This window comes from Gallinula chloropus (assembly GCF_964237585.1).
Source record: "Gallinula chloropus genome assembly, chromosome: 1".
Taxonomy (NCBI): Eukaryota; Metazoa; Chordata; class Aves; order Gruiformes; family Rallidae; genus Gallinula; species Gallinula chloropus.
The window spans coordinates 93,445,424-93,516,057 of NC_140085.1; the positions used below are offsets into that span (position 1 = coordinate 93,445,424).

The 70,634-nt window shown below is 47.8% G+C and overlaps 1 protein-coding gene across 1 annotated transcript; it reads left to right on the forward strand.

The window, feature by feature from the left end:
• The first annotated feature begins 16,776 nt into the window (after window positions 1-16,776).
• NFKBIZ (NFKB inhibitor zeta) lies at window positions 16,777-24,971 on the forward strand. Its single transcript, XM_084263187.1, has 12 exons — window positions 16,777-16,825; window positions 17,352-17,491; window positions 18,382-18,418; window positions 18,524-18,627; window positions 18,759-19,522; window positions 19,972-20,077; window positions 20,403-20,549; window positions 20,900-20,963; window positions 21,596-21,765; window positions 22,378-22,488; window positions 22,588-22,755; window positions 23,394-24,971. Exons 2-12 carry the CDS (start codon window positions 17,363-17,365, stop codon window positions 23,445-23,447), a joined length of 1,854 nt encoding a protein of 617 aa, XP_084119313.1. The 5' UTR covers window positions 16,777-16,825; window positions 17,352-17,362; the 3' UTR covers window positions 23,448-24,971.
• The last annotated feature ends 45,663 nt before the right edge of the window (window positions 24,972-70,634 follow it).

A 70,634-nucleotide genomic window follows, 5' to 3' on the forward strand; every position in this document is an offset into this window, starting at 1 on the left:
AATGGATTTTAATAGGGACTTAGGTTAGGTTGGTTATTTCTTGGGTTACTTAATATGAAACAGGACTAGAAAGGAATTTCCCAGTTGTCCGTTAAGAATCTTCCTTTACATGTAAAAAAACACTTCACAAGATTTTTTCAAAGCCCCATCTCCCTTTTCATTTTCTTCACTTGAAAGGAAAAAATTCTATTATTTTTGATATTTTCATTCTTGTCCTGGGCCTTTTGATTATTAACCTTTTGAGTTGTTTTTTTTCCCCTTTTTAATTTCTTTATTGAAAATCCAAATCTCTCAAATCCTAGTGAAAAAGACTGTATTTTTATAGTGTTTCTCAGAAGATTTCAGAGCAATTTATTTATTAAATAAGTAAACCCCATTTTACATATTAGACTTATACATGGTGATTTTCTGCATCTGATACTTTGAGAATCCCATGTCTCCTTTATATCATGTTAGGCTGATTTTTTCATTCTGGGAATTTAGTAGAAATCTTGGTTGAAATGCTGATGAAAAGAGAAGATAACAAGCAGAAGTTTCCCTTCTTTCAAGTTTTCACATGCTTCTCATTTCATCTGTTATGCAGCCCTACTGCAGCTCAGCTTTACAAGACTGAAATTACCATTTTTGATTGTTATACTTTTTAGAGGTAAGCATTTAAAAATGGGAACTTTGCTTACAACCATAAGGCTCTGCATGACATTTTGTGTACCACAGGTGACAAAACCAAAGATTTGAAGTTCTCTCCTGGGAAGGGTTGAGGGTATTGGGGTTTTGCTTTGGTTTTGCTGCGGAAGTGTGGGTTAAAACATTGTTCCAAGAATGATGGTTTAAGTAACAGCAAAAAGCTTCAATGACAAATGTGTGTTTAATTTATAAAGCACTTACTTGTTAAGTCCATAAAACTTCAAGCTTAGTTTCTACTCATGTATATTTGGACTATTTGAAAGGCTCTTGCTGTCTGTTGGTAGCAGCAAAGGACTCTTGTGTGGTAGGAAGATTTTCAAAGGGTTGGGTTTTTCTCTATGATATGTATATCATTGAAACATTTACAATACAAACAAGGCTAATATGTCTTTTGTTTCCTGATATTATGAGAAAAGCAACTTAAGTAGCCCAAAATGTCAAAGAATAAAAGGTTCCTAATAAAGAAGGCAAGTTTACTTACACGATTTCATCTGAGTTAGTCTCAGTTTATTTTGTTTGCCATAAACCCCACATACGTTGCATTTCTACTGTTGCCCAGTAGTTCCCTTAGTTTTTACCTCTTACGTATTTGTGCTGTGTGTTGGGTAGGAGCTTCTCACTACGGTTTATAGCTTACAATCACTTTTAAAAGTGTTTGGGTTTTTTTCTGATGCCGTGTGTTTGGAGAGGAGGGATCTGTGCAAGCAGCACAAGCCTGACACAAGACCTAGCGCTGAAGCCCACCGATGTTTCTTGGTGTCAGGGTATCAGGCCTGACATGCAGTGAAAGCTTGCAGAATCCAGGTTTCCTTCTTTGACGGCTTCTGCAACCCAACTGGCCGACAGGAAATCATAAAATCATAGAATGGCATGGGTTGGAAGGGACCCCAAGGATCACAGAGCTCCAACCCCCCTGCCACAGGCAGGGCCACCAACCTCTCCAGGCCTGGATCTACACAAGGTTGCCCAGGGTCCCATCCAACCTGGCCCTGAACACCTCCAGGGACAGGGCATCCACCACCTCTCTGGGCAGCCTGTTCCAGCACCTCACCACTCTCTCTGTAAGAACTTCCCCCTAAGATCTAATCTAAACCTTCCCTCCTTTAGCTTTAGTCAATTTCCCCTTGTCCTGCCTTTGTCCACCCTTTAAAAAAGTTGATTCCCCTCCTCTTTGTATGCTCCCTTCAGGTACTGGAAGGCTGCAAATCCTGGAAATCCTTAAGCTGTGTGAAGAACAGACAGGATGCAGTGTGGTCACTGCTGCTCCAACTTATAAACTTATCAAGGTGAGATCTGTCCCGTAAGTCAGTCAGCGCATTCAAGAGTCATGGGGCATCCTAGGCTGCCTGGCTGCCTGCCCGCTGCCACCTCAGCCCAAGAGCTGTGTTTGCAGGGCCGTGGGGAGAGGTGGAGAGCAGCTGCACGGCACGGACCGTGGGGGGGAAGGGGGGGGGGGGGGCAGCAGGGTGGCTGGAAGGCCGGGCTGGAGGAGTCCGGGGATGACTACAGGGTTATTTTGGCATTAGGTTGCAGCCAGAATTCAGAGTCAGAAGAGAAATAAGCAGGATGTGTTGCTTCGTGTGCTGATTTCCTACCTAGAGAGCCAAAAATAGCCTGTTTGACGGGGAAATTCCTGGAAACTAGAAGGGAGTGTGCTGAGGCAGCACTGCTGAGTGTTTGCTCTGTTTTTCTCTTCCCCTTCTCGTTCGATGGTGGTGGCTGAAGGACAGAGGGCAGGGGGCAATGGCCTGTGGTGTGACCTGCTGCCTTTACTTTCCTCCAAAAAAAATAGCTGGGCTCCCACCCCAGCCTGCTCTCTCCAGTGCCACCCAACAGCCACTACGTAGCAGGGCAAAGGCAATGTACCTTATTCCCAGCATTTTCCCCAGGAAACTGCAAGTGAACTGCTGTCACACCCCACCCGTGCCAGCCTTCACTTCGCCAGAACTGGAGGGGAGAGGCTGCAAAGCGTGAGCTGCTTTTCAGTGGGGAGGAAGGTTGGGGATTTGCTCATGTGGAGGTTTCCAAAGGCAGGGTCACTCCTCTGATACAGCCCATTGAAATATTCACACACATATTCCTCCAAATGTGTCCAAAAAAGGAGCACTTCTTCCCACCCAGGCTGTCACCCACCTCTTCCTCTACTCTCTCCCAACAGCAAGGTCATAGCGATCATGCCAGGTACCGTTCCAGAATTTCATCCTGCTGTTGTTTTGAACCTGTGTATGTTGGGTTTTCACATGTTTGTAGAGGTGACAGGCCTGATAGTTGTGGAACCTTTTACAATCAAACCAAAGGATTTATAAGCAGAATAAGGAGGAGTACACAGGCAGGCTTTCATTGCATGTCATGTGCTTCTCAGAGCCTGTGGTGAGTCAAGGAAGGCATGTAACTTGCCTGAGATGGCACAGGTGTTTGACAGAGAAGGAGCTGGAGATTTGTACCACCAGACAGAGGGGCAAGAAGCCCACCAGGCTGGCAAAGAGCCACACCACATGGTTTCCAGTCTGGTTGGAATGAGGCTTCTTGCATTCATCCAACAGCTTAGTGCTGCATCCCCATTACCAAGGTCACTTCTAACATTACCATTATTTACACCAATGTGACACCCAGGAAAGCAGGGAAATGTTTTGCTGTCTCCCCAAACCTGGATCTTTGAGTCTTTCCTGAAATGCTGATTCACTGTGGTGCTTGTCACCCGGATCTGAACTCTCACGGAAGGTAAGCCAGCTCCTCTCTGGGCAGTGACTCTCCAGTCCTGTCCGAATTCCTGCGTCCTCCTTCACTGTTGGTGTTACCAGCCTCTCGTGGGCACATTCAGTAGCCTTTTGGGGTGCAATAAACCTGCCTGCTCTGTGGGCCTGCCGTGGTGAATTGCACAGGAGCTTCTCTGCCTGGAGTGGGAGCGAGGGGTTTTGTGGGAGGGTGCTAGAGAACTAAGAGGTGTGAGTTACTTTTTCGTAAGAGCCCCATGCGACGCGGAGCGAGCGCATCGCTAAACCCAAGTGAAAGCACAGCATGCACTCCCCCACACCCTGGCTGTGTCAGGGGGCATGGGCTTCACACACCAGCGAATCCCTCATGACTGTGGCCAGAAGAGGGCTTTGAGGCACTGCAGAAGCGCCCGTTATGACTCTCAGGTGGAAAACAACGCAAGCCACAGTGTAATAGTCGTGGTGGTGTTTCGAAAACAGGTGGCATGGACACTGCTGGATGAACCTCTTTTACTTCGTAGTTAATTTTAGAATGAAATTCAGTTGGCAGCATAGAAGCTGTAACTCTTAAACTGGCTTAAGGCTGGCCTTCAGGGGATGATTTTTTTCACCCTAAATATTCTCTTAAATCTGATTTTTTTCCCCCTAAGTCACAAGAGTATCCACAGGAGCAAACTTTACTGGGATAGAACAGTGCATCTCAAGCCATCTCTTCCTGCAATGTGGAAAACTGTAGCAGACTGTATGGTCTGACAGCAAGTCCACACTATGGCAGTCAGTGTTCCCCAGTCCAGCCATCCATTAAGCATTTTCTCCTACCCCTCCACTTGCTGTTCTCTTCCTTCTCTGGCCAGCTCTGAAAACAGACAAGTGCTTTTCACCCTTGGGACATGAACCTGTTACTTTTTTTGGTTCAGCTTGGCCCAGGGCTCACCCTTTCCGCTCTCAGTCTCCGCTGGAGGCCATTTGTGATGATGGGCACGAGCTACACAGCTACTGCTCTCCTGCAGCACGGCAGCCTGCTCCTGAAGGATCTCACCAAAGAGCTTCCAGGTGGGATGTGCCCACTGGAGTTCAGCAGGTGAGAGTCATGGCAAAAGCATCTGCGGTGAAAGAACCATGACAAATTCACAAGGGTTTCTTTTTCCCCCCTTTGCCATCCTGCGCACTTTTCTTTCCACTCCTTCCTACCCTCTGGTTTTCCCTGGGGCGGTGAGTCATGCTTTCCAGCCCTGTGTGGCCTCTCTCTCTGCTTCAAAACTGCTTTTCTCAGGGAATTGTTGCTTGCCTCTGGCAAGGCAGCTATTTCTGTCTTTAGCTGTTTCTTCTTTCTAATAGTTTCTCCTCTTACTGTTCCTCTTTTATTATTTCTTCCCCACATATTTGTGTTAATATTATTTGCATCTGCTGTGTCTCAGTTTTGTCTTTGCTCTGGTAAATAAAAACAGGAAAAAAAAATGGAAAAAAAGATACTGTCTTAAAAATCCAACGAAAAACATTCAAGTTCTCCAGTAACGAGCAGGTATTACAATTATTTTACATTGTGTCCAATATATGCACATCTTCCAGCCCCAACAGTTTCCTATCATTTGTTTGAAATGTAGATTCTCTACATAGAGAAAATTCTTCCTGGTGTCCTATTCATTCTTCTGTGCAACAAACACTGCTACAAGGAGGTGCATTGATTTCTCACTGAAGTGGTGAGTTTTCATCCTGCCCTGCCACACATTAGCTGTTTGGCACTCTGCCCTTCCATGCCTCAGTTTGTGTCCTGCCGTGTTGGGATTTTCCTTCTCTTTGCAGCAGTGATTGCCTGCTCGTACAACCAAGCGGTGCCCAGGATGATGACAAGTGTCCCTCAAGGCTTTCAGAGACAGAGTACCTGAGCCACCCTGACTCAAGAGGCAGGGACACCTGGGGAGAAAAGGATGGAGATGCCGGATGCGCTGAGTGGTGCTCCGGCTGCGGCTCCTTCCAACCGTGATGTTGGGCCATCCATCCTGCTCTGGGGCTGCAGCCTCCCCCTCTTTGCAAAGAGAGATCTCGGTACTTGTGAGGGCACCCAGAGCCCTTTTGGGTCCCTGGAAGGGCAGCGTGCTTTGTCCCACAGCAGCTGCAGGGTGAGCAGGGCAAGGGTCTGGCCAGGACACTGCGCTGCCGTGCGACAGACAAGACTGAGGACACCGCAGGCCATCGGAGAGCAAACAATCAAATACTAGCACTGGCTGGAACAAACCGCCCTTGTTTCAAAGAAAAGTATTGAGCCCATCAAGATTATCAGTTGAACATGTTCCAGTGATATAATGCATCTGCGAACAGGAAGATGGAACCCACGCAGCGTTTCCTGCCTGCCGGGGGAAGGTTTCAGAATGATCACCTTTGGGAAGGAGATGTTCTCTCCTTGTTCCCTCCTGCAGCTTGCTGAGGAAGGGCAAGGCTGGGGGTAAAGTCGGGAGGGGAGGTTCTTTGGTTGTTTGGTTTTAATGTCTGTATTCTGGTGCAGGAGGCGCTGGGCAGGGGATAAGAGGTTCAGTGCTTTTGCCTTGCTGGTGCCAGCTGCCAGGAACTGTGTGTGTCAACTGCACTTGGGAAGGGGTAACGAGGGGCACTTAGGGTGGGGTGTGGGGGGTTACCCTGAGAAGATTCGTGTGTCCCGTCCTTACTTGCCATGTTTGATAAGCACGGTGAATCCAGGAGAACAACAGGGAGTGTGTGTCAGATGGATCCCCTCACCTTTTAGAAAAACCCTGGGGACTTCTTCCGCACTGAAGGTTGCCATACCTGCTAGAGCAGATGGCTATTCCACACCTGACACATCTGTGACACAGAGAAGTACTTCTTCATTCGCACAGCCCCTCCATTTTAGCCAGGCTTCTGGCTGTATGGGGCTGCCACCCTAAGTGTCGCTAGCCTCTCTGAAACTCACTCCCACATCTCTGAGAGCAAAATCCCGCTGAAATCCAGGCAGTTGCCAAGGAGAGGTGCTTGTCCTGCTCCACCTTCGGAAGGCTTGCGCTGCGCTGTGGGGGACACACAGCTTGATTCCTATGTGACCGCTGCCCATGTGGTCACCCTGTAGTGCCAAAGCAGGAAAGGGCTAGAAGATTTGGCCACTTGTGGTGGTGCAGGCAGGAGGTGGGCAAGGAGGGGAACCCGACCCTCTCAGGGGAGTAACCCTGCCGCGTTGTGTGGTGCAAGGGTTTCTCTTCGCCCCATTGTTGTACAGCCCTCTTTCAGTTGTTCTTGCTGCGAAACTCGCATCAGCATCTTCTAGACCCTTTTTTGGCAGTGTTACGCCAGCCCGGGGTTTCCTGCAAACCTCTTTGGCAGGGGAATGTCCCTGCCAGGGCTTACCCCGCCTGGGAAATTCCACCGCGCGGAAAAAGTCCAGGGAGCCACTCTCACACCACCCTCCTCCTCCTCCACCCTGCCGCTTCCTCTCACATGTCATAACATCCTTAACCCCCCCCCCCCCACCCCCCGTGCCGGTTAACCAGGGCTGAAAGATAAGCGGTGTGTGAGCCACGGCACTAAAAAAAAAAAGCCCCATGGGTGCTCAGCCTGGAGCTGTAATAAATTTGGGGGGTGTGTTTGGGGTGTCTTTTTTTTTCTTCTTCTCTTCTGTACCCAGAAAGCCAGAGTAAGCAGGACTTTTGCGAAGGAGGGAGAGAAGAGAAAAAAAAAAAAGTTTCCTTGTTGCTGCTTCTCTGTTTCGTACCGTTAAACCTCAGAGGAACTTTTCAATCATTCACACAGACGTGGCCATAAGGGACGATCACTTGCCAGTGGGGTACAAAGAACTGGCTGGTTTTCCATAGCGCCAGCTCTGACTGCGCTCCTCCGACATGCAGGTACACTATTATTATTTCGTTTGCTTTATTGTTTAAAGCCTCTGATTGATTTGAACAATATCTGCTTCTGAGGGCTTGGTTTGTTTGGGTTTTGTGTGAGGGTTTTTTTGGCTTCTAATAGCCTTGCAAGTGGCTCGTGCTATAATTATCCACGTGTGTTTTGGGGTTGGGTACGGAAGAATGGCTGGCTTTTGGGAAGGTAACGAGTAATGTAACCAGTACTGAAGAAAACACAATGAATGGGATTTTTGAGAGCCCACATTGGAGCTATGGGTGAAATACACCTAAATAACTCAGGTGCTTTGGGGAATTCTCTCTGAAACAATCTTTTTTAGGGAGGACATATTAGCTTTTCCAAGGATGGATGGATGGATGGATGGATGGATGGATGGATGGATGGATGACCTCTGAGGGCACTGAATGGAAGAAACATTGTTAGAAGCAGGTTGTTTGTATAATCTTGATGGTAGTTTCTTCCTGGCAGCTCATCAGTAATTTGGAATAGTTGAGCATCATCAGCATACAAACCTGCCAGCTTCAACAGGACATGAGTAAACTGTCATGGTGCAGAGTGAGACAACACAGGAAAACATATATAAAAATAGGGATCTATGTCTACTTTCTTGTAATTTAGCAAAAAAAAAAAAAGTCTGTGTGAAAGAAAAAATGTTAAGTTTAATGACCTTAAACTTAACTTTAAAATTTGTTACACCAAGGTGCTTATTAAACCAAACCATAAACTTCCTTTGGTCACACGGTAAGGGTTTCTCTAGTTTACCACATGGGGTGGATTACACAGCACCCCAGCCCATTACCTGTGCCCTGATCTGGCAAGCAGGGACGGCAGCTCAGCACTGAACTTCCTGTAGAGGATGAAATGTGGTCTGGACTTTAGAGCCCCAAACTTTGGTGGCATGTTTGTACTGTGGTGTCACTGGAGACTCGTGTGTGGCTGGGGATGGGTAGCTTGCAAGCGCTTTAAATGGAAGCCAGGTATTTTCAGCTGGGACATCATGGTTTGGCTGGAGGCACATGGGGAGGCAGAGAAAGGGTGATACCCTGGGCTTTTCCTCATCCAGTCTGGCTGAGCATCAGTCAGGGACAAATGAGAAGAAAGCTGTATTTCTGCTCCAAACAAAATGTCAGCATCAGCTTTGTTCCTGAGGCATGTGATTTCTTTTTGGCTACTTAGACCTTTTATTGACTTTCTTTACAGCAAGCCACGTGCTTCCCATCGTGTTTAATGGCAGTGGATAGGAGGAAGGTGTGTATGGGGAGGAAATGCCTTCTTCCTCTGGCAGAGCCCCGGCTGCCTGGGGCAGCTGAGCAGCCTCAGCCCTGCACCCTGTACTGCCTATGCCAGAGCCCTGCTGCTACCTTGGAGGCAATGGTTAGGATATTACCATCACCTTCAGCAGCAGCAACCAGCTTCCAGAAGCTCTCCTGGGCACTGGGAAGCTTCCCGTCCCACCCTGGGCTGCCCATGTGTCAGGCACAGCCCCATCCATCCCTTCTGCTCTGCCTCCCACCACAGCCCGGATGGCCTGACCTGGCTTTGCTCCCAGCTCTGGGCTTCCAGGAGCAGCAAAACTGCATCCTGACATTGCTGCTGAGAAACACCCCCGCTCCCCCCCCGTGTGATTTTTTTTTTTTTAGGTTTTTTTTTTTTAAACAAGCTCCTGAGACAAAACGTGCAATTTAGAAACAAGAACAGCCTTTACTCTCGCTTTCTTTTTAAGAAATTGGCAGGAAATTAAAAAGAAACTTAAACATCCATGGGTTAAGAAGAGCAGCGTCCTGTAAGACAGGATGTGTCTGGCTTTGGTTGATGTCTTTTCCCAGCTGAGAACCGGAGGAGGGAGCCAACACCTGGGAACAGAGCTTTGCGCCGTGCCCCACCAAATCAAAGGGTTCATTTCCAACTTTCTTCATGTCTTATGCTAAATTCTGCTCGATTTACACGTTCCTGCCAATCTGTCATTACTGCCATGAATGTCTCCCTAAATGTGCGGCAACTGGCTACCAAGTCAGTAGAAGCAAGAAAAAATGTGGCATTAGTGTCCTCTCCATGACAGGAGTTTATCAGGCACAGGGCACCTGCAGTTCAGACATACATACATGGCAGCAAATTCCCATGCATGGACCCAGCGACGTTGTCTCTCCCTGCTGAAGATTACCATGCACGTTTAACTGAAGGCAAAACCTGCCCTAGTACACACAGCTCTTCCCAAGCAGCAGGAAAGTTTTTATGTCACTGCTTGGAAGCAACCTAAGATTTCCCCTACCCTAATAGAATTTTATTTGGCTGCCTTGTTTTAGGTGCTTTTTTTTTCAATGAGAAAATTTCCTGTTTGCTGAATTTTTGTCTGACTAATGGAGGACGGCTCTACAGCTGAGTTTCAGGACTTTCCCAAGGTCAGATACCCATTTCTTTTGAAAGCTGGGATTTCTCTAGTGAATGGAAGTCTGGTCAGCAGGTACTTACAAACTGGAAAACACAGTGAAATAAGACCGAGACATGAGAAGAGGGCATTCCCTTCAACGATCTTAGCAGTGTTAATATGGTACAAGTCTCTTCTACTGCGGCCGTCTGGTTTCTGCCTGGGCTTTTTTTACCTCCACACCCTTGAGCGAGTGAGCAGGGGGTACACGATGCTCACAGGCTGCGTGGGGCTGCTGAGGCTTCCTCTGGGTGCCAATCCTGCCACGCAACCACAGCACGCCTGATCGGCACGCGTGCTGCTGCTGACCTGCCTGGGGTCTCTGGGCTGGTCAGCCCAGTTAGGTCTGCTGTCTGGTAGATAGGACCAGTTTGCCGTGCCCCAGAAGTGGGAAAGATTTTCAGAATCTGCCTGGAAAATGCTTTTGAGTGGAAAACAGGTGGTCAGGAAGCCTGAGTGCATGGCGACCTTAACCTTGGGTGGATTACCCATTGCTGCGCACAGATTGAGAGATGAGAGAAGTGGGGCCCCGGCCAGACTGCAGCTTGGAAAAGCGTGTTTTTCTGGGTTAGTCTGACTGAGATGAAGCAGTTCTGCCTCCCATGCCTCTCCTAGAGAGCTGGATGGTGATGCTGTGCTGGGACTGTTCTGCAGCCCCTGCTAGAAAGCGATTTTGGTGGCTGAAGTGGTCCCTGCTTGTGGAAAGTAAGAAGACCGAAACGAAAGTCCACCAGAGCCTAACACACCTGCTGCGGTTTCAGTGCAGGCTCCTGCATCTGAGGGCAGAAAACCAAATTAATATGGGCTCGGAATGACAGGGTTTTGGCCCAGACTGGTTGCACAAGTTGAAAGGAAAAAGATCTTCAACATGAATCATGAGGAACACTGATGCTTGCCCCTTTAGACCTACGCTGACACTGCTTAACAGCGCTGAGAACCGGCACTAGCTCCCCTTCTTAACCAGAATATCATAAGGAGCAAAGTATTTTGAGACAAGAACACACACTGCTTGCCTCATCTAGGTACACACAGCATCCTTTACAGGTTGCCCTTTGCTATGGGGAAATGGCCTTCTGCTGCTTGTTTACATGCCGTGACATCAGTCGTGCGTGTATTTCTTAGCCCTGTGTTCCTAGTGCCAGGCGCTAATGAACTAACGAGATATGTGAGCTTATGAGCAAACATGACTAACCAGGGCAGTGAGTATGCTGAGAGGAATGTCCACAAGCGCAAGGTGTACATACAGGGAAACTGTGTCCTGGTACAGAAATCAGAGCCATGTAGCCAGCTTTCTAACACTTGTCTTTCCTCTGTACCCATCTCAGCTCCTCTATATACTCAGTGTGGAAGGATCTACTTAGGAGCAACCCAGTTTTAAAAAAAAAATTCTTTTTTCTTTTCTTCTTCTTCTTCTGTTTTTTTTTTTTTTTTAAATATCAAACAACCTGGGAGAAAAAAGCAGAATTGAGGGCATTCTTTGGATCAAAGGAACAAGCCCCAAAAGACATATGTTAAATAAATAGTCTGTGAGTTTTCCTTTAATATGAGGAATTATACATGCCCCCTTTTGAAGTTCAGGCTAATCCCAAGAACATCAGTCTTGGAGACCAACGTCTAGAAAAAAAAAATGTGGCAATACAAGTATAGCAAAGAAGGAGGAAATACTGACTCCTCTGTGCTGGCTTTTGGAGGAGAACACTGTCACGGACCGTTGCCAACCTGCTGACACGTAGTCTCCTGGGCCATTAAAGCAAACGCATCTATCGATCCTGAGCGGGTCTCTGGGAGTGGAACAGCAGCTAAGCTTCCACCTCTGCTGTGCTCGGTGCTGTGCTGGAAGCAACCGGAGCATTTACACCGGATGGCTCGGGGTTTGCAGGCTGTGTGGGGGGACGGTGGGGTTCACACACCTCCCCTCGCTGTCTGCAGCAGGAGGCCCCGGGGGACATCCATAGCAGCAAACACTCGACTTGCATTAAGCAACCGCACTGTGTGCTACTATCTTTATTTCCAGCTTAAGAAACACCACAAAGGTTACCCCCGCTCCAGAAGCGCGTTGCAAAACCACGCGCTTGTTAGTAGTTAGTAGTTTGCACTCTGACGCTTTACCTGGAGGCTGACCCTTGCCCTGCGCTGCTGCTCAGGTCCGAAGAGAGGTGTTTATTCCTGCTGAGCCACGGGCTGCCCTGGGAGCTGGCACGTTCCTTGCCCGTGCTTAGCAGGGACTCTGTGCCTGGCAGAGCAGCTACACGCCACACTACAAGGAAAGCGAACCTTCGCTTTCTGGGCTCGATTTACTTCTTTATCTATTTCTTGATTTCAAGGCTATGTCCTCTACAGCGTTCACCCCAGCACGTGCCCCAGGGACCAGGCAGCGCAGGCACACTGATGCTGTAAGGGCTAGCCCTTTCCTTACTGCCCACTGGGCATATCCCCACAGCACCACAACCCTTTTGTAGCTGGGGTCTCTTCCTTTGTTGGGATTCTTTGTTTTTCCTTTTCAATTGTTGTGTGGGGGACTTGGAGCTACAGCTTCAGGGGGATTTTCTGCAGGGGAAGGGGAGGTAGGATGCCTTTTTGGAGTGCAAGCTAATGTAGGGGGTGACAGCTGGCAGTCTTGCTCATGCCGTCTTTAGGGAACAGTCTTGGAGCAAACCATGCCCAGGCTTCACCCAAAGGAGCTAGGTTCTCTCAGGAGTGACCCCAGAACTGAGGTCACCTAAGAGCGATCCTGGGACCAGGGTGCGAGGGTAAGCTGTGGGGCCGTGTCACTTGACCATACAGCGGTTGGGACAAGTTGCATCAGAAATTAGATTGGTGGTGATCACATAAGCACAAAGCCATAGTGGATGGCCTAGGCTGTTGTCTGTGTGAGCACGCACAGACGTCTGCCTGAGCTTTGCAGCCCTGAGCTGAGTCTGACTGGTACCCACTCTACCACCTTGCATCGGGAGTGCGCTTGGCTGAGCTGACTGTGGGCAGTTCTGTGGGAGGTTTCCTTTCAGCTGCCTTGCTGCCGCTTTGCAGGATGACCCAGAGGTTCCCCTGCCCCACAGTGTCGCAGTTCAGAGTGCAAAGCTTGTGACAGGAAGGATAAACCAGAGAAAGTCGGAAGCTGGGCAGCACAGCCTCTCCCTCGGTCTGAATCTGTGCAATCTTTATTGAAATGCTGTCCTTGGTATGGGGGCACAGACGTAGGAGAAAATCTCGTCAGCATTAAAAAGGATGTTGAAAACATGGAAGTCTCTTTTAACAGAAAAACCCTGAAACACTGATCAGGGTCCTTGATTTTGCTTGTTCTGAGGACAGCAGCTCAGCTGTCTGCCTGTAAAAAGGACATGGCCTGATGCGTGGGAAGCCGGCTCAGCAGGTCCAGTGCATCCTTCCCCAGTGCTGGCTCTGAATGGGCTAGCAACTGGGAGATACACCTCCGTGACTGGCCTAGGCATCTAGTTGGTGGCGAAACCCTAAGGTGTTTGGCTTTCAACCATTCTGATTTTTGCAGTGAGACCCCTTACCCAGCAAGTGCAAGCCCTGAGACCACAGGATGCTGCTTCTGTTCTTACCTGCATTCCCAGATCCCTTCAAAGTAGCTCACGGGTGTGTGCAAGGGGCAGTCTCAAGAGCTGTTTTGGTAATGCTGGTGTATCGGTAATACCACTATAGCCTAAACCAAGACCGATAAGTTTCAGTTCTGCAGTACTTGACCGGGCTGTGCTCTCCAGTAAGGGAAGCAGCAGAGATTTCGGAAACAAATCCTCTTCATTTCTTATTTTTTGCAGCAGCCTGAGATAGCGGGGTGAGCACGTCTCACTGCTCACAGGGGTATGTAAGAGGTTCCAGGACAAGTGTTGCTGATAGCGGCTGCTAGTTGGCATTATCCACACGTCAGAGTAAATGGAGGGGGTGCAATGAAAACCTGGGAGGGCAGCGCTGGGGGAGCTGGGGCATCCTCCTCCGTGTTCACCACACAACCTTCTCCGGCTCTGGAGGTTTGTGGGTCACGCTATAGTATGGCCTGGCCAAAGGAAGCTGAAACCAGCTGGACCCCCTAAAATGCCTTCCCAAATGACACCGCCTTTTCCCCAGTTTGCTGCCATCTGTACGGGTTTTCCATCAGGAGAAGAGCTGACAAGTGCTTTTGGTCATTACCTCACCCAGGAGGAACTTAGGCTGAAGGTGCCTCACAGGCTTTGGGTCACCACAGATGTTGTATAGTATTTGGGCCAAAAACCAGATTCTCAAGGTCTGCAGCATTAATAATTGTGATTTGTAGATGTAGCAATAATTTACCAGTAACTTGCATGGAAGTGCTTTGAGAGCACAAGGCTGCCAGGAGCCAGCTCACCTTGTGCAACTGATGGGTGTGTGTATATTTGAAAGAGCCTTTTGTTACAGAGCTTGGTGGAATTAGACTTGTCTTAATCTGCTTTGGCTGGGAGTAGATTTATGCCAGAAGACCTGATAAATAAGATGTTGCTGGTGAAACAAATCAAGGTTGAGGTATCAGCGTGTTGCCCGTGAGTGGATTTTGCTCGGCAAAATGAGCACAAGTCAGCAATTCAGCCTTTAGTAGAGTAGAAAATTTGGAATGGAAGAGAAAAAGAAATCCCACGCCCTCTTCAAGACAAAAAGCTCATTAAACTGTTTTACAGGACAGCCTTCATTCATGCGCAGAGGCTAATCTTCAGTTAAATCCGTGGCAAAATAATTACTGAATAGCAAGGATAAAGGTGCTGTCTGTCCCTGCCCGCACCTGCTTTAGGACCTTCCATGACACAGTAGGACTAGGAAGAGAGAAATCCACTTCCGGTTTGAAAACTACCTTTAAACTTTAAAATATCTTTAAGGAAATGATGAGCCAAATCCGATTTTCTGGATGACAGACTTCTCAGGTTCATGTTTCCATTCACACATTAAGAGACAAGATCCACTTGCTGCTGTAGCTGGAGACTCCGGGCTAGATCAGACTGACTCACTTTCCTGGCGACCTGGCAGGGATGTGAATGCAAAGGTTGATCAATTGGATCTGCCTTTGTAAAGCTGGTTTGCGGATCCTCCCATCAACTGCCAAGCCAGCAAAGAGCACTCGGAGGATCTCTGAGCAGCAAACGCTTTTCAAGCAGGGAAACACTTGAAGCGTCTACATAAGGTTAAGGTATCATAAGTGAAGATCTGAGGCCTGAAGAACAACAGAAAACCGTCTCCTTGCATGTTTAAAACATGCAGCCTGATTTCATAAATCCTCGCTCACATAAAGAGGTTCGTTGAAGTCGGGAAGAACACGTGCTTGGGAGACAGCTGCTGACTAGGGAGCGAGCAAACGAATTTTTGCCTTTATTAGCCGATGCTATATCTGGTACTGCTTGGTGCCTGGTTTAATTTTATGGGTTACATTTGCCAGTCTCACTATGACTGCATAGATTCAATCAATGGCATAAACCAACAGCCTTTGGAGTAGAAAACTGCCTAGCTAATTCCCAGTAAAACCCTTCCTTCACCTGGCAGCGGAAGGAATATTTGAATAATATAAATTCCCTCCTGCCTCCTCCTGAGCTGATTAATGAAATGCCGCGTTGCGCCTGTCCCACGTTTTTTAATGCAATGAAAACATGCTTAATAATCTAAATTATAGGAATCTGATTTGCATAGTATACTTCAGAAGTATGGTGGTGTTTTTACTACGTGTTTTTGGGGGGCAGCTGCGGCTTAAAGAAATCCCAGTCCCAGCCTTGCACGGAGATAAATGCACGTTCCTATTTTAGAAGATCATGACCTCAGCGGAAACGTGGAAAGCAGAAATTGTTTGAAAAGCAGACATCTGGGAAGTCTCCCCCGTGAATACCCCTAACAACTTGGCAGCATTGCGGCACAGGCACATGGCTTTGCCTGCTTTTCACTTCGATATTGCTTACCCGCTTCTCCCGGCTGGCCTGAAGTGAGAGAGGCTCTGCCACCTCGGTGTGGTGCAACCCAAAAACAAAGCAACCTCTGTTTCTACCCCCTGCCTCCCACACGCTCCGATAGCAGAGGAAAAGGGATGAGTCACCTCTGCTGTGAGTAACCACTCACGTTCCCCTTCGCTCTGGATGCTGCCTGCCTCATGCACATGGCTAAAAAATCCCCGTGCCCCCAAACCCGGGTCTCTGGAGGCTGAGGCCTGGCAGGACTGGGCTGGGCACCCCTGCGCCATCGCACTGGGGGTGAGGGGTATGGGTGTGGGGACACGTGAGCCTGCACCAGCAGCAGCAGGAGGCTGAGGGCGAGGTACGTGGTTTCCATCTCCACAGCTGCACGAGAGGGTGGAAATTTGGGGTCCCGGTGTGCTGCGAGCGGGGGCTGCAAAAGCTGAGGGAGGCCTCCTGGGGCAATCCCGGAGGACAGGGTGCGAGGTGACATCCATCACCACCTCCATTGCTACTCCGTCCTACCCCAACCCCATCCTCATCACTCCCTCATCCCCATCGTTGCCACCCCGGCCCGTCATCCTTATCCCCATCCCCATCCCCACCCCCACCCCGGCGGGGCCGCGGCCGCTGTGCCTGGTCTCCAGGCCGGGGGAACGGGACCCTACCGCCAGCACCCCTCGCCGCCGGCACCCCTGTCACCCTGCCCCGCTCCCGGCGGGGCAGCGGGCGGAGCGGACAGGGAGCCCGGCCTCTCTCGCCCCGCCCGGCCCGGGGCGCGGCCACCTCCCACCGCCCTTACGGGAAGCGCGGCCCCGCCCCGCCCCGGCCCCGCGGGGGGGCGGAGCCGCTATAACCGGCGCCGCCAGGGCCGCCGCCCCCCATTCGCCGCCGCGCCGCCCGCCCAGCTCCGGCCCTGGCTGTGCCCGTGCCCCCGCCCGCTCCGCCGCCCGCCGTCCTCCTCCGCCGCTGCCGCCCGCCGCCCCGCGGCACCGTCATGATCGTGGAGAGCAGCCGGGACCCGGCGCCCGATGGCGGCGACGGCGGAGCCCTCAGCAGCCCCATCAACCTCGCCTACTTCTACGGGGCCTCGCCCCACTCCAGCGAGGGCAGCTGCTCGCCGGCGCACTCCGCCCCGGGCTCGCCGGGCTCCGACTCGGACCTCTCGGTGAGCAGCCGCGGCGGCGGCCGGAGGGACCCCCGGGGCGGTGCCCGCCCCGCGCTGCAAGGTACGGCGTGCCCCGGCGGCGGTCCCGGCCCCCCCTGCGACGGGATGGGGAGCGGCGGCGGCGGGGGGCGGCGCGAAGCCGCCGGTTCCCGCTCGCTCCGTTCCCACCGGGAGTGAAGCCGGTCGCGGACCCTTTTGGGCCTAAAAGCCCCCCGAGGCGGTGAAATGCGGGAGCTCCGCCTCGGGCGGGAGCGTGTCGGCGGCGCTGCCTGCCCAGCGCCGGGGTGTCTCCGGCCTTGCGGGAGCGGCCGGGGTGGAGGGGTCCCCGGGTCAGGAGGCAGCGGGGGGGGGCAGCCGCAGGGCTGGGACGCGGCGGAGGGGGGATGGCATCGCCTCGAATCCCCCCCCGCCCCGCCTCTTCCCGCCAGCCCGGGGGTTTCGGTGGTTTCCCACGAGCGTTCCCCCTTCTATTTCTTTTTCCCTTTCTGGTTCTTTTTGGTGGGGGTTTTGGGGTGTCTTTTTTTTTTTTAAAAAGAGAGGGCGGAGACGGTGCCTTAAATCCGGGTTTTGCCTTCGTGTTTCAACAGCTGAACAGCACATGGCGGGGGGAAAGCAGCACCGAGGCCCCTTCCAGGGGGTCCGCGTGAAGAACTCGGTGAAGGAGCTCCTGCTGCACTTCAGGAACAGCAAGCAGATGTCCTCGGGCCCCGCCGCGGAGGAAGGCAAGGTAACCAGCACTTGCCAGCGCTGTTAGCGATCGTTGGGTGCGCGATAAAGTCGAGGAACGCCGCTCGCCCGCTTTATCTGATGCTGGATGGAGCCGGTGTTTTTCCGCCTCCCTGCGTAATGGAAGAGCGGAGCTGGGGAGAGATTGCCCGGGAGCTTTACCGCGGGAGAAGGAGGCACTTAGAAACGTTCTTACTAAGCTTTGTTTTCGAAAGGGAGCTTGGATAGAAGATGGGTTTGTGTTATGAAACCACAGAAACTCCCTGTTAACTCGGATGAGGTCATTCGTTGTGAGAGTTGGGGAATCTTCTCAGGATGGCTCGTCCTGCAGTGGGGCTCCACGCAGTGTGAAGGCAGACACCCCCCCCCAGCCCCCGGCCCCCAAGTTGAAAAAGACAAAACTGTGTACAAAATGTAGAAATTCTGAGAGGATTAAAGGGTTGTTTGTTTGTTTTTTAATAGTCCTGAGCGTGTGTTTGTGAGCCTCTTAGGAGTGCTGTCACTCAGGAAGAGTTCACAGCATACAAGTGTAGATTTGGCTGGCTTATTTACTTAAAGAAATAAGTTCTCAGACCTCAGTAAGGAACAGGGTGTCTCTTGAGATTTTTCTTAAGTTTTGTGTAACCAATTTGTTTATTGTAACTAATAGCTTAAAAGGCAGTAAGAAAAATGGTGGCTTTCATTTAAGTTCCATAAAAGTCTTTCCGTTTTCTAACCCTAATTGAAAGCAATTAAGTTAGGGTTAGATGATTGTGTACTCGAATTATTCTCAGGTATATTCTGTGTTTACTTCTATAGAAGCAAGTTGTTGCTTCCTTCTTGGTTTTGGGTTTTTTTTTTCCCCCTGAAATGACATTATAATAATGGAATACTTTGGATTTTTCTCCAAAGGCACAAGGTGGATTGGTGAACTACGAGCAGTACACAGGTAAAAAAACCCAACCCTTTTTTAAAATCCACTGCAATAAGATTTTAAAAGTCGGTTGTAAGAGTAACCTGCAAATGGATTCTAAATTTATTTTCTTCTCAACAGAGCTGAAAAGCATACTAGGTCACAGTGGCAAAAGAAAGGCTCCTGAGCTCCTGTCTGATGGACCTTCTTTCAAACGTCAAGCTAATATTCACACACACCTCCTGGTAAGCTGGCAGTGATTTTTTTCTGTGCCTTTATTTTTCAGCTGGCTTTGTGGGATCAGAAATTGTCAGAGACAACTATAACTTTCTGGGGCTTGTTTTGATAGTTTTTCTTTGTTTTTTTTTCCTGACAGACACCACCCCAGACACCAACTTCTATGGATAACATGGAGGAGACTCATAAAAATGACCCGAAGCACGGCAGCAATTCTGATCTGCTTCAGAGCATTATAAACATCAAGAACGAGTCGAGCCCCGTTTCTCTGAACACAGTGCAGGTTAGCTGGCTGCACACTGTCTCCAGTCACGGCTCACCTGGTGAGCAGTACCAGGACAGCCCAGGAACACAGGCCTTTTCCCCATCCCAGAAGTTCCAGGTGTTCCAAGATCATGCCTCTCAGCACATGCTGGATCCGCCACAGCATTACCAGTTTCCTCCATCCCAGAACCAAGATTTGTCACAGAGCTATTCCTCGGACACCTCCCTGGAGTACAGGCCATTTGTGGCCAGTGACCAGTCTCCTGGCTACCAGCAGAATACCTATGAGAGCCATGAACTGCAGTACTGCCCCTCGCAGAGCTTCTCTTCCCTCTTGAATGACTCTGAAGGCTCAGAGGGCATCTCTGCTCCCCTCCAGCCGCTCACCACTGCCCACCCACAGGCTGATGCTGGTCCCCACGCTCCAAACTTCAGCTTGCTTCCCAGTAACATCTGTAATAGTCTGGAGCGCAGTGTCTCTTTGGCTACTTTGAACGTGTCTCTACCTGACCAAAACGTCGCCAGAAGCACGACGCAGCTGGGCAAGTCATTTTTCCAGTGGCAAGTGGAGCAGGAGGAAAACAAGCTTGCAAACATCTCTCAAGACCAGTTCCTTGCGAAAGACTCGGATGGGGACACGTGAGTGCTCTTTATTTTGGTGTTTCTGGTGTAGAAGGTTGGGGAATGTTTCAGGGTGGGTTTTGGTGGGCGGTGGGGTTGTAATGGCAGCTGCCCATTAGCAGTTCTCCTGTGTGGAGTGCAGTGGTTCTGCTGATTGAATGGCATGTGTGGACTTGCTGTGATGGGCTGTGATGCACGGAGTTGCAGCACATTGAATTAGATAAGGTGTTTGTATCCTCAAAAGTCTTAACCATAAGTAGATGGAATTTATATAGAAAATGGGAAGAAGAAAAAGGTTTGAGTTTAGACTCTTGCCCTGGGAAGGAGGTGCCTGTATTCCTGCCTTAGTCACCCAGAGGAGGTCTGAAGCTGGCAGCGTAATGCCCCTCCCTTTCGTTTGGATCTCTGTAATGTCTTGAGTCTCAGGTCCTATGGAGCTGTAACCCCGTTTCCCCTCGTTCCTGCAGCTTCCTTCACATTGCGGTTGCCCAGGGCCGGCGAGCGCTCTCCTACGTGCTTGCGAGGAAGATGGCTGCCTTGCACATGCTGGATATTAAGGAGCACAATGGCCAGGTGAGGTTCTCCCAAATCTTTGCACCCGCTTTGTGCACCTGAGTGTTCTGTGTGTCCGGACATTGAGGAAGATGTGGTGAAAAGGTGTTCAATATTAACCCAGAAATTTAGCCTGCATACTAATGTTAACCTTGAGCTATTAATACTTCTTGGGATCACCCTGAGCTGGTAAAACTATGTGCTCTGCTTCATTGTCCTGGCTTCCCGGTAGTGGTACTCACTGTTTAAATAATGCTGGGTAGCTAGGCTTTCTGTTTGTTTTACTGTCTGTGTCCTGCTAGAGATCAGATGACTAATAGCTTAAATTTCTTCTTGGTGCCTGCAGAGTGCCTTCCAGGTTGCTGTCGCTGCCAACCAGCATCTCATTGTGCAGGACTTGGTTAGCTTGGGGGCTCAAGTCAACACCACGGACTGCTGGGGTAGAACGCCGTTGCATGTTTGCGCTGAGAAGGGGCATGCCCAGGTCCTTCAGGTAAGAACCAGGCAGGCATAGCTCCACCCTGACCATAAGATACAGATTTTGGATTTGTTGTCTTGGAAAACTCTGAAGATGCCACCCCTTTTCTTTCTCTCTCCATAGTCTTGTAAGTGTGTCTCGGGGCTCTACAGTAATGGCCTAAGTGAGACTGAGTTTCCCATTAGGTTTCTCACCAGAGTTTTAAAGCAGTCTGGTGGAATCCTCTATATACAAAACAATAGACAGGTCTCCTCTTAATGCCATTACTTACTGTGACTCTGTTGCAGTAAGGCTGTACACAAGCTTGAGGAAGCAGTGCGTGGTTTGAATAAGACCTAAATGTATACCTGTTCCTACTTTTGCAGGCAATCCAAAAGGGAGCCATGGGAAGCAATCAGTATGTGGACCTTGAGGCAACAAACTATGATGGTGAGTAGTTAAGAGTTTATAATTTACAGGTTTCCTGGATGTTGTAATGTTTTATGGTGTGCTGATGTGAATGCTATCCTGGGTTGAGAAGCAATAAAATGGAGTATATCTTTGCCAGCTTGAAATTTACAATTACAATTGAAATTACATTACAGTTGGCCTATCTGTCAGATAAAAACATGGTTAGTCAGTGCCTGTCAGGACCGCTTCCCTCTTACGTGTGACTGCTGTGTTCCATATGGAGGCTGTAATAGGCTGCTGTTAACCACGAGTGCCAGCAGTACGTCAGTGGGTACAGAAGCCACAGTCTCTGACGCTAGAGAGCTGTTTTAATGGCACCGCTTTCCATATAATAGGTTGTTGTAAAGTATATGTTGTAATATATGTATATAAGAAACTGATTCTTTTATCTGCTGTGAGCTCTCAGCCAGCGGGTTGCTACTTAACCCCTCTGGTACTGGCCAACCCAAACCCCAAGCTGTTCAGGAGCAATCACTGTCACCTACAAATGTGGGATCCATTCCCTGAGCTTGACAGGGAGAAGCTCCTTCATTCATCCTTCAAACCAAGCAGCCATTCAACCCTTCTGTATTGCATTAGCTCATTAACGATGATTTGTTTTTAATGTGAAGGTTTGACAGCATTGCACTGTGCTGTCCTGGCCCATAATGCTGTGCTGCACGAACTGCAAAACAGTCAACCCCCTCACTCCCCGGAGGTCCAGGAGCTTCTGCTGAGAAACAAGAGCCTGGTAGAAACCATCAAGACTCTGATACAGATGGGAGCATCTGTGGAAGCAAAAGTAAGTACAGCAGCTTTGGGTGAAGGTATGGGTACAAAGAGAAATCATGTCTTAGTTTTATTACAAAGGAAGTAGATTAATTTGAAAGCTTCCCAACAGCTTAATGTACCCAAGTAGAATGAGAATGTTGCATTTATTCAGAACAAGGTATTATCAATGCAAATGAACCACAGGGAAAGAGGGAGGTCACAGTCTGATTTCTGGATCACAAATGATGTTATGCTGGCTGCGGCTGGTTGTGTCTTTAAAGTAGCAATATGCTTGGAGCACTCTGAGCTATCTGTAATAATAGGGGCACTGATTATACCTTGTTCTTGAACTGCAAGTTTTAATGAAAAACTCTTTCCCTGCCCAGCTCAAATCTGTGCTGGGCCAGGTCATTACTTGGTGTGACATGTGATGTTTTGGCTATGTAAGTTTACTGCCAAAACGAGATCTGATCAGTCATTCGTTAGATATTGATGCTAAAGTACATATTCAGAAGGCTGTTCAGTCAATTGTAGTGCAAGTATGTATCACTCTGCAGTTACTCTGCTTTCTGTTCTGCTCAGTTGCCTGCCCACCCTGTGAAGCACCTGCTGGGGAGACTTAACAGTCTCTTTTTTTTGGTAGGATCGCAAAAGTGGTCGCTCTGCTTTACATTTGGCAGCAGAAGAAGCCAACCTGGAGCTCATCCGCCTCTTCTTGGAGCTGCCCAACTGCCTCTCCTTCGTTAACGCGAAGGTAAGGTGGCTGTTGCAGAACGTGGGGATAACCCTGGGGCGGGGTCCCGAGGCTCCTGCCCCATGCTTTTCCTTCATGGAGCTACTCTGTCTTCTCCAGGCTTACAATGGCAACACAGCTCTGCATGTGGCTGCCAGCCTGCAGTATCGCATGAGCCAGCTGGACGCTGTGCGCCTGCTGATGCGGAAGGGAGCTGATCCGAGTGCCAGGAACTTGGAGAACGAGCAGCCAGTTCATCTGGTTCCTGATGGCCTTATAGGAGACCAGGTAAAAAAAAACCACAATACATACAAGCAACCCTCTCCTTTGCTTGGTCCCCATCTGCACAGAAGCCACATTCCTTTCCAAAGGATTCTTTTGGGGCTTAAGTTGCAGCTTTTAAGGAAAAAGAATAATTTCCATTTTATTCGGGGTTCTTTAGATTTCATGTCAGGATCAGGCAGAATATAGAAATGCCTGAAGTTACAGGTTTCACTTCGAGCTTTAATTTTTCTCTCTCAAGAGAGAGAGTATACTTCCAGCTTGCTACAAGGTTGCAAACTATCCCTTCTCTTGCTTGTCTCAGTATGACCCAATATGCTTTTCTTGCTCTTGGCATAATTAGTAATGTCAGCTCTTAAGTGTGTAACAGATGAAGAAATCCCTTTTTCCTAGGAACTCTAGAAATACATGATGAAAAAGGTGACTCTTGACCTAAGAAGCTAGTAATTTAAGCAACTGAATAGTTCTGTTGCCCCTCCTTCATCTAAATGCTGTAAAATTGAATCAGTTCTGGTGTAATTGAACTCAGAATCTCAGCACAGATAAATGTGGAATGCAGAACTGAGTCTAGGTTGGGTTTTTTTCAGATGATGACTCACATTGGGACGCAGAATACTAACATTTTGTCCTTTTCTCTTTTCCAGATAAGACGTATCCTAAAAGGGAAGGCGATTCAGCAGAGAGTGTCGCCATTTTAAGCTCCATGTTTCTTGGAGTTCGTCACACTCACTGTCAGTCAGGCAGTCCTAACGTATCTGTAAATAGACCATTTGTCCAGCGTGGGCAAATGTTAGTTGTTTCTATGAAACAAAAGTATTTTGTTCACTATCATATAGTGGGTTATATAAGAGTGGAAACCAAACCCCAACAAAACCAACCCCCAAACCCAACAATCAAATTCCTCTGAGCAAGTGGGAATATTTCATTCCCAAAGTATGTGGAACATCGACCAGGGTACCTGGATTTCATAGCTACAGCAAGACTGGTTTTATTTAAACAACCATACAGAGAAATTCTGGACAAGGACAATTCTACAGGAAATCTTCCTATTTCAAGAGGGCTGATACGTACCAATGTAGTGCTGAGTTACTGCTTTTTGTTGTCATTGTGTTTGTTAAAAACACCTAAATATTAAGTGCCAGAGAAATCAAGTATTTTTGAAGTTGAACATTTATTTATGTAACTTTGTAGCTGTCTTCTGGTATCTCATGCAGGGATTGTATATAATCACTGGCATTACTGTACAGCTGTATAGTTCTGAGAATCTACTGATTGCCTGGGGAATGAACTGAAGAAACAAACAAGTTCCTTGATCTTGGACTTGCAAATTGCATATACACTTTTAATGTTACACTGGTGCAAATCGGGTAAATTCTGTTGCTTTGAAAGACTGAAGACTGAAAGAACAGTGAAGACAAGGTTGTCCCCAGCACTGATTCGTGTGTGCTTTTAGAGGCGTTAACAAAACGAGAAGCCATGCTTCTTCAGGGCACCATATCAGTTCTTCCTGTACCCAGTAGAGGGGTTTTCTTTTGATGGGACAGTAGGCTAAGGGAGAAAGATCGTGACTCTTACAGTGTATATAATTCTGTACTTTTAAGGAATATGATCCTGATCCAGTGCAGGTACTTAGCATGTGCTTCACTGTTGGTCCATGCTGAAATTGTTCTGTGTGAATTAGAAAACTTCCAACACTTGTAAGCCCCACTGGTGCCAGTAGGACTTAAGCACATGCCTAAGTAGTTTGCTGAATTGGGCTCTAGTTAATACTAGAGACTTAAAGTGTTTTTCACCTCATAAGCAGAGTTAGTCCATTTATGGTTTTACCTTATAGGTATAGTGGCTAGCCAAGTAATATTTGAAGCTAATGGTTTTTTTCTATTTTTTAATAATTGTGGGTATTAATGCAAAATGTATACTAATAATGCTGTATACTTGTGTTCTGTTGGGGAAAACTTAACTCCTCCTATAACTTTTTGAACCATCCATGCTGGGATGTATCCCAGTAATATGTTCTCTGCTGTTTGCTTTTAAAACTGTTTTTGCATCACACACAATTCTCTGCCATAACCATTTAATTAGTCTGATTGTGCTGTTTTGACTAAGTATGTCTTGTAGACAGGCTAAGTGAAAAAATCTGGTATGTGGAGGCCTAGTTATGATGTATTTCTCAAGTGGTCTCATGTAACTTGTGTTTTGAATAAACATGCTAATTAAATTTTCATGGTTAATGTCTGTGATGCAAATAATTGTGATGAAATCCAGCTTGAGACAAAACTGACTTAGCGCAGTAGTGCTGAGAGACTGGCGAGGGTTGGTTTGTTAAGGATGAAATGAAGTTATCTCCATCCTGCTGTTTACGTGTTCTTGTTTGATGCTAGTTTTGAAGCTGGTGCTTGGGTGTTTTTGGTACTGTGCATCTGTGTATTGAGTAGATGTGCCCCAGATAGAGTTAATTGTCACTGCATTGTCCAAGTTGCAGGTTGTTACCTGAACACTTGTCCCTGTATACTTAAAAGAACGATAGCAGTTCTGACAATGTTGTATCTTCCCCACAGTTTCCATGTTGGGGTCTTCAGTTCTTACAGCTTGGGTACAAGCAGTCACCTTGGCAGAGGGGAAAGTCTGTATGGGTGAGGCTGTAACCGTGCTTCATAAATGGAAAAAAAAAAAAAGGGGGACTCTGAGCTGGCCATGACCTTTCGGGAGGAGGAACTGTTGTCAGACTGTCCTTGCTGGGCCCTGAGCTGGGGGCATGGCAGCAGTCAAGAAGAGCAGGTAAAGCATTAGGATATGTAGGAAAGGAGCTGAAGAAGAGCAAGAGCAATTTGTGCTACCATATAAACCTGCTGTCTGCTTCCACCTTACCGCTATGGGGGTTAGGGTGTCCCCTCCAATGGAAGTGTTTCAGGGTTGGAAGAGGCCCAGCTGTGGAGGAGCTTCCCTGCAGGGGGACAACAGAGCAAATGAGGGCTCTTCAGCTGCAAATGCGATGGGTGACAGCACGTATGACAGGTCTGCAGAGTCGTGTCAGGCTAGAGAAACTGGCTGGGGGTGAGCTGATTGCTGTCCCTTCCTAAATGAGAGCTGGAGGCCATTAATGAAGGTACCAAGCCCACAACAGACAACAGGATATGATTCCTTGAGATACTTGAAGAATGTGGTAGAAACAAGATACTTGATGTGGGGAGGGCCTGGGTGCATACTCAGAAGGACCTTTTAGTGGAGGGTTACTAAAGGCATTAACTGTGTGAGTCAGTCCTCTCTGTGAGGCTGAAGCTCTGCACTACAGGCTTGCCCTGCCTTCAGCTCTTCCCTGGGGACATGCTCGCAGACCTGATACCAGACTAGATAATACTCTACCCAAATCATCATGGTAAGGCTTTAGTGGTTCGTGGGTTCAGTCTGGCTCCACTGATAACTGGTTGCACCTTTCATTGAGAGGAAAATGTAGGAAAATCATCTTCCAGTCAGTCGAGTGCTTCAGGGGAGTGCTCACAGATGCTGTACCCCATTCTTGCTCTGTGGAAAAACTTGTCCCTGGAAGCTTAAAAAAAGGGCTTTTGATGATGAGGTAAGGTGACAGAGAGAGGAGGCTGCATGTGGTTTAGCAGATAAGAATGGGAAATTATGATAGGGATTGGAAATAGAATCGAGTTTCTAGTTGGAGTATACAGAGATGAAATGGCGCGCGCCTCTGAGCAGCTCACTGGGCCTGGGTTGTGTTGAAAATATAGACATGTGCACCTCTGGCTTCACGTGAGCCTGTCTTTTCTTTGTTATTGTTGTTTAAGGAGCCTGATAGTACTGTTTTCGCTTCATTTCCATTTTCTTTATAAGAGGTGATCACACAGGAAAAAGAATTACTGATGAGGTATTTCGGGGCCTTCAGATCAGCCCAATCCAACTGCCTGGCACTCCTTTCTGGGTGGTGTTGACTGAGTCACCTCACGAAGGGATGAACTGCCTTGGGCTCACAAGGGTGGCAGGGCACAAGCATGTGCTCAGTCAGTGCTGGAGCATGAAGGAGGTGCTGCTGGTGAGAGGCAGGTAGCAAGCAGCACAGTGCTTTCAGCAGCTTTTGTGCCCTTCTGGAAGGGATGCCCCTGGCACTCAAAGTCAGAAAATTCCTGAGGGGAGACTGATGTGTTTGAAATTCATCTGCCTAGAGCCTAATTTCATTGTCTCAAGAGCTCAGCAGGCAATTTCATAAGAAAGCGTCGCTAGTGAAGGTATTTGAGAGACGTGTCGATGTGGCACTTCAGGATACCACTTAGTGGCAGACTTGGTGGTGTTGGGTTTATGGTTGGACTCAAAGGTCTTTCCCAGCCTAAATGATTCGAGGAACCTACTGTGAGTATAACTGGCTCATTTTTCTCTCCAACAATATTGGGAAGTTCCAGTGTATCGGACACAATACAACTAGTTTTAGAAAAGATCCCTTTTTACTGAGGGACAAGTGACACTGAATACTTGGCAGGCTCATAGTGTTTCCCTGAAAACTTACGGTTCTGAGAAAGCACTGAATAATTTTATTAGCTGGGATGCAGGTGCACCATTTGTTTCTCTGGTTGGAGTAGAGGCAAAAGAGACTCTGGCTTGGGTCCAAATAGGGATGTTAAGACACATGGAGTTTTGTTCCCAGGATGTTTCTCATTTGTTTGTCTAAGTAAACCAAACCTCAGGAAAGGGTTGCTTTTTGATTCTTGTGGGCAATTTATCTGGCTGGATTTGTGAAGGTGGCAATCCACAAGTTATAAAAATGTGTTCTGCTTCTGGGGATGGAAAAAGTAAATTTCCCACATTTATTGCTCATTTTATATTTTTATCAGAAAAAGAAAACATATCCAGGAAGTGCATTCTTAAGGAGATTGGGTGTGGTAGAAGCAACTTCAAAGATATGACATGAACTGCTTGTTCTTCTTGCCTGACTGTTTGCTTATCTGGTTGCCTTTCTTTTTAAAAAAATAATAAAATATATAGGCTTTCGTGTGTAAGTGCACTGAACATGGGAAGCTAAAGAACAGGTTCCTGCAAGTGAGTATCTGACAAAAACTGACCTGGTCGTTGATAACTATACAAATTCTGAAGCAAATTCTGCATAGTTATCTGTTACCTTTCCTGAGTGTTTGGGTGGTGGTCTTGGTCTGAGATACTAATGACTCAGAGAGTCACCGAACAGACTCCTTGTTAAGTTGGCAAAGTGCCATCCAGCCTCTGATACTGCTGCCTTTCAGTTTTCATTATTAGGACACGGATCAGTGTTGCTGGGGAAGACTCTGGCCTGCGCCTGGGTTTAGAAAGGCAAGCAGCACCCCCAGACATCAGGGTGTCTTGCAAGCAGCATCCCACCTCTCTTCCCCACCCTCCTCAGGGCCGAAGTGAGGGCTCCCCCAGCAGCATTTTGCTGTTTTGAGAGGTAAGCCTCTCCTGGCAGATCTGATCTTCTCCTAGGGTGACATACTAATTTAGGAGAAAGGTTTAATTTGCTCAAAGAATGGACTGCTGATATTTCTGCCTCTAAATGTGGTGGAACTGAGTCCTAAATAGAAGATATTCATGACGCTGGCCTTGCTACCTGGGAAGGCTCATCTGTACACAAAGCCCATATAGGTAGCTCTGTTTCCTGGCCAAATTTGCAAATGTTGCTGTCTAATGGACACTGCAGTGTCTAATCTTACGAATCTTAAGATTCATTCACCATCAGCAAAAAAGCTCAAGGCAGTACTAATGAAATTGGGAACTACTGTGGGGACACTACACAAGAGGTTTTCTCATTTCTAAGATTTGGATTTGGAGGTTGCTTTCTCCTTCAGGTGCCTATCTTGGTCTTGCCAAAGAAAGGTAACAATATCTTGGGCTGTGATTTTTTAGCATGTATTTGTTTTCAGTGCTCATGACTAAGAGTCTGATTCAATAAGTCTTTGTTTTACCTGGTAAACCCTGCTCTTAGCTCTGAAAACATGACCTAGGCTGTTTTGAGAAAGCGGTTGCTTTACTAACCAACCTCTACTTCACACGTGGTTTTCATCTTGGGTTCTGGTGAAATTTCTCAGGTCCCCTTTGCTAGTCAGAGAGCGTGAATGAAAGATGGCTAAGGTGGTGCTTAGATTTAGGAGGGGGAGCAGACAATTGAAATAAGTTGCCCATTTCTTCTGTAAACTTGTCTGGGCTGTGAGTCAGACTTTGAAAAATCAGAGTGAAATGTCTTCACATAGATGTGGTGCGGAGGTGCTTTCGTGTGTGTTTAATGGCAGCTTGTAGCTCTGTTCAGATAGTCTCAGGCACATATCTGACCTTGTAGTACCACATTTGGTACAATGGTAGGTCACAGTACCGAATGTGTGTTGGCTGCCCATGGCTGGTTTTTTAGGCACCAAATAAAAGATCTCTTCAGCAGTGCTGGGCAATTTCTATCAACTCGACCTGGGAGGGAGGTTGGAACATTTCCATCTGTGGCTCCTTGAGACAGCCTTCAGTCCTTGCTCGTGTGGCGCTTGAGGCCTTTCTGGGAATGGCCAGAGCTTGCAGCTCTACCCTGGAAGTTTCAAACTTGGGTTTACTGTAAAGGAGTTCTGGGACTGTGTAAACGCTGCTGTTCGTGGCCAACCATTAAACTCTGCAGAGCTGAGCAGGTACATCTCGTTACCATCCTTTAGGCAGACCACAGGTCCTTGCCAAAGGACTTTCACTCCACTAAAAACAGGCCAGTAAGTGATGCTAGTAAATTCGGGGTTTCTGTAAGAAGAATTAGACATTTGAGGTCACCACAATGAAAGGCCTTGAGAGATGCTTATGGTGCTACCTCTGACCTTGTCCTTTGCACTGCGCTGCAGTTGTGCATACTGTGGAGGAGTAAGAACTGGGTCACCAGTGGCAGCCCACGTACGTTTTAAGGGGAAGCGTTTTAGGAGCAATTTGAGGGGAACCCTCAGTAGTCTGCTATTATCATTATTCATCAGTAGATTTCCAGGTGGCTTCAAAAGCCGGTAGTAATCACTAATCCCATCAGCTAGATAAGAAACCAGAGGCAGGGAGAGAGAAAGAAGCTCCTCTGAAGATACTCAAAGAACTGCAGGAGCTTTATCTGAAGGCTTACAATTATCTTCGTAGCAGCTTGCTTTTTCTAAATTTGCTGAATACCACAGTGAGCAGTGACTGATCTGGAGGTCAATTGTGTTTAGTTCATGTCTTTTGGGCACTCGCTTTGATCAGCAGCGATACGGCTTCTGCTCACTTCTAGGACTGCCAGACTCTTCAGATCATAGGTTGGATGAAAACTCAAAAATGAGCTGCGAGCTATTTTTCCCCTGAAAATTTTTGTCTTTCTAAGCCAGGATTGCTGGAACGGGAAGAGAAAAAGTAGACCTGGCCTAGGAAATAAATTTCTGCTGCAGCAGATTGAGTGTGGTGTCACTGCAGGGAGCTCTGAGTTACCCCGGTGTCTCTAGTTTTTGCATTTTGTGAACCTTTGAGGCAATGCTATGAAAGGGTTTTGTTTTTTTTTAAGTGAGGTGAAATCATACAAAGACCTTTAAAACAGCTGGGCATGAAACGTGCTTAGTCATGAATGGATTTCTCAAAAAGAAAAGGGAGATGATTCAGACTGAAAAATAAATATTTAGCTTGGTGCTATGAGCTTTTAATGATGCTTAAGGCATCACCATGAATGCTCTGAGAGAGCTGTATAAAATATGTGTTACTGTTGGGATGGAGGAGGCAAGATTCAGCTCAGGACATGGATGTCTCACCAGGAGGTGACTGTGCTATTGGGTCAGCTGCTCCGGTGCTCAGGCTAGACAGACTTTTCTTAACAAGAATAATAGGGAAAATGTGTCTTTAAAAATGAGCAGATAGGAGTGGATGCTTTACTACCTAGAAGATAGAGCTTTTATCCAGCTCTCTCTTTGCCCCTGGCCCTAGTCGCGGGCTGTTATGGTTTTTCATTTTCTCAAACTTTCTCACACACGTCTGTGAATAAAAAACATGCATATGTAGAGTACGTTTATAATATGGATCAATTTATTTTTGTACTCTGCAGGAGAATTGTATGTATATATGCATGCAAAATGTAAGTATGTAAAATGTATTGTGTGGGAGTACATAAGGCAGCGAAGCTCTTTCATGAAGATTAATCTTTTTATCCAGTAGTTCATTACTTCAGAAGTTTTTACTTTCTTTTGTTAAAAATAGCAACTTTTCCCATAGTATTCCCTTGGATTTGCAAATGGGATGCACTAGTAAAGACCTGTAGTAAAAAAACAAAGCTCTATGGGGAATAAAAGTCAGGTTTTTAATGGTTTTCTGTCCTGAGAATGAACGCCAACGTAGCTCTCCCATGCCTAGTGAGGATGAAGCACAGTCCTTGGGTTTTGGTGAGGGCTCCAGCGTCCTCCCTGTTTCTCTCCGTAACTTCATACATCTGTAAGTCTCTGTGAACCACTAAATCCTGTAGTCTCCTCCCACTGTTCCCATTAGGAGAAGGACCCCAAGAAAGGTCTTTTGCGTGCACTTGTGCCACGGAGGGCTGAGTTAACATTGCAAAGAGCCGATCTGCTGCCTGGAAAATGACATACAGAGCATAAGCATCTGCTAGCCCTCACCCAGGGCCGAAACCTGCCCGTGCAACCAGTAGTGCAATGGCAGGTACCTTTGTACTTTATTACAGACATGGTAAACAACGAATTTTTGTTTCTTCTGCCTTAGCTGTCATAATGAATTTTTATTATTGCAGTGGTTTTATCTGTCTGCTGATGAACATGAATGTCGTTAGCCTCTTTCCCACGCTCTCCTCATCGGTGTCTCAAGGTGCTTCTCTTGATTCCATGGCAGCCCTTTCTTTCCACACCTCACGTCCCCAGCTGTAAGCATGGGCTGGGCTGCAGTGGCCGTGGCTGAGCCTGGGGACAGCTGATGGGAGGGAGCGCCGGAGCAAACCTGACGGCTGGTGTGTGGTCACTGGGCACTGACCAGCTTTGGAGGTGCTCCAGCTCAGGACTGTGATTTTCAAGCCTGGGTGTGCAGACAGCAATGGGGTTGGTGTGTAGCTCTGGCTGCCTTGCTTCGATCCTTGGGCGCGAGTGAGTGACAGATATCCTTACTGCAGGGACAATGGCAATTGTCTCCTGTTCGTTTGGGCTGGAAGGAGCAGGAGCACCAGGAACATGGCTCAGGAACTTTATGTGCTTTCTAGGAAGGAGTTGGAAAGCAAGAACTGTGGGTAAGGCAGCCTGGTCCTCTTGTTCCGCACTTGAAGCCTGGACTCCTCTTTCCCCATTCCCATGGGAGGATGGTCCTTTGCTCTCCAGCGAGGTGCCTGGCTGTCACTCCTTAGCTGGGGCTGCAACTATTAAGCCCTCTTGCCCTTTCCTCGGGCTGCCTGTGCTCTACAAGCCTCACGATGGCACCTTCTTTCAGTGGTCTACTTGTGGCTGCTGTTCACCCTGTGTGGTGGGTATCTTGTGATGGGCCTCTGCCCCAAAGAGCTCTTGGTTTAGATGCCAGGTGCACAGACAAATGCATCAGGGGCTTTACTTCGAAAAGGTGTGTCTTCCCTGGTCACTGGATCGACATCTTCCTAAGGACCTCCCGGCGCAGGTGGGTATTTGGGGGAGATTTGAATAAAGAGAGGGAAGAGGCCTGGCAGCTCCGTCTGGGCTTCCATCAGCTGCTTTCCGTTTGTGTACAGAGCTTATATGCTGCTGCGTCGTTGTCCTTGTTATCATGCTGGTGGCTCTGGTTCTTGCTCTGCCTGTTTATTTTTGTTCCATTGTTGAATTAACTGGTCCTGCACTCTTTACTCTTGTTGGCTCCTGATAAATTACTGCCTCTTATTAGCCTTAAATTACTGCCTCTTTCCAACCTTTAATTATTTGCTGCCATCATATCTTGGTGCCATATCCTCTTAATTATTGTTGCCATACTGGTGGGGACTGCTCTGTGCCTTTGTTAAACCCATTAGCTTTGCTTTCAGCTTGCTTTGGCCATTCTCTCATCTCTGCCTGCCCCTCCTTCCCCATCTCTTTCTGTCTTGTGTTGATACTATGAAGAATCATCCCAACCTTTTCCTGTGAGCCTTTATAGTCTTACAGCAACCCTCTTGCTTTGTCCTATGCCACCAACTCCTGCTGCTTTATTTCTCTGCAGCCTGCCTCCCACTGCCTTTTTAGAGCTGGTGGATTTCTTCGGCTCCGTCTTCTCTCTTTCTGCATGCTCTGAGGTCCTGTGCCTGTCCAATTTCCCCAATCTCCTTTACTTCTTGCTTTGCTAGTGGCTTGGGGTTTTTTTTCCTGCTGGTGTTCCACTTACTTTGGTGGGGATGCACTTTGCAAGTCTCTCCCCCCTTTCCCTGCCAAACTTTAGTTTGAGCCCTACTTTTCTACTCAAGACTGGTGCTGATGGATGGCTCATTGGTGCTTCTTTTCTTGAGGACTTCCCAAGAGCCTCTATCCTATCGTGTTCAGTTCACCATGCCTAGCTCCGGAGCTTGCTGTTCCCGTCTCCTGCTCAGTCTCCTCCTGGGCTTGGGCAGTCAGATCCTGCCTCTCTTGGTGCCTTTGAACGCTCCACCTCAGGCTTTCAGCATAGTTACAGTATTTGGTTTCCAGTCACCACCCTCTCTGCAGGTCTCTGTGTTGCTGTTCCCGGGGTCACATCCATTCCCAGCCTTGCCGCTGCAGCCAAGGGGCTCTCCTGCCCGTTTTCTCACTTGTGCAAATCCTACCAGCCTAAGCCTTCCTTTTGGGCACCACCAAAGTGTTTCCTTTAGTGTATGCTACTGCTAAATTCTTGGTTGTGGAAGACTCAAAGCGAAACAGGGAAACTAGAAGAGGAACGAAGAGTGGTCAAATCTAGAAGCGGCCAAACCTTGCTGCTGTGTGTAGAATTAACCTCTTCTACCATCTCAGCCTCCTCTACAAAGTCCTCTGGTCTTAACCCATTGTTGAAGTGATGAGTGCCCACTTCTCTCCCCACGTGCAGGTCCCAGCAGTCGTGTCCTGCAGCCCTCATGCCTTTTCCTTCACCCATGCTGTAGGTTGGCCCCAGCCTGCAGCTCACCCTCCCACCCACTCTGCACATGGGACTTTATCTAGAATAGCCACTCTGGCCTGTTTTGCATCCTGCCTCTCAACGCAGGGGTCAACAGTTGCCTTGGTATTGCCATTTGTTTCCCAAAACTTGGCCTCAAAAATTTCCTGCTGCTGTCTGTCTGCACCCCAAAGTGTTGTCTTTGCTGTGCTGTGTCTTTGTAGCCTAGGTCATGTGCCTCATCGATGCTGCTGATGGAGGCTGGTGAGGCTGGGGGCTTTTTCTGGGACCGGGGAGTCCTCCATGGTACAACCCTCATTCAACATCCTCGTTCCCCTGACCAACACTGTAGGTTCTCAGGACTTGTCTGCTTGCTCAGAGCATCCAGTGAGATTGCGGGAATGATTCTACCTGGGTAAGTCATTAGTTTAACTAATATTGTATCTCTTTATTGTAAAAAAGCTCTTTGAGGTTGATTAATGAGGAGTGGGTGGAGATAATATGAACTCTGGTTTTGCAGGTGAAACACCATTCCTTTAAAACAAAATACCTGCAGTGTTAAAAAGTATAAACCCACTTAAAACAAACCTCTACTTCTTCCTGTGGGGAGACTGTCTCCCACAGAAAGTTATATTTTCTCTTAGGTTTATTTTCCCTCCTTTTTTTTTCTTTAAAGCAATGTATTCCCCTATCTGCCTGTCTTCACTCCCCCTCTTAATAAAGTGCTAGTACCTTGGGTCACCAGGATGAACGCTGGTGGCTTGTCCCTTCGAGACACGTCAGGTGTGTGACATAAGGTACAAAACCGCTGTGGTACCTCAGAGTGGGGACACAGCTTTCTGAGTCCCCTTTCGTAGTGCCACAGCAGCTGCCACTGCCAGCTCCTGCTGCATCTCACAGGGCCTCTTGCACAAAGGGTTTGTTGACTTAGTGATAAATCTTAGCAAACTCTCCAAACACCCCTGTGGAAATCGCTCCCTCTGTGAAGAAAACATGCCCGAGAGCAAGCACGGTGCCCGGCTCTCTGTGTGCTGCCCCAGCTGTACCCCTGCAGATGGGAAGCTGCTGTCAGGGGGCTTCCCGGTGGGCTGCTGTGGAGGGTACCGTGCAACCCCACTCTGCCCAAAGGGCACCGTCCTCTGCCAGGGCAGGCAGAGATCTTGCCAGCTGCAATGAGAGCCTCCCTAGGTGTGGTTCCTGATTGTCATGTCCTTATCAGAAAGCCATGGGGAAATCTATGTTAGGCCTATTCTCTTGCTAAATAGAAGCTCAGCTTCCAGGTCTGTCAGGCCAGCTGGAAACTGCTTTCCATGTGTAGGTGCCTTGGGGACAAGGACACGTAGAGAAACACTGCAGCTCTTGCAGCCATCCTCATATCCAGCTTTCTAATACTGCCATCCTCTTTTGGTGCATAACTTGATAATGCCTTGGCTGTACTCATGGTGGGAGGGTGGGGATGGAGAGGAGGAATTCCCACTCTGCCCTTGCATAGGTTGCAACTGCAGCGCTCTGTTCTCCAGTGATGTCAAAATCCACCTTTTGCTTTTTCTCCACAGGACGTGCTAACCATTAAAGAAGGCCTCAGAAAACAGTTTTGGAAATACCTGGTGATTTTGATTCTATCATACACGGCACCCTTGGAAAAAAGACCTGTAGCATCAGTGTAGGGCGCCCCTTTTCCGCAGATCCCTGGTGCCCAGTGGCTTCTTGGGGTGAGTGTTGGCTGTGATGCTGAGATGGATGGTTAGGCTGCAAACACGGAGGCTGGGCTGCTGAGCAGAAGATGGGTGAGTTAAGCTAAAATATCTGTGCCTGGCTGCAGCCCAATGCCTGTCTGCCTTAGCACGCTCTGTGCTGGGATGGGCGCGTAGTGGGAGGGGCACACGTAGGGGTGATATGCCTTGGCACCATGGCAGAGTGAGCAGCGTGGCCCCTGCCTGTGCTGGCAGAAGCGGGTGGGAGGTGATGTGAGCCTGGGAGCTCGCAGCGGCATGGCTCAGCTTGCTCTTCCCTGCCCTGCCAGGTTGTGGCCCTGGCTCTCCCTGATGTTCCCCTCCCGTTTCCCATTCTCCTTGTTGCTTTTCTTCACTTCCCAATGAGCTGAGCCTTATCTGGGGGATGTTGGCACAAGTCAGACATAGTGGGGAAAGCAGATTATTCTTAAAACCTCCTTCTGCCTCTCCCTTTTTTGTTGTCAGAGGAGCAGCAAAGGACCCCCTGTGTCCCAGGGCCACGTGGAAGCTTGCCTGGCATGCTCTCAGACCATGAGGTGCTCTCCGGTGACCCCACTCCCAGACTTGTCTGTGCAGATGCATGTGTGAGTGTATGGGAAGGGCTGGGGTGGACGGGCAAACACGCGCTCTCTGCCCTGCGAGGGAAAGCGTATCGTGACGCACGGCCTGTCCGGGAGCTGCATGCAAGCTCGAGGCATGCGTGGGGGTGGAGGTCTGCACGGTGGGGACCGAGTCCTGTGCCCATCGTCAGAACACCACATTAGACTCCTGGTGTCTCTAGTGCAAGGATTTTGGAAGAGCGACTCTCCAGGCACTATCAGAAGACATGCAAATGCATGCAGAGCCAGCTCACGCACCCAGCAGGGAACAAGTCTTCCCTTAAGGTAGGAGTGGGTGGGCCTGCTAGTTGTCTGGGCCTGAGAGGTAGGAAACACCCCGGCATCAATCCTGGCTCCAGAAGTAGGCAACACAACTGTGTTGGTAATTGCAAGCTGTGCGGGGACTTCTGATAGCCCTACCCCATGCTGTCCTGGTTCCTGTGCATCCCTGTCTGAAAGGAAGAGGGTGTTTTTCTGCAGCAGAAGAATGGGAACTATGATCTCCTCTCCATTTTGGTCCACATCCAGTTTACATCGTGGGTGGTGGTGCTGGCACAGATGGCTGGGGGGGATGAGATACCTTAAACCCATTCTCGACATTTCTCAATACATCAGCCATCATTTTAGTGGCATGAAAGTAGTAAGAGAGTCCTCTTTCCAGGAGAAATCACATATATGTATATCAGGGTGGTTCAACACCAGGCAGAGCAGGGAGCACAGTGGTTTTGCCAGCTCCCCTCACCCTCCGTGGGAAAGGATGCCGAGGTGCTGGGTGCTGGCAGCACCCTCTCCCTTAGGCGCTGGGCCCTTGGGCTTGTCTGCTTCCCTTGGAGGCAGTCCAAGTGACTCCTCTGGTACTGTCCCCATGTCAGTTGCACACAGCTTCTTGTAGGTACTGGCAGAGTGTGGGGGTCCATAATGATAAATGGGGTTGTTTCAGGGAGGGACACTGTGGAAAGCTGCCAGCTCCTGGTTGGGAAAAAAAAATATCTTATTTCCATGAAGGTTTTCTCTCTGAACAGAGCACCCTGCGCTTAGGGAAAGACTGGTCTCCAAGGAGGGCTTGGCACTGACCCCTTGAGGGTTTCAAGTATCAGAGCCTGCTTTTGTAGGATGGGGGACATCAGAAAGTGGGAATGGACCCCAGCTCTGCCTCCTCTGAGAAAATGGGTTGAGATACTGGATTTTGATCCATTCCTTCCCATGCCCACTCCCACCAGTTGCCATCTCCTTGGCTCAGCAATTCTTCCCACACACTTTTATTATTTTAAGGCGTTATTTTTAACCTGGACCCCTTCACTGTCTGCTTGTAGGTTTGGTCCCATGGACAACTCCTGCCACGAAAGGAGGTGAGCCCTGCAGCACTGGGATAGATGAGCAGCAGAGAGGAAAGTGACAGGAGTAGAAAGCCAGCTGCTGTCCCACAGTCACCTTCTCCCCAAACGGCATGTGCTGGAGATTGGCCCATCAAGGCAAAGCAATGCAGGCTTGAGGAGCCCTGCAGCCCGCTGGATCCACAGGATGATCTGAGATCTGCTCCTGATGTGGTGAAATCCTGAGGGAGCCTGTGGCTCATCTGGGATGTGGAGAGAGGTGAGGCTCTGGACCGGCTGTAGAAAGGTGTGGAAGGGCTTTCCCAGCTTTTCTGAGGGATCGCACCAAGTGCAAAGGGTGAGAAAACCTAGTCAGTTGGTGAGATGAGGCTGTATTTAAAGCCTTCCAACCTCCTTGCCTTACCTAATTTCTCTCTTAAATCGAATCTTAAATCTACTTTCCTTTTCCTTACCCAAGGATAAATGCAAAGTAACGCAATTAGGTTCAATCTAAAAACAAATAGTAAAAAACTGATCAGAGATAAGAATCTGGTTTCATCTCCTGTCAAATGGTGGTCTTTGCTGCTGCTTCCTCACCCTGGCAAAACCTCAATTGCCAAGGGGACCTGGGCAATTTTGTAGTTCAAAAATATTGTTACTCTTTAATTTTAACACCCCAAACCTCCAGCCAAGTGAATATTTAGTGTGCACAAAGCTCGCACCAAACAAACCGGGACAGATTCCCCACCACTGTAATTATCCTCCAACACCATTCCTTGCTCTCAAATTGCTGGGCTACCCTTGTGGGGAGGTTGTGGCTCACAGAGGCCCAAGGCATCATGCAGGGCTGCTCTGGCTGCTTGTCCCACACCAAATCCTTCCTTTCACCTCTGGAAAAGCACTCTGGTTTTAGTGTGGGCACATGGCTGCTGAGCAGCGAGGGTTCGCCTGTGCTGGTGGAGAGTGGAGGTGAAGCTGGCACATGGCTGTTCTCCATGCCCACGTGCGGAGGCTTGTCCAAAGTCTGCCCGGGCTGTACCTTCGAACGCAATTGCTGCCTGTGAAGGTTAGGCACCTGGTGGAGATCAAGGAGTGTACTTACATATCCCAAAAAAACCATGGCACTGGGACCTCAGATTCACATCTGAAATGGCCATGATCCTTCCCTGGGGACTCTGGGAGAGAGGGAAAAGGCCAGATGAGTGTACCAGATAAATTGCTTGTGTCCTCTGTCACTGCCCAGCTTTCCACATGCAGATAAGAGTTATTTTACTCCCTGATTGCATGCATCTGCTTGAGCAGGGGAAACATAGCAGCATGCTGTACTGGAGACGTTCACAGAGAGACAAATCCTTGGTTTAGACCTGAGGATAATAAAAATCATCAGGATGTGCCTTTTGTACCCTGTGCATGGAAGTGGCAATGAGACACTGCTTTGTGCAAGGATACTGTGATTCTCTTGTAAGGCAGTTTTTGCTGTGCTTCCTAGAAAGTCCCCTTGGATTTTGTTGCCTTTTTCCCATTCACTTCTATTTTGGAAAATGTTCAACCTGCCACTTCAATCTTTTTGAAGTAGTGGCAGTAACTACAGTGTGCTCTGGTTGAGGGGCACAGCTGGACTCCAGCCCCTTGTGGAGGCACATAGGTTGGTGGAAGTAGCCTGTTGCTGTGGGTTAGCCCCAGGTGGGCAACTCACCCCCCTCACCAGCTGCTCCCTCACTCCCTCCAGCATGATGGGGGACAGAATGAGAAGGGGAAAAGTGAGAAAGCTCGTGGGTTGAGATAAAGACAGTTTAATAAGTAGCGCAGAATCTGTGTGCGCAAGCAAAGCAAAGCCAGGAATTCATTCAGCACTCCTCGTGGGCAGGCAGGGGTTCAGCCATCTCCAGGAAAGCAGGGCTCTGTCACACATAGATTGGGAAGACAAATGCCATCACTACTTCTTCCCCAGCACTTTTTGCTGAGCAGGATGCCAGATGGTATGGAACATCCCTTTGGTCAGTTGGGGTCAGCTGTCCCGGCTGTGTCCCCTACCAATGTCTGGTGCACCCCCAGCCTGCTGATGGGCAGGGCAGCCTGAGAAGCTGAGAAGCCCTTGATGCTGTGCAAGCACTGCTCAGCAGTAACTAAACTAGGAGTGTGCTGTCCACACTGTTTTGGTCACAAATCTGAAACAGGGCACCATAGACGCTGCTATGAAGAAAGCTAACTCTATCCCAGCCAAAACCTGTGCACCTGCTATTTCCAGTGAGGAGGACTAATGAGTCAGAGCTTTTATCCCAGTATTTTGTCACAAATTCATTGTTCAAAGGACATTGGGTTGGACAAGATTTGAGGTAAAGATTTTTTTTTAAAAACTAAACTAGCTGTTATTACTGCAAAAAATTAAGATGCTCTTTTGGGGACAGAGGAATGCTTTGCTTTGGGACTGTAGGCAGGGAAACTATGGGGTTTTTTTCACCTGTAGCAATTAGTTAAATGAAAGACACAAGTTTGCAATTGTGCACTCGCAGCAGGTGACTGCCTCTGTGCTGTTGAGACTACAACAGGGCAAGAAGTACAAAAGCAGCACCTGAACAGAAGGGGTTCTGCAAGTATACAGTGAGTGTATAAATCAGGTCAAAGAAATGAACAAATTAACCTGTCAAATTCAATAACTCAGCACAGCATGTAATCCAAAGTTCAACTTTGTTTAGGCTTTTATTACTCGCTCAGGACCAACTGTTCCAGTAATTTGCTGGTGTTTGGATTTCTTTCGAGTGTGCATGTTAGCACTGTTGTTTCAAAGAAGTAATAAAACTTCAAAAAGTGGACTTTGAGTTTGCACTGTTTGTGCTTGGGAATTGACTTTTTTTAATGGAATTTGTCTTTATCATTTGGGGAGAGTGTGTGTGAGAGAGAGCGAGCAAGAGGGAGATCTTTACATATCTACATGATCTTGAATTTCAAAGGGCTTTACAAATCTTAGTCTTCCAAAATCTACTAAAATGCTTTGCATACGATTATATGAAGCTCATTAGGAAGGGTACTAATGAGGCTCTGCACACCCGAGGCGGATAAATGAGGTTCCAGAGTAAAATAATTTGCTTAAGGTCAGACTCCTGTAAGTTGACAGCAGAGCTGGAAATAGAAACCATTGTTTCCCAGTCCCTTGTGTACCATATTCCCATGGGTGGAATGTGTTGGGTTGGGTTTTTTTTTCAGTTTTGTTTTATTTTCTTTTTTCTTTTTTTTTTTTTTAAAGATGAAAACACTGCTGTCTGTTCATGCTCTTTTGCTGCTTGTGCTTTCAATGTAATCTTCACAAATGCAAATGTCCTGACCTAGAGCTATATAAGGCCTTCATTAAAAAACCTCTCCACAATATCGGTCTTCATGCAGTTGAGTGAAGCAGAAGGGATAGCCCAATTTAACAATTCCCACGCCTCATAAAATGATTGGCCTAGTTTCTTTAAAGTGGGTTTAAGCCATAGCCCCCGACGTGATTTAACACGGAAGCCACACCATTAATTGTCTATCCTGTCCTATTAAGGTGTAGTGAGTTACTGGAAAGTGAGGGAAACAGTGTTTGTCTTTCATGCGTGAACAACCAATTTTGCATGGCTTTTTATCTTTATTTTCAGGCTGCAATGAAGCACACTGACCTCCTCCTCCCTCCTTCTGCTTTGAGGAGCTGCAGTCAGGGTGTGGGTGAGCGCAGGGAGGTGCACAACTGGTGCCACACAAGAGACGTCCCAGTATTGGTGTCAGTGCTCTGCCCTGGGCTTGGGCAGCCACTTAAACAACCTGTGCCCACATCCCGGATAGGAACTGGGGACAGAGCTCCCACCCCAGGAATGGGGACGTGCTGCCTTCGGGAGATGCCTACAAACTCCCGTTACACCCTTCAGAGGGTACCGCACCTCTGTGATGGTGTGCTTTACCTCTGAAGGGTAAAACCTTCTCTGTGATTTTCCTCCCCTCCCCACTCCCTGTCCCATACGTACAGCATGCCTTTCCTCGCTTCCCTGTTATTGCTGGAGCGGAACAGCTGTTGGTATTGTCAGCAATTTGGAGCAAGGCCAGTGAAAGGGGTTTTTGGCAATTCTAGGCTTGCAGGGAAGACTTGTGGCCCAGAAAAAAAGAAAAGCTATATATACACACACACATATATGTATATTTACACACATACATATACATATGAGAAAGAAAGCAAGAGAGAGTCTGCCAAGATGCCTGCCATGTAAGTCTGTGTGCGCCTATTATTTTGGCAAGGCACGTATGACTTTGTGCCTGCCTGTTTTATACCACCTCTGTGTGCTCTTCTCATCCTGAGCCCATTTTAAGCTTGAATAGCTGGGATCATGAAATTGTCCCCCTGGGATGGCAGTGCCGAGGAAGACAATGGTACCCACCGTTGTGGTTTACCTGCAACCAGCCTCTGCACTGCACGTGGCCGGGATCATCCATCCCCAGGCAGATGGTGTTTTCTCCACCAGCGTTTGAGCCGGCGTGGGTAACGCTGGCAAGTGGAGAATGGCAAATGAAAGCAAACAGTTTACTTACTTCTTGTATAAACCAAACAGATGAATACTCATTCTCCTACTTATCTCAGCAGGGCTGAGTTGAATGATGGCCACAGATTTCAAATACTTCATGTTGATTGAAATTCGTCTCTGTGTGTGTGTGTGTGTTTGGTAGGTTATCTGAAAACAAGCTCCTTTTTCAATGCACTGATACAATAGTAATAAAAGCTGTAAAACTGTTGTTTTTCTTTTGGCACTAGCCCATCGTAAACAGTGAGCTACCGGGCTTAACGAGGTAATTCTGTACCATCACTTTTAATAACTGAATGTTTGTCTCCCGGCTATTCAGGTGGGCTATTACTGGTATTTAATATTGCTGGCAATGCTGCTATATATTCTGTGCCAGTGCTGGCAGAGAGCAAGGTGATTCTTCCAGATAACAGCCCTGCAAGAGCATTTTTCTGGGTTTAACTGAGAGAAAGGCCAGGCAAAGTGACTGCATGCTTGCATTTAGCTTCCCCTCTTCCTTGCAAATGTTGGGATTTTTTTTTCAAACGCTGAAAGAGTTAAGTGAAATAATTACAGGCTAAGCAAGTTGATTCTAGCTTCTGTTATGGCAAACATAAAAATGCATTGACCTAAAAGGCAAATGTTGATTGAAGCAAAAACCTGACGTCAATATAAACTCCAAAGCACTCTGTATCTTGATGTTTGGCACACGAACACCTTACCATATATATAGTGCGAAATACTTGGGTTTGTTTTAATTAGATGGATGATAATCTGGCAATTGTGATTCTCATTTCAAGTGTAACAATTTACAGCATGACTAATTCTGCTGAAAAACCCAAATTGTCAGCAACAATCTGGAGGGCTGAGCAAACTGTTAAACAACGGCAATTTATTCCATCAATGACATCGATTGGGTTTTTAGAGAAAAAGATTTGTATACTCTGCCTAATCTGCCCAAATTCTCAGGGTGATTTTTTTTTTGACCAGTGTCTTTTGTACCAATATTTCCTCCCCACCCAGAAATCTGATGATAGAGATCAGTTTGTGGCTAAAGGTGTGGACATTTGGTCCCCACTACTATCCCTCTCTCCCCTCCAGATGGTGGTTTGAACTGGTGCTGGTTTGAACTCCTCCCCCTCCTCTTGCCTTCCTCAGCCCAGGCTGGGCCCCTTGTGCAGGTTGGCCTTTCTCTGCATAAACCAGTGGACCTGAGCTCATATTTTTCCTCTGCCCCCAGTTGTGCATGGCACTGAACTATCTCCCGAGAGTTAAGCAGCTCTGGACTGGCTGGCTGCAGAGAAGAGGCCAGCAGCAAGGTTAAGTCCTGTCAAAGCATCATGGGTGCCTCAGAGAGGTCCACCAATGTGCTAACTGGTAAATCCAACAAGGAGAATTCCACCGTGTGCAAAACAAGGGGAAATTTTACTTGGCCTTTCTAGCTTCAGCCCCACTTGCAGATTGTGGAGATGGGGCATAGATGATGGTGAAGGGGATGTGTGGGCTGCTCCCAGCTCCCAAAGGTGAGGGATAGAGCTGGGTCCCAGACAGTGGAGGTGGGTACAAGCACTGGGTGGGAGCCTGGGGATATGGATGTACAGGGCAAGGGATGGCCAAGAGCCGGGACCTTCGCCTGTGGGCTGCGAGGGTGGAGCAGGAGGGGGTGGTATGCCTGCAGCTCTGCTAATGGCCATGCTTGTGTAAACTACTATTAGGATTAGACTTGTAAATCTCCTGAGAAGCTCTTGGGAAAGTGCCCTTCCTAATTCATAGGGCTTCCCCCCACCTGCATCCCACTGTGTGGAAACCCTGACCAAAGCCCTTGCGGCCGCCCTGGCGGGGATGTTTCTCCATCCATGAAATCTGCGTGTTCAGCAGCTGCGTCTGGCTCTGCCACTCAGCCTGCTGCTCAGTCTCAGCATAGCAAAGCCCTAGTGCTTGGGCTTTCCTCTGCCACTGTGAATTGGCTACGGAACCTTGTGGGTCTCCAGCGTGGGCCAGAAACATGCATAACGTAACCGTGTATGTGTCCTCCACAGCAGCACCCAAGGAAAGAAAGGAGAGATGGAAAATGAAAAAAAAAAACCCCAAGTGTTTCTTAGTAAACTAAGAGTGATCTGACCTTGTACGTAGGTTTGTGTTTTTCCCTGCTCCTTTTTTCTCAGGGTGATGTGTAAGTGGAGACAACTGGTTTCACAGAGTGGTGATCTTGCCAACCCAGTATTAACCCAGGCTTAGCTGAACCAAGGGACCTAAGATAATGACTTGATCTGGAGGCAATTTGGAGCAGTACTTTTTTCCCCCCTCTCTTTTTAGGGTATGGCCATGTCCTGCTTTCACGCTTTTTTCTTTCCCTTTCAGAAACCTTAAAGGGGAGAAACTTCAAGACTTTTAAATTAAATATAAAAGATGACATTCTCAAGCTACAGTCTGATTTTGGCAGTTCATGAGTTAAGACAGAGATTGCTGATTTGAGATCTGAAGTATTTTCCATTTTCATAAATTGGCTACATTAAAAACCACACAGTGTGTATCTGTAGATTTCCTTGGAAAATGACTAAGTATTAAGCACATTGATTAGTTTTCCTTGAGCCTTGATGGATAATCTTTCGCAGTTAGAATACTTTTTATTTTAATTATTTTCAGATATTTGAGCTATGCAGTAAAACAAGGTCTCCAACAAACTTTTTTTTCTTTCTGTTTTGCAGGGCTTTTTCTCTGTGTAAGCTCTACTGCCTTCAGGGAAAAATTTGGCAGACAAGACTGGTTCTTAACAGCAAAAATCAGCTGGAGAACCTCATCACCGCCTCTCCTGGGGATGAGAGAGAAGGACATCTAAGTCAAAAAAGCAGTAAATTGGAGAACCTGCACTTTCCCTCCTCTTCCAGGTGTCTTTTAACACAGCATGTTTTTGTGATAGTAATCTCTTCTTTCAGGCCACTGCCCATCTATGTGGGCCTGGAGGGGACCAAAACCTGATGCTTCAGAGGAAATTTTGTAATCCATGGTAACCCAGTTATGCGATGTGGCACATGCAGGGTAAAGAAAATGGGAGAGCTTGTTTCCACACCTGCTGCATCTCATCTGAGGAATGAACATCCAGGCTATTAAGAAATCCTGGTGATGTATGGTTATAATTTCCCAGTGTTGTGCAAAGCAGAAAATGGGTCTCCCGCATTTTAATGGCGTGCTTTTTGTCTCTGCTTTTGTGTTTAATGTTGCAAGGTAAAAAGCATCTGGAGGCAACAGAAGGAGGCACTTTAAATACAAAGCAGTAGAAAATGAAAGGCTTTTTAGGTGAGGTGTAGCTTTTGCTGTGTCACCCGGATCAGCAGGCTCGAGCCTGTCTCTCGGGGGTGGTGGTCTTTCCCCTCAGCTGTGGCTGGACTCTCAGCTCAGGATGCAGAGGACAGGATGGATCTGGCCATGCAAACTTCTCTTGGTTTCCAGAGGCATCTGTTAAACCCTGGCTCACCCTGGAGACACAGCCCACAGAGGGAAGCTAACCTTTCAAGTCACTCACTCTTCGAGGTGAAGGGGCACTTGAAGAAACAGGGTCCTTCCTGCTGATGAGCTCAGGAGCTCTGTGCTGGCACTTCTTCATGTTGCAGGTGATGTCGGGGGGTATTCACCTGAACAGGAGGTGAACTGGCCAGCCCATTTGTCCCAATTTATCAATAAATCAAGGTTTCATGTAGTTTGTGAAGTACCACTCGGTGATTCATCCTTCTTTTGGTAGGTGGTTTGTGTTCCTGTTCTAGGCTGGGTATTTCCCTGCCTTCAGTATGAACGCTGTGTGAAACACAGCCCTTCTTCAGGGCTCATGGCTGGCCGAGGCTGAGAGTTTGGGCATCTCCAGCTACATTGCTGCCTCACTGAGGAGGATGACAGGGAGCAGCATGGCAGCATGCTGTGCATCCTATCTGGCTTGGCTTTCTAAAGGTTTGTGGATCTTCTGCTCTAGTCTTCGCATAGAGCCCAAGCGTAGGATTTCTTCTTAGGCAGCCTGCCTTCGTCTTCCCTGCTTTTCTCAGGAAGAACTCAACAAAGCTGCCACGTACAGGGCAGGCAGAGGCTTCAGAAAGATGCATCAGAAATCGTTGCTGTCTGACCAGTGCAATGGCAGGCCATTTCGTTGTGTTGCAACGTCGGCTCTGCTACTGGCTGCACATCACAGCTGTGTTTGATGCGCTGGGATAATTTAGATGGAGACAAAATTCTACATAGCTGGTGTGAATCATGGGCTGCATGAGCTCCAGCCATGTCTTGCAGGGTGAGCTTGTGTTTTGAGCGACGCAGATGTTATCTTGTCCAAGGTTCTTTCCACGCTGACAAAACTAGTGCTGCTGGATGATCGTGTGTATGTCAGAGAGCAGATGGTTTGACCTTTTTCTCATTTTTTAAAGCAGATTTGTGCCTTTGACGAATTCTCACCCTGGTGTAAATCCAGCTAATCTCTGCCTATTCAGAAGAAACCCTTAGTAGCTGTGGGAGTTTATGTACTGTTGACTTGCTACACATCCACTTACCAAACTGACATCCAGTGTCTGTGCTTGCAGCTGTGCAGCATGTGGGATCTGGCCAGAGGTTAAATAAAAGCTCTTACAAATTTTGAATAAACCCTGTCTGTGCTCTGTGGTGGCTGCTTCTATCAGCTGAAATAACATGCGATCAGTGAAATGTTTGGATTCTGCATAATAACTGGGATGTCAAAGAAACTGAGAGCTGGTAATATTATTATACAATGTATAAATCTGAGCTGCACTGATATCTTGAGCAATGCAAGTGTTCATATACACTTAAACACACATATCTGTGTGTCTGTATAGTTAATTCTTGAGGTGGAGCTGCTACTGTCTGTGACACGCTGCTTGCTAACCTTCTTGGACTGAAGTGGAAGAAACTGCTTTTTTATTTGCTGAATAAAAATACAGTTATTTGAACTTAGCTCTTTGCATTTGCTTCCCTAAAGACATAGTGTGCTGCTTTTAGTTGTGGGGTTTTTTTTTGTACTGATGTCTTTTTTTCATTATTTTTTGTACTGACGTATCTTTTTCCATATCAGCATATAAACTTCTGGCAGAGCTATGCTTCTGGTGTTCATGGGAAATAAGGAATGCTAGGAAATGTGCAACTTCAACTCTATCACCAAGTCAGTTGATACCAGTAAAGAAAAAGTGAAGGTCAGTGCTGCTCAGGGAGGCAAAGTGTGGCTTCAGCCAGGCATCAATACGCAGCCTGGCCTTGGGGAGCCTGGCATTTGGCAGAGCTCCGCCTGAGGGCCTGTGGCCATATGCAGGAAGGGTTTGGGTGGCAAGGATGCTGTTCAAGTCCTGCTGAAGGAGTGCTGGGTGGGCTCCCATTTCCCTTCCTGGGCATGGTACCGCTCCCTGTTTCTTGTTGGAGGAACCCTGAGGTGCTCGCTATCCAGCAAGGGGAGACTGGTGTGAGCAGTGAGAAATTCTGCTGGCCTCCACCCACATGAAATGAAAAATGGCATATCACAGGCATATCCAAAGCCCCACTGCCTTCTTTCACTTCCACCATCTCCTCGAGTAAGGAAGCTATGACAATGAAAGGGGTAAGACATAATTTTTAACAGGCTATTTCTCCGGTAGGCAACCTTATCTAGTAGAAGAGGAGGCAATAAATGCTCACTGGTACTCCAGTTAGTTTAAGCTAACCAGTTCCTCTGCATTCCCCGCCTCCCCCCAACCCCCCCTGTTTTTTTTCCCTAAGATTTTCTTGTGATTAGAGACTTCCTTTTCCCAGCATTTCATGCACTTCATTTCCGGCAGGGCTTAATTCCTGACTAAGACAGGGTTTGCTGATGGCTTATAACTCTATAATGGAAAAAAATTTTCTCAGATGGAAAAATATTTGCCCAGAATGACCTTAGCTTAGAGCAAACAGTGAAAGTACACAAAAGCATTGGGAATGCACGAAGATCCTCCATCTCCCTTGATAATTTACTTGAACTTAATAAAAAAGGACTTTTTCCTTATGGAAAATAGAAATGTTGGATACTTAAAGAGGCAAAGTGCTCATACAGCTGCTTACAGTCTGTGCATAAAAAGACAAGATGCTAAGGATGTCTTGACTAGTAAAATCCAGACAGCCAAAACCCTCTTCTGGAAATCTGCAGGAATATATGGAAAATGAAATACAATAAAGCTTATGCTGGTTTGGAAATGCACACGCAATGTCTGGCTTGCGTTTCCTCACAGGGGCTTGCATTTCCTCACATGGGCTTACATTTCCTTCAGATGGATTTCATTACTTGCTACTGAAGAGATCTTCCTAGGAGGCATGTGTTTTCCCATTGTTAGCTCAGGTTAAGTCTTCCTGCTAAGTGCAAACCTCGCCATACTTGGACAGGTATTCTCTGATTACTGCATTTGCCTTGATTCATGACCCCAAGGATGTGTACAGTGGTCCCTAGCACAGTGACAGGGCTGCTGTGGACTTCAGTCCTGCTGCTTCCTCTGGATCAGCTTTTGTTACGTTACTTTACTACAGAGGGCGTACGGGTTGTAGCCGGTGTTTGGACACGCGGCATTTTGTGACACTGGGTTTACAGGTGAGTGCCACCATTAATCTCCTCAGAGGTTTTCTTTTGATGGTAAGTTATATAGAGAGTTCCCCAAACAAAGGCTTTTGTGGTGGGAAAAGAACAACAGTGAAACAAAGTCCTTTCTAGAAAGGTACTGACAGCTTAGCCCAACAGTTCCCTACCCTTCTCCTCTCCCCTACTCTCTCTAAATTTCCCTAAGTGGCAGAGAAACATTTCTTTTGCACCCTTACCCTTACAGCATGCCCCTTCTGTCTGGTAAGGCAAATGTATCCTTGCACATGTACTCTGTGGATCATCAAGCCTGCGTGGCACAGGCAGTGTGCTATGGTTTTGCTGCCTTTTGGAACTGCACCTGGATGTTAGGGCAATACAGCCTAGCAATGGCAAAGCAATGCAAACACATAGCTTGTCTTTGTGTTCTGGCTCTTGGAAGAGAGATATACCTAACAGTGGGAAGTCAGGGTTTATCTAAACACAGGTGGAACCCAAACCATGGTAGGTGTGAGCTCCACTCAGCTTCAGACTATTAGATCAGCAATGGACTTAGTCCACAGAAAACATCTACGGGTTGGAAGTAAGAGAGATCTAGAATGAATATGTGCACATTAATAACTATTATTCTTCTTTTTACTTTTTCTGGGAGTGATTACTGGAAAATGGCAGTGTTCCTGTGTAATTGGTCTTCCTTCCAGCTCTGTAGTATTTGTATTTCTTTGCCTTTCTTTTTTATGAGGATTTTTTTTCCCCTGGTTTTGTTTGTAAACAAAGCAGCAGATGCCAGAGCTAAAACCCTATTAAAGATCTAATACAAATGCCATGAAAGTAAGAGATTATCTTGCCTGTGAGCTCAACTGCTAATAGTGGGACTAGACTAACAAACTAATAATAGGATTATTTTAAGACCTGGAACAGAGATTGACTAACTCTTCCACACATTTACAGCAGTAATTCTGGCTATTCTTTGTAATCACATGGACTGGGCTAGTTGATCCTTTACTCCTTTTCTTCTCCCAAAGTGGTTTTGAATGGTAATTTTACACAATTTAATAGGAGACTGGATTTGGAGTGGAAGAACTGTAGTTGGGCTCCCAGTCAACATTTCATGTTTTGTTGTTGAGGGGAAAATAAAAAATCAGTATCTGAAAAGCTGCTATCCTTAGCCCTCCTCACCTTCTCATACTCCTCATGTGTCCTCATGCCTCTGGTAACTCATTGCCATGCTAGAAGTCTAAAATCCTCTGAATGTCTCCCCTACACCTCTACCTGTCCCTACCCTGTTTGGCTTTGGGCATTCTCTGATACCCTATAAAAGTGCAAAATTAGTAGAAAACTCAACCTGTCAAAAAGGTTACAAGTGTTTGTTTCTGGTGGAGATGGTGACTTCTGATTTGGTCTATCCCAGTCTGTACAAAAGAATGTCTGGTGGAAATGGCAGTCATGTTATCTTTTCCTTCTTTGTTCTGAAATCAGACCAAAAATTGTCTATGTGCACGAGCTAAAAAACACAGGGCAAAACCTGGGATCTGCAGGTTTCTTTGAGAGGGCAACAGACCTTTCTGGTTGTTGGTGACTCTATCCAGTGATGGAGAAATGAACTGAGAGCTGCTGAGCCAGAGAGTAATCATGTCTCACAGATGTTCCTTGGGTCAGCCAACTTGCAACACATAAAAACGTTTCCTTTTGGATCGCAAGTCAATTGTGAAAATGCCTCATTATAAAAATGCCAAAACACTTCCCATAATGTCCCAAATTTCGCTACGTTATTGCTCCTCAGACTTAAAGAAATGGCTTTTTAGAGACTTCGATTAGCGAAGTGCTAAAAATTAACCTGGCTGCGGGAGCGTCTCCGGTGTCACAACTCCTACCGACTGACGTGAGCATCCCCGAGCTGTGGGCACTTCATCTGCGAATGCGGTTAGCTGCCTTTATAAGCCTTTAACCATGGAAATCCCCGCTGTGACCCAACCTTCACACAGTGGCGGGAAGCGAGTTGGCCCGGCGTCTCCTTCCGCGCGGTCCCAAATCCGTCCTACCATCACCCTGAGCAGCTCTTCGCCTTGGGAGGTGCTTTTCTCCGCCGGCCCGGCCGCTCTTACGTGACCATGCAGAGTTCCTTGCCAAGCCTTGGTGTTGACAGCAGGAATATGACAGCCCTTATCCGGCCACAGACGTTTTCAAAAGCACTGGCTGGTGGCCCGAGTTACCTGAAGCGGTTACTAATTGTTTGGTGATGACGCAAATGCTGGGGTCCAATTTCAGCCCTGCTGCTGGCTCCCGGGCAGGAATGACCTGCTCGACTATTATTGCTCTGCATATCCTGGTGGCAGGTAGGCCTGCAAATTCCACAGGTGCCACACTCCTGCTGTAGGTAGGTTGTATTGAAAAGTGCATGTCATTTATTTTGGAATGAAATACTCTTTCCTGTGGCCTCTGCTCTGATTCAAACGATTTAAACCTGTGGTTTCCCCCACCCTCTCCACCCCTATTATATGTGGAAACTGTTCCTGGTGCCCGCCTGGGCATCATTTCACGTATGCTTACTCTGTTACCACCCCAAACTGTTAAAATAATATTACATGGCTTAAAGACTCTCCTTTTCAACAGGTGCTTGGCTGAACTCTCCTGTAGCAGGCACATCCTGCAAAGTTGTTTCACCGTGACTTGCGCACTCCCTCGCTGTTCCCTGCACCACTGGCAACACTTGTGGAAAACTGCTGTAACAGCTGCTCTGCAGCACTGCAGGCAGCTTTGTATGCTTTTAGAAATGTTTTCACTTCTGATTTGGTCACTTACAGCAAATGTCAGCTGTTACTATTTATGTGCTGCTCAGAGCATAAAACATATTTGGGGCTGAGTGATGGGAAGCGCTAGACCTCAACCTAGACCTCAACCTTGGACTACGCCGCAGCCTGATTCTGTGACATGGAGTGAGTCAGCGGCTGTGCCTCAGTCTCCCTTGTGTAAGATGGGACAGTAACATAGGTGGATTGCAAAGTTTACGGGGGTCTATCAGCCTGGTATTACCTGCCACTCAATTTCTGTGATGAGTGGAAGAGAATCACAGAATCACAAGGTTGGAAAAGACCTTTAAGGTCAAATCCAACCATTCCTGTCCTACGCTAAACCATATCCCTAAGTACCTCATCTACCCCTTTTTAATACATCCAGGGATGGTGACTCAACCACCTCCCTGGGCAGCCTGTTCTGAAGCGAGGCAGAAACACAGACAAGGGGGTCCTGAGGTTCCCCTGGGAGCATACCACAATGTACCAGCGGTGCAACTTCTGCTGCACGTGGCTTGCTTGGGGATGGTCCTAAGAGGCAGGCAGCTGGGAAAAAGGGCCTTGAGTGAGAGGCTGAGGCTGGGTCAAGTATTCTGAACAACTGTAGTAGATATTTTCTGTGCACAACCCTGAGAATATTTTCTGTATGGTTTTGTCACCTGTACGGCTATCCAGTTCTGTCTAAGCTCTGTGCACAACAAGTGAAGTGGAGGAAAAAGAGAAAAAAAGTTCCTTGTTTTTAATGGTAGCGTTTAAAAATAATATAAAACCATTCTCAGTGGCCAAACCACAGAAATTGCCATGCAGATCCAAGAGCAGGTGTGCCTCCTGGAGCTACTGGAACAGCATCAGAAACCTGACGGATCCTCAGTAGAAAGTGTCCTCTTAATTCTGGGTCAAATTCTGCTCCAAATGTGGTTGAGAGCAAAACTCCTATTTACTTTAATACTCACTGGCTTTCATTTGTTCTTCTTGGAACAAACTGAGATCAGACATGAGAAGTGCAAAACATGTCTGTTACGGCAGGAGGGAGCCAGTGATGTGCTGGGAGAGGTTGGAATGAAGCAGTAGGTACATCCAGATCCTTGAGATGAGGCCTTGGTGAAGGACGCTCCCAGACTTTTGGCATGAAGCTGAGGCTACGGCTTTCCATTCTCACTTCTCACTGCCCTTAATTTCACCCACAGCAGCCCCCAGGTGGGTGTAGCCAAATGCCCATGTTGCGCTCAGCTGTGACTTGGCCCAAAATGGGCATTTCCTAAGGGTCTTGTGTTGCTCCCTCCTGCCAAACCAGTGGCTCTGGGGAAACCATCCCTGAGCCTGCCACTGCCACCTACCCAGCAAAACAACTCTGTGTTTGTGGGTAGGTGCTTATGCTCAGGTGGCCTCATGTGACTTCATGGACTTTAAGCTCCACCTGAAAGAAATACTCTTCTTCAGCTTGGGACATGCTGAATTTCAGCTACTTTTTTTTGTGCCATGGTAATCACCCATCCCTTCAAGAACAGCAGGTTGGCTGAATATGCTTAATATTGGTTCTTGGAAAGTGTGCATAGGATGTATTTCTTAATTCAATTTCCTAACTGTATAGCCAGTCCAATTTCTTGGTCAGCGTGGATATGAGGTGGTAAGTCACGATTAACACAAATGTCCAAACAGATTCACACCTTCCCCTATTCTTCTCTCTATTTGTACCTGTCACAAAGTTATTCAGTATTTGACCTATTATTCAGTGGGAGAAGTTCTTTCACACCCACTTTCCTCCCCCCTATTTCCCAAACCATTCCCTCTCACTTAAAGCCTTCCAAAACATTTAAGACTTGATACTCCAGAGTGCTGAGCACCCTGGCCCTGATTCAGTAAAGCACTTAAACACAGGAATAATTTCATTTGAAGTCAATGCAATTATTTGCATGCTTTAGTTGCTTTGGAGTGAATTGCTCCATATTCAATAGGGTGGAGCCCATGGAGTCCTTTCCTGGCTGTGCTGCTCAGATTTGCTAGACCAGGAGGAAAGCTAAACTAGCTCTTTTCAGTGCTTGTGCTGCTGGAGAACAAAAGGAAGCGGTGGCTAGAAAGGGTATTTCTGGGCTGGATGGGGTTGTGGTTCACTAATGCTGTATTTTAAAAGGCTTGTTCTCATTGTATTCTTATCAGAGCCTGGGAGATTATTCTTATCAGAGCCTGTAACATTATCATTATCAGCTTGAAAGATGTTTCTTTTATACCAGGGCAGATGTGAGCCTCTTAAGGCCTTTCCCTTTATTTACTTCTCTGCTGTACTTCTCTCCCATCAACATTTGCCCACTGATACGAAAGCTCAGAGTAGACTTTTAAACATATGGGGCTAGAGTTTTTTTACATTGTAAAATGCCAGTGTGTGTGATTTAGACTACTGCCAGTCAGTTCCCAAGTGGAAGTATGGCTCAAGTAGGGCTCCAATACCTGTTTTAGGAGATTTAGTGCAGGAACACTCATTCCCGACAGCCCAGGCTGGTGGTAGAACATAAAGGTATGCAGCTGTTGATTTTTATCTGTGCTACCTCGGGCTGCTAGTTTGTGGTCTGGGATGAGCTGAGCAGCTCTTTGGGACAGGAACATTCTTCTGTTATGTGAGGAGTCCAGAGTAAGTTGAGTTCCTGAATCCTGCTGGAAACAGGTAATTTTAAAATCATAATCACCATTCTCTTTCTGTTTCACCTCCTGCTCAATCCTTATCAGAGGAGTGCTGATGGGGTGGCATCAGCAGATGCTCTAGGCCTCTTGTGAAGTCTGTGTTGTCAGAAGGTTGGCTGCTTTTGGTGTTAGCAGTGCAAGGGGCTCTGTAGGATAGTTTTTACTGTGTCTGTTCATGTCAGAGGTATGTGGACATCATCCCAAAGGTGAGACCTCAGCCTCAGAGCTGCCAGACAGACATCAGGGCTGCAAAGTGGTCCCCATGGGCCCTGTGTAAAATGCCCACCGCAAGCACAGAAAGAGCAATTACATGTGCATCAGCCACCAGAGCGTGGCCTGAGTGGGCTCAGGACAATGCTCCTTGGGCAGCCAACCTGCTTTGCTGCCAGTGTGGTGCCTCAGGGAGCACAGACCTGGCCCCCAGAATGGGTAGGAGCAGTGCAGCCATGGGGGCAGCACAGACAGATCCCACTCTCCTGGCTGGGAGGAAAAAAAGGCTGGCTGCAGGGAGGAAGCCATGCTGTGACACTTGACCTCCGGACTTGGCCCCTTTTGTTTCCTGGCTTAACAACGGTCAAAGAGACCGGCCTTGGCTGTTCATGTTTGCAGTGTAAATGAGGCCCAAGAAAATACTGTCAATGTTCCATGATTTTTATTTTATCACACTCACACTCCTCTATTCGCTTTCCCTCAAACAGCCGGTGCGTGGGGGTTTGTTTTTGCCGGTGCTGCAGAGATAGGAAGGGCAGCTGGGCGCTGAGTGAAAACCCACGCACGGAGCGCAGACCCGTCCCCACATGCCATGGCAGCCAGGGAGGGTCTGAAACATCTCTGTCAGCACTTCAACCCATTTCTGTTCCTTCCCTCTCATTCCACGTCTTACGGTGCTGCAAACAGAAAAGGAGCAGAAAAATGTGCCATGGTGAAGTGACTGGCGAGGAAATGGATGGGAAATGCCAGAAAATAACAGAAGGGAATTGTCTGGAAGCAATCAGTCCTGTTCCTGTCCAGCATTTTCAGCAGAGATTGGAACTTGCTTTGTACCAGAGATGAGATAAGAGAAGTGAATGAAAGGCACGTGTGCAAGGGACGAGGCTTCGAGACTGCCTGGCTCAGCATCCTGCCTCTGCCCTACTGCCGTGGTGAGCTTTCCCCTTCCACAGCACACTCAGCTCAAGGGGAGCAGCTTGCACCCCACCACTGCTCACACCCCACCCCTTCCCTGTGCTCCAGGTGCAGAGCACCCTGTTGGGATGCGTGGTGAGCAGGATTGTGCCCCAAGAGAGGGTAACGTCTCCCCTGGGTGCAGGCAGCAGGGCGGATGCATGAGCTGCGGGCCAGTTGTAGCCTCCTTGGAAGCAAGGCCCTGCACACGTTTTTGGAAGTGCTTCGAGACTGTTTCTCCGGAGGGCTGTTGCTGTCTGGGAGCAGCGCAGGCAATAAAACCCAATGGCAGCAGCGCTGGCAGGGCCTGAACACCATGTCAGTACCATATAGAGGGTTGTGCTGTAGCTACCGGGTGATGGAGCAGTTTAAGCTGCCTAACCCTAACTTTTGGCCTGGTTTTGGTAATTTTTTTAACTCCACCAGCCTCCAGTGAGGAAAGATGCCCAATGGATCCTCTCTCCCTCCCTCTCCCTGCAGGGCTCCCTGGCCACAGATGTTGAAAACATGCCGGTGAGTCCATGGCTGTGCCAGCTTCTGCAAATTGGGTCACGGTTCAGAACAGCTACGTCGGGCTGGTTTCGCTCATCTTTGCTTACTTGCACCCTGCAGCCCCGGGTTTCATCTGCCGAGGAGGCTCCGCTGGCTGCCCAGCCACCTGCCCTGCTGTGCCTGTTGAAGGGGAGACACACTGGCCCCTTGGGGTTAAGGTGAAAACATTTGGGGTTGTGGCTGGAAAACTCCCCTTGCTCAGGCACCTGAAGGGAAACCGCCCAGATGTTCGGGTTTCTGGTTTTGGTTTTTTATTATTTTTTTTTCCCTTAAAGTCATGAATGTACAAGCTAGTCTTGTGGGGATTTTTCTCAGTGGTGTGGGAAAGGCCTTTGTGGGGGGAGAGATAAAGGGGCTAGCCCCTAGTTTCTGCATACTTAAAGCTGGTGAAATTGGCAACAGGGCTGTGTCATTCATCATGACTGCAACAATATCCTGTACTTCTCCAGCCCTAACCTAAAACCTTTTAGTCTCCTGGAGTTCTGTTAGGACTGTGGTACTAGGTGTTTTGCCAGCAGAAGGTGTGCTGTTTAGGGATCACGATCCCTGGCTGAACACTTCCCTGGCAAACAAACAAAAAAAAGCAGCTTGCAGTGAGTACCTGGCCTATGCAATGTAGCCATGAGATGTCTTGTCAGCTGTGTTTTATGCAGATATTTACATTTGTATGAGTTTCACAATCGCATTTGAAGCCCCTGGGTGCTGGAAGGGGCCCTCAGTTTGCAGGGTGGAGCTCGTCATCTGGCTTTAAAGCGGATCCTCATGAATGCTGTAGACTGAGAGCAGAGGGACAGTGGCGCTTCCCACTGCTTGTACCCAGGGGAATAAAAGGAAATGGGATTAGTGGGAGTTTTAAGAAGCCTCCAACTCACCAGAGGAGCATAAATATCTTCAAGGGATTGCCCTGAGGGGGTGCTTAAAAAAGCAGCCGGGTTAAGGTGGCTTTGCTAAGTTTGTTCCCATGAATATGATTTTCCCCAGGCATGCTTTTTACATATACCTGCTAGATAAAAGCTACCACACAGTAAAAGAAAAACAACACACAACCCTCTTAATTAAAGATATCAGAGGAAGGAGGCTCCTCATACAAACAAAAAAAAAGAAAAAAAAGAGGTGAGGTGGTTCTGGTTTACAGAGCCCTGAGAAATAAAGCTGCTCATGACTGATATGGTGGTCCACCTAGGTTCCTGCACAGAGCCTGGGTCCAGCAAGTACCAGTTGCTGGAATGCTTACAGGTATGCCTGTGCTGCACTTTCCTCCTCCTCCTCCACTTATCTCACTGCCTCGTGATGGCAGGCATTGAAAAAAACCAACTTAAAAGCAGCTCCTGTCAATCTGTGCTCCTGGCTGGTTGCTCTGGGTGTCCTCTGCCTGTGGGCTCATAGCTCCCTGCCTAGCTTATCTGCACCCCTGTTCAGCCATGCTGGATTGGTTCCCACTGTCTTAACACTCCGAGGGGGGTTCCTACATGTGTGACGCATTTTGGAGGGTGGACTCCTTTCAAACCAGAGATAGCAGGATGACTTTTACTTGGCTGTGATCCCGGGTCTCCCTGCACTCTGCAGGGCTCCCTGGCTATTTCTTCACCTGACTCCTGGTGAGAGCAGGTTGTCCAGCTCCCCTTCTGCACAGCTGTGACCCTCACTGTGGGGTGCAGCGATTTTAAAGGGGTTTTTCGCAGTTCGTCCATCATGTTCAGTGGAAACAAATCTCTGATTCTCAGGGCCTGGGAACAGTGAGTAAAGTACTTTGCTCATAGTGCTGAGAGCTTAACATGAAGGAAATGGCCGCAGTGACTGATGCTGATAGAAAAGCCAGCTCTTAGATGTGCCTGATTTGTGCCAATTAACACAACTGTGCTGACAACTCCCTTTGATGTAAGCTCAGCCTTGTGAACAAGTCTGTGATGTTATATTTGAGAGTCAGGAAACTTCTGTTGTAGGAAGACTTGGAAGCTGCAAAAGGCTTTTGTTGGGGTGTGTGTGTGTGGTGACAGTATGGATCCATGGGATGTGCCTTTCAAAATACATTGGTCTGGGACAGTGTGGAGGGTGGGCAAAAGGTGGAAAGGAGGTGGGGGTGCCTGCGGCAGGTAGGGGCTGTTCAGCATTGGGTCTGAAAAGCCCATCTGGCTCTTCTGTCTATGTCATCTAATGGGAAGGGGTTTCACCCTGCTATCCTGTCTGCCCTGCTGCAGCTTGTGCTCAAGTGGATGTTTTGGGAGCCCAGCCACTTACAGGTACGAACAGAAGACGCGTTCCGAACCCTCGGGAGCGAAGCAGTGGCCCTGACTAAAACGACTTCCACTGACAGAAAATGGAGCTACAAGAGCTGTGTGTGAGATCTGGGAGACAGCCCAGACCTCGCAAACCCCTGTGAGAGCGACAGCAAGAGCTTATCTTGCTCTCCCATCAGTCTGCTGCTCATGGGAACCCGCGCAGCAATCGGCGGGCTAGTTGTGTAGGTGGCCGAGCGTGTTATCGCAGAAACGAGCTGTTAGTCATGAGCGCGTACTCGCCAGACATGCCTCCTGCATGCGCCTTCTCGCGCGGCAAGCCGGCTTTATCTCCCGGTGGGGCGCGGGCCCTTGCCAGCTTGGCATGGGAACGTGGCAGGACGGGACTTGATGCGAGGAGTCTGGAAGGGAACGCCGCTCCGCCAGCACCCAGCTCCACCAGCACCCAGGCTGCATTTCCATGTCTAATCGGCCTAATTCGGGTTGGAATTAATGCAGCGAGTCTGAAGGCGCTTACAGCTAGCAAGTGGTTGTGGTTTTGTTTTGTAAATCGTTATCTCTCTCTCAGATCGATGAAGCCAACTCCGTGGCTGACAAACAAAGCTAAAAGCTAACGTGCTAAGGCTTTCCAGTGTAGGTAACGCTTGGGTTGGCTCAGGTTTTGGGAGCCCAATTTCAACCAAACTTCTGGAAATGTGGATCCTATTAAGGGCGCAGCAAAACAGACGGTCTGGAGTTAGAAACCCCTTGGGTTTAGATCCTTAGATCTGGTCTTTCCTTGTGTGTGGGAGAAGGTACTATTAATGAGGGGTCATTTAAGTGTACCATGGTGAGCCCTGGTTTTTACAAGTGTGACAGAACCCAAACCCTTATTCCTCTGTGGGAAATGACAAGTGATGTTACCTCTGTACAGTTGGTAATTTTTCCTGCTTCTGGCTGTTCCAGTAGAGCTAAAGCCAAATAACTGTTTGTGTTTGTGTAGGCTTTTCTCTGAAGGAGGGAGCCGTAGGACCCCATTGCGGGGAGCTGTGGGGCTGTACCAAAGGAGGCATTAGTGGGTGACGCACTTCTGCAGCCCAGTTTCACCAGCACTCTGATTTGCGAAGGCATTCCCATCCACCACACTGTTAATTTACCTACAGCGTAAGTTGCCAAGGTTTTTTAAACTATCATTTTCATGGGACATATTGATTTTATTCTGTTGCCTAAAGGTATAGAAATAATTAGCAGAAAAGCCTTCCCATAGCATTTATCATATAGTTAATTAGAAACGTTATCACACAGAGTATTCATTTGGGAAAAAACAGTTTGTTAGTAACTCAAGTGTGCTTTTTCAGCTGATGTGAAACAGCAGATCTTTAATGAGCCCTGCCAGTCCTCATTGTATGACAGCAGCGGGAACATTGCCCTGAATGGCATGGGAAACACCAATGGCTTTTGTTTCATAAACACTTGGAGGCCCAGCACGTGCTCTAAGGAAGCCCTTGCTGTTTAAGCAGCTTGTCTGCGAGTTAAACTGACTTGTTGCAAATCAGTGCACCCTTCCCCTACAGTTTCCTTCCCATCACTATGGGAGGGACCTGGCAGGTCTGAAGCATTTCCACACTCTTCTCATTCACCTAATGTTTAGAAAATCCAGGATACAAAAGATAACACTTTGCCTCTGAGCTCAGGGACTCTGGGGCTCACCACAGTGATGTCAAATGCCAGGCCTTTCACTGCCTCTCTGCTAGGGTCTTTCCTGTGGCAGGATTGCCCTCCATGCATTAACCAGCTTTGCTATGGCATGAAAGCCTTTCTTGGCTTAATGTGCCATGTCTCTGGGTCGGGTGATTCAAGGATCCTTCTTCTGCCCCTCTCTTTAACCCTGCGGCTCCATGCGGAGTCTCCCACAGCCAGCTGACAGTGGGTGCTGCGTCCAGCTCAGGAGGAGGCCAGTTGACTGTCTACACCAATGTCTCGGAGGCAGCCTCCTTGCAGAGTGTGGCAGTCTCTGAGAGGGGCAGAGACTGTGGCGTTGCCCCTCTGCTCACCATATTTGATAGTCACAATCACCGATCAACTTGTGGGTGCCTTGAGTACTACTTCTTGTGACTGCTGCCTGCGAACTGTGCTTGCAAGTGCTGTCAGGAGTGGTGGAAGTGAGCTGTGATTGTGTATGTAGCAGAGATGCAAAAGAAGCTTGCACGTGCCAGTAGGTAATTTGGGCATTGATAATGAATTTCTCCCTTGTGACTGGGTGGCTTAAATCCAGCTCATGGCCTAGGCAGAATGTTTATGCCTAAAAAGAAGGGTCTTTGGCATGTTTTTCTGGCTGCAGCCCAATGTCTGATATCAGTTTCTTAAATTAGGACAGGGTTATGTGCATCCTGGAGAGGAGCTGAGACTGGTGGCTGGCTCAGTCTCACTGCCTTCCAAAAAGTGGCTCCTGTAAAATTGGGAGGAAGCATATGCCAGCTTACATGGCAAGCTCTTTGGGCCTGGGTGCTGCATCTTTCCCTGTTGTTCCCTGCAGCCTTGGTTTGATTTGATGCTCTTCTAAGGGATGGGAGCTCCTCACTCTGCAGAACTGTGGGCACCTGAGTTGGTTGCTGTGCCAGGGGCTGAGGTCAGCAGCCTGCCGGGGAGACACAGCTCAGACCTGGGCTTTGGGGATCTGAGTCTGCTGACTGCCAAGGGCTGGTATAAGCACCTAAGTTAAATGCCTAAAATTAACCTAAGTTGGTGTGATGATCCTCTTTCCACACACACTTTTTTTACCTGTGTTCACGTTTCTCTGTGGCTGATGTCTGATTTATGTCCATTCATTTCCACCCAAAGGCCTTTTCACACACAGTGTTGTGAAGCGGCCCGTTCCCAAGTAACTGCAACACGAGGAGTGTTTTTCTGCAAACCTTTGTTGGAGCCTGAAATGAGGGCTTATCTATCAGCGTGCTTCAAGATTGTGGTCTGAGATATATGTTCCATTTCATAGACTTTTAGACAGCATTTTAAAATATAATTTCTGTTGCATCAGTGGAAAAAGAGAGATTCTGCTTGCCAAAAGCCCGTCCTCTTAGATATCGATCAATGCCTTACCTAGCTTAGATAAAACATCTGCATCATAGCTTAAAGCTATTATCGTATTAGAAGTGAACTTCCTATCTGAATCTTGCATGAAAGAGTCTATAACCTCAAAAGCTGGAGATGAACCAACAAAGTGCACTTGCAGCCCAGGAGGCCAATTGCATCAAAAGAAGTGTGGCCAGCAGGTTGAGGGAGGCCATTCTGCCCCTCTACCCTGGTGAGACCCTACCTGGAGTACTGCATCTAGCCCTGGAGCCCTCAACACAAGGAGGACATGGACCTCTTTGAACAGGTCCAGAGGAGGGCCATGAGGATGATCAGAGGGCTGGAGAATCTCTCCTATGAAGACAGGCTGAAGGAGTTGGGGTTGTTCAGTCTGGAGAAGAGAAGGCTCTGGGGACATCTTATAATGGCCTTCTAGTACCTGAAGGAGATCTACGGGAAAGCTGGGGAGGGGCTATTTGTAAGGGCAGGTAGTGATAGGACAAGAGGAAGTGGTTTTAAACTACAGCCAGGAGGGTTTAGATTAGATATTAAGTAGACACTCTTCACTGTGAGGGTGGTGAGACACTGGGACAGGTTTCCCAGGGATGTGGTGTAGGCCCCATCCCTGGAGACATTCAAGGTCAGGCTTGATGAAGTTCTGAGCAACCTGATCTAGTTAAAGGTGTCCCTGCTTATTGCAGGTGGCTTGGACCTTTAAAGGTCCCTTCCAACCTAATGCATTCTATGATAAAATTAAGCTGTAATTGTATAAGCAACAGCTGGACTACAAATCAGATGCTTATTCAGAGAAGGCTGCTGGTTGGGTTTTTTTCTTTTTTTTTTTATTTTTAAATACCTGGCTAAGCAATATTGCTTGCCCAGTTATAATTTAAGGTAAGCTCACTCTAAACCTGCTGTGCTAAAGGAAGATATTACCATTGCCTGCCTGCTGGTTACAGCTTCTATGCCAGAGGGAGGCCTCTGCGAGAGCGACAGCCCTCTCCAGTACGGTGTGTCATGGTGGGATCCCTGTGAGCGCTTCCCAGGCCCGATCTCCCTGCCTAGAGCAAGCAGCTGACTCTGGTGGTTTGAGGCTTTGCCCTCAGGGTGAGTGCACAGGGCAAGCCACTGGGCAGGAAGGCAACATGAAGCCCTGACTCGATCTGCCTGCAAAACCGCTCGTTATCTGTAACCCACTGGAGATGAAAGGAGCCCTGTTTACCTGTTTAAACTCTTTGAATGAGAGCATCAGAACTGCAGTACGTTAAGGAGGAAAGCAGGCTATGGGCATGTCAGGATGACTTGTTGAGCCGACACAGCAAGATGTGGAAGTCCTGTCTGTCTGTGACTCCAGAGTTAAGAGGGAGCCACAGTGCGTAGCAGTGAAATGAGCTCTGAGTAGTTTTGATCTGGAAACAGGGGAGACTGCTTGTACCTCCAGCACTGTGAAGGTGCCCAATGGCGTTTCTCAATGGTGGAGGAGGGAAAGGGCAGCAAATCTTAACAGTGTCTGCTGCAGCTCAAGTAGACCCTGAGCTCTTAGACACTTAAAATTGCAGAATGACATTGTGTATGATGGGAGCAATGCTGGCAGCTGTGTTTGGATTTCCATGGGCTGTGTGACAAGGCTACAGGAACTGTCAACCAAAGCTCTTTCAAGTCTTGCCCATGATCTTTATGTATTAGAATGACTCCTTGTTTCAGCATCAAATGATATTTCACAGCTCAGCTGCTTATTTTGTATGTGATGAAAGCAGTGATTCTGATGCTGGAGAGCACGGACTCTGTAGTTTCCCCTTATCAGATTTATAATTTATGTGGTTGGTCTTTGAGTCTCTCTGACTCTAAAGCTCTACTAAAGCTGAAGCTAGCATTCCCCCCCTAACTGATTTTCTTGGCAAGACTTTCCCAGGTAGGTTTTCACAGAAGGAAAAGGGAAGAAAACAGTTTTCCCTCTGCAAGTAACTATGGTCAGGATTGCATGCCTGAAGCTGTGACCTTCAGGTGAGAAGCTCCTGGAGTCCTTTCCAAGAAGCAGGTGATGTCATGGTTGGAGTCTGTTGGCTTCAACTTAAAATTCATGTGTCAGGGGTCTTCTCTTTCAGCAGCTGTGAGGTGCACAAAATTTTAAACGACCCTTTGATGAAAGCTAATCGTTACCACTTCAGAAAAATACCCTGCTTGCCAATAGAATTCAAGTCTAAACTTTTCATGCCTGACTGCATCCGAGGGAAAGGATGAGCTGGCCAAAGCAGGTCGCTGTTGTCCTAATGAGCTCAACGCTGCCCTAATGAATTTCTGGCTTGAGGACAAACTTTCAGAGAGGGAGGAGTGGGATCTGGTGTCAGCAGATCCTTGGTGAGAAACCAAGCTCCTCTCTCCACCCTTTCTGACTGGGATGGCATTTGCAGGGTTGTTGAGGGACATCACGTCTCTTTCTGGACACGTATAATATAATTTGTGGGAGCCACTAGTCAAAGCAAAGCCAGAGGATTTCACCCTGACTTGAGGAACTGTTTCTGTAAATGTTCTGTTGACCTCCGGAGGTGGTGAAAACTGCTCTCGTCTAAACCAGATTTACACAGAAACAGGATCACCTCTTGCAAAACATTTAATTACTGCATCTGGTACATCCGTGTAGATCGGCAGACAATAGCTTTTATCACACTCTAACAGAGCTTTGCTAACTGTGTAACTGGAGAGGGAAGAGAAACATGGAGCAGTAGCTCCTGGCGGTGCAAGGACAGTGGCACTGGCGGGTGTGCCAGGGAGAGGAGCCTGGCAATATGAAGTGTTAACCCAAACCAAACCCGGGAACCAAAGCATCGCAGGCAGATCCTATTTGCTTTTCTTCCTGATTTGCTTTAGTAGCAGCCAAGTGAGCCCCACGTGTGTCTGGTGTTTCTCCAGGAGCCCTGTGGCATGGGAGGAGAGAGTGCTGTTCCCCCTCACCAGCCAGCTCATTGCCTGGCATGGGAGCTTCCCCTGGATTGGGGGTGCTGGGTCCTCCTTTTGGGTCCTGATTCAACCCACCAGCTCACCCTGAGGCTTTTCCCTTCTTCTTTTTTTAAATGGGAAGGGTTTTTCTTCCCCTTTTAAAGAGCATGGGCAGGGTGCATTGTGGGCAGCAAGCAGGAGCTTACAGCTTTGATCAGAGGCGGCAAATCCTCCCTCAGAGCTCCTGTTGCTGCACTGGGGCTGGAGGTGATTGCTGCTGACTCACGACAGGAGCTTCTTTATTTGCAATGTGCCCAGTGAGGTGCTGAGCTGAGGACAGTGAGAGATGGGATTTGGCAACTCCATGAACCTTGCTGTCTTCTCGCGTGGGTGTGCAGAGCAATTCCCGTAGAGCTATTGAGTCAGTCCCCTTGGCAGTGCTGGGCTGCTGGTGAGCCTCTGCTTGAGGGCAGGAGACTGTCATGACGCACAGATAGGTGCAGGGAGGAGGAACAGGCTGAGCGTGAGGTGCCAGCATGGACACTGCCAGGCGTTAAAAGGGTCAGTGGAGCTCCTCTGCAGGAGAAGAACAGGACTCAGACCCTGTAGCCTCTTACCCATACACCAGCTGACCTGTTTTGGATGCTGTTCAGTGTTAAACCCTGAAACAGGCTGGTTTGAGGATGCTTGCTTGGTATTTCTGCTGTCATTTCATCTCACTCCTGTGTTTCTCTCTGAGCTGGCAAAGCACCATGTGCAGGTAGGTTGCACCTCGTGTGTTTGGGTGTTTAGGTCACCTGTAGATGCTTCTGTTCCCCTGGCTCCAGCTGGCTTCTCCAACTCCAGTACCCACTGGAAGCCACTTTGGTTTCAAAAAAAGAGAAAGAAAAGCATAAATCTGTGTGTGTGTTTTACTTCTACAATGGGTATCACGCTGCACTTCTAAAATGAATAAATGCTACCAAAAGAGGAAGTGACAAGAGCGAAGGGGAAACCAGTGACTACCAAGACGCTTGGCTCAGTTGAATCACCCAACCTGCTTTTCTGAAGTTAGCTTCCTACTCTGATGAAAACACTTAAAATAAATGCATCTTAGAAAAATGAGAGTGATCTTGTTGGCTTTTTTCTTTCTCTAAAAACAGAAAGTGCTGTTTGATAAGGAGGATCACTGCGTGCTCTGACATGATGTGGGAGGCCCTGGTGAGCCATCTTGCTGCAGACTAATTTGAGGAAGAATTACTCAGCGAAAGCTCTCTTGAAATAGGTTGAGGCATAGGCACATCTCGGCTGCCTCCTAAGAAGAAAACGAGTCTGCCCTGTGATTTTAAAAAGAGCTGGTATATTAATCAGGGTTTGCCTAGAGATGGGTGACTGTGATTTTTGGGGCTGCTGCTGGAAGGCTGCTTGGTTTGCGCAGACCTTGCTCTGGCTGAGCCAGGTTGAACTGCCATCCATGGCTGTAGCCTTGCACAGAGGTTGTGCTCGCCGATTTAAAGGTAGTAATACCTCTGCCATCTGATGTATCCAGAGAAGCCGGTAGTGCTTTTCAGTGCTGGCTAGGGAGCAAACACAGTGAAGAGGGATCTTTGACAGGAAAACTCCCATGGCATGTGGGCAGGCTGCAGTCAGTACAGACACCACCCCAGCCTGGCAAGGAGAAGGATTCTCCAGGAACAAACCTGTGGGACTGCAGGTCACAGGTCCCAATCCACCTCCTCCTCTGCTCTTCAAAAAGTGAACTAGGGCAGAGTTTGGATTTTGTTTTCAGGATAGAGGCTAATTTGGGATACAAGTCCTTTAAAGTCATTAGGTACAAACTGGTCCCTAACCTGGTGCACTGAGAAGAGTTTATAGGGGGTGAGGTGCTGCTACACACAAGACTTGACTTTTGGGACTTCATCATCAGCACTAACATTTCTGTACCTTCCTTTTCCACAGGCTGTCAGTGTGAGCGCTTGGTGCATGCTGGCTGTCAGATTGAGGTTGAGCAAAGTGGAGAAGTTCAGATTATCTCTATTTTCTGGGAGCATATGTTATGACATATACATCCTGGGGTGCATGAAGCACGGCATGGCCAGCTGGTCCAGGAAGGTGACTGTCCGCTCTACACTGTGCTGGTGCGGCCTCACCCTGAGTACTGTGTGTGGGTTTGGGTGCCACAGTACAAGAGGGACACAAAAGTATTGGAGAGTGTCCAAAGGAGAGCAATGAGGACAGTGAAGGGTCTGGAGGTGAAGTCTTATGAGGAATGGCTGAAGTCCCTTGATTTGTATGGCCTGGAGAAAAGGAGACTGAGGGTACCTCATTGCGGAGACCTCATTGCGGTCTATGGCTTCTTGAGAGGGGGAGTGAAGGGGCAGGCACTGATCTCCTCTCTTTGGTGACCAATGATAGAACCTGTGGGAACAATGTGAAGCTGGAGGTTTAGGTTGGATGCTAGGGAGAGGTTCTTTACTGAGAGGGTGGTCAGGCACTGGAACAGGCTCCCCAGGGAAGTGGTCACAGCACCCAGCTTGGCTGAGTTTAAGAAGCATCTGGATGATGCGCTCAGTCACATGCTCTGACTTGTTCGGCCCTGTGTGGAGCCAGGAGTTGGACTTGATGATCTTTATGGGTCCCTTCCAACTCAGGAGATTCTATGATCTTATAAGGTGTTTGTATCCTGCCTTTCTGTGCCAAAAATGGGTTTCTTAGTATTAGCACTAAAACCTGGTAGGACTGGAGTATCTTGGAGAAGGCTGGCTGTGAAAAGGAGATTTTCCAGCAGCTGCTGCTTGGTGTGAAATGCTGGGAATGAGTCCACCTCTGATTCACTGGCTGCCACCCCAAGGGCTCTGCGGCTTCTCTCACTTCATCAGTGGAGTAATGAGGGGTCACCAGGTTTGTACAAACTGCCTTTACAGGAGTAGAGTCAAAATGATACTTGGGAATATGTTAAATTGGAAGCCACCCACGGCTGAATCAGAAACTGAAGAGAAGTAAATAAATGATGTCAAAACAAGTAACATTGCCTTTGCTTGCACTAAGCCTGTTAAAGTGGATAGGAATGCTTAAAAGCAGTGAAAGATGCCACCAGGTCCAGTAATAGGAAAGTGATCTACGTGTGGGATGATGGGGAAGGAATTATGTAAGAAAAAACAACTTTTAAAATGATCTTTATGCTCTTATTGGAGAAATAAATTCCTATGCACTGGCTCCTGTTACATTTTTTCCTCTTTGTGAAGACTTTATAAGGAAATAACAGACTTTAACTTGAAGTAACCTGTGAGTTTAACCTATGCAAAAATTCTCCTGCCCAGTTGCTGAATAGTTTGTAGTGATATACTTCAGGTGTTAGGTGTCATTGAAAAGATTTTAGTGAGACTGTAAATGTAGAAATAAGGAAAAGCTTTGCCTTTATGCAAAAGAAAGCACAGGAAAAACTAAAAAACGAAGAAGAAAAAAAGGACTTTCCCAGGCTTTTTTCATCTCCTCTTTGATGTGATTTCATTTATTTGAAAATCTAAACATAAGAGCATGTGTACTTCCCATGCCTGATGTTTTGTTGCTATTTCCAGGGAAAGGAAATTATTATTTTCCTTTTCACTTTGTTCTTTTGTACTGACCCAACCACAAATGTTAGCTGACTTCAACTGGATGCATATTTGTCCAGGCATTTATCTTCAGCTCCTTGTGAAATCTTGTATCTCTGCATGCATGGATCCCCTCCCACCTTTACAGTTTCCCAACCTGTGTTTTGGTTTACGGTCTGCAGTGGGCAGACTACTGCTATGTGCCTGAAGCCACAGGCAGTGTGAGTGCAGAAGAGCAACAGACCACAGGCTACTGGTATTTTTATGAAGTCAGGCCGGTCATTTTCAATCACCCTTGCTGGAACAGGAAGATGATGTCTTGATTTGTGACAATACCAAAAAATCCCTTGTTGCTTTTAGCATGAATCAGCTCAGAGCCGTTCCTGTTTGTGATGCAGAACCAGAATACAAATGTCTGTGTGCTGCGGTGAGATATAAATTGCTTGGGCAGCCCCGCTGCCCCCAAACACACAAGCCCAAAGTCTCCTTCTGATAGTTAAGGCTTATTCTGACACTCCTGCTCATACAAGATCGGGAAGTATGCAAGGCAAATGTGAGCAGGTGGTAAGTCTGGCGGTGGTACGCAGTGTACAGCTAGCTAATCCTTTGGCTTCCCACCTCGGTATCTCTACAGATGTGATGTAGCTCTCAGAGATGTATCTGTTGTCTGTGGTGTATTCTGAAACTTGAGTATTTATATAAAAAATAATTGTTCAAATTACTATTGTTTAGCTTGAACTAACTGCTTCACATTTGGTTGTAAATCTTCAAGGCCTGTCTTGGAGGCGTAGATTTGAAACAAGAACCTATCCTGTTGCTTGTTCTCTGCCAAAAGTTAAACTGCAGGCCCCTTTCTTCAGATCTCTTGTTGAAGCACATGTTTCTGGCTCATAGGTGGTTATGGGTACGCCTACCAAAAGCATACAGGTATGTCTTATTGTGTATCTGCGGGAATCATTCCTCCTTTCCACAGAATCACATCTGTTCCTGCTGACTCACAGCGGGAGTAAGGATATGTCCCATAATTTTGATGGAAGGGTTGCAAGACCAGGCCCAAATCAGAGGGAGCACACTATGCCATTCATTATGGTTCAGCATGGGCTGTTCCTCTTCCGGTGTACTTTGCTGTGGGCCAGATAAGCTGGAAAGCGTTATAACCTCGTGTAGCACTGGTATCAGTCTCATCTCTTGTCTGTTACTTTAGGATTGGGAAGATGGTGAAGAACTGTTTGATTTGTGGAAGAAAACAGGTCTTTTCAAAGTTGACTGTAGTCCTCTTGACAGCAGCATGTTCTAGGAGGCTGTGGTGCTTCTTGTTGTGTAAAGCATTACAAGGAGAAAGTGTCTCTGCCTGTGGTTCTGCTCTGGCCAGGACTGCCCTCCCTGGGATGCTGTGTCATTCCCAGTGTGGCTGATGGGGACCAGGTTGGCAGGCAGCTGAGCGTTGGCCTTTCCAGTGCATGTGGAAAACACTCAAAACTTTGGCAAAGAAGATTATGGCAAGTGCCTAAGGTCACAGAGAAGGTCAGGCAAAAATGGAGAAGTAAATCTAGATCTTCGTGTTGCTACACTGGTTCCTATCAGCCAAATTTGCCTTCCTCCTCTCTCTTTTCTGCTTGAGGAAGCCCCCTTCTTCCTTTACATTTCAGGATGTCCTCCCTTGGAGCTTGCAGAGATCGTTTCCTTCTGCATGAGGCTTCGGAAACCACAGAATTTCCGATGCAGGTCACTAAGCAGTGTCTATCCCTCGCTGGGAGAGGCTGCCCATCAGCAGCCCTTTTCTTTCCCTGTGTCAGCACGAAGGTTAAGCAACCTCCCAATTTTGCTCCATGTCCCTTTTATGACGGAACTTCTGCCAGCAGAACTCTGGCTCTTTCCCCATCAGCATGAACTTTGTTTTATTAAATCCCCCCATTATCTGCACATGGAGAAGTCACAGCTGGATCTTTTCAAGTGGTCTTGGAAAGCAAGAAGGATGAAAGCCTGTGCTTCCTTCCCACAGTGCGTGTCAGGCAAAACTCCTGATGAGCTGAAGCAAAACTTGAGCTCAGGGAGGGAACAACAGCTTCTTCTAACCCGAAGCATTCTGTGATTCCCTGAAGGCTGATGGTGGATTAGGAGTGCATAGATGACCTGCAGAAAAAGACACCTGTTGCCTGTGTCTGTCTTGCCTGTCACGCAAAGCCAGTGGGGCTAAGTCTGCGTGGGGTGAAATTAAGCCGAGTGTTACGTGTGCGGGATGCCTCCCCAACAGCAGCAGAGCCTCTGGAGGCTGGCGCTGTGGTTTCAAATCTAAATATTGTCTTCTGATCTTTCTCAATCAGAAAAATGGGATGACTTGTGGCTGGCGGGAGAATGTTTGCTCAAGAGCATCCCAAGAAGCTGATGGTGTTAAGCGGTGTGATGCCAGGTCAGCTCTCTTGGACCTATTCCTTGCAGCCAGCAGGATTGCGCAGCACCCAGACAGAGCGATGCTACGCCACGCCTGGGGCCTCTAGACATTGTTGTCCTGCAGATAAATAACAGGGTTCAAGCTGCTGATGTTGCTTGTAATGTCGTGAGTCAGGTTTTCCAAAGAGCACTGTGCCTGACGTGCTGAGCTGTGGGAAGAAACAGCCCCATGTTTAGGTGTCTGCTGGAGTGCTGAGCTCCCAAGAAATTTTGGTACCCTGCTGCAAGAGCTTTGTTTCCTCTGGTACCACGACTCGTGTCTTCTGCTCAGGCTCAAGCCTCATCTCCCTGGCCCCATAATGCTTTCCTTGGTGTGATGCCTCAGTTTTGAGTGGGTTCCTGTGCTTCCAGCACATTGTCTTTGATGACCTCCAGCTAGCTGCACTCCTGGAGAAGCAAAGTGCCAACCTTGCTGTCCTTCACAGCTCGCTGGGGCTCTTCCAAGGGGAGATGAGGCTGATGCTGCACCCTGCAAAGCCTGGGAAAAGCCAGGCACTACCAATGGGTTTAAAACTAATAGAAGATGGTGGGTCTTTGTACAATGCTCTGTTCAGCTGTGGAGGGAGGAAAAAATACAGTGGAGGTTATTAAATGCACAGAAACTGCTTCTGGCTCAGGAAGTCCCCAAGCCATAAATTGCTGGAGGTTGGGAATAGGTTCAGGGGAGACATCACTGTTAAGTCTGCACTGCTGTTGTGGTC

Excerpts from the sequence above, each read along its gene's own strand:
- NFKBIZ (XM_084263187.1), top strand. The coding sequence starts at position 17,363 with ATGGCGGGGGGAAAGCAGCACCGAGGCCCCTTCCAGGGGGTCCGCGTG. Across the intron at positions 20,078-20,402 it reads TTAAGGAGCACAATGGCCAG|AGTGCCTTCCAGGTTGCTGT; the intron begins GTGAGGTTCTCC and ends TGGTGCCTGCAG. Across the intron at positions 20,964-21,595 it reads TGAGGCAACAAACTATGATG|GTTTGACAGCATTGCACTGT; the intron begins GTGAGTAGTTAA and ends TTTAATGTGAAG.